The following is a 65418-nucleotide window of genomic DNA, read 5'->3' as shown; positions in this document are numbered from 1 at the left end:
TCCGCGGCCGCAGACATCTCCTGGAGACGCGCCTCTCTCTGGGAAGGAGGAGGCTCCTTCCGGAAAGGATGCGAGAACCAGGGACAGACCCTAAGCTCACAAGAGCTCTGTCCCCAGCAGTGACACGGAACCAGAGGCGGGGCTGAGGCCGGGGGTCTCCAGATCTGCAGAGTCAGAGGGTCCCCAGGGCCTCCCCTGCTCTTGCTCCTGCTCCTGGAGCAGCGGAATTCTGCGCTGTAGGGCTTCAGTCTAGGGCTCTGAGGCCTTTGAATACTATCTTTGATCTAATATTTTTCTGTAGCACCACTTACATTTTTTTGTAAATAATGTTTCTATTTTTTATTCCTATTGTTTTTGTTCAAAGCAGAATCCCTTGATGTTTTAGAAGATAACACAAGAAATACAGTGAAAACTTTGTTTCTAAACTAAACAGATAAAAATAAACACAAATGATAAATCTAATCAATTTACAAAAAGCCTACAGTATCACAAATTCATGAAAGAGGAAACTGGAATTGTTTATAATAAGACAAATGAATTTGCTCATCTTTATATATTCTAAAGATATAAAAGATCTATATATATATAAAGATATATACATAATGAAAAAATAAAACTAATGTGGAAATGCTCTCAAATTTTATATAACTCAAATTCATTTAACCCAATTACTGACTGTGTCATTTTTAAGTCCTTTTGGACAAAACCTCTACTTGTCTTTACCCTTCCATGCACTCCCTCATCAAGTCATGTATAGCAAAGGGCTCTGGAGTTACTGGTCTCACTCTACAGGGAGAAGTAATCAGGCCACAACTTCAACCAAACAACTGTTTTCCCACCAATAGAATTCCTGAAACAGTCAGCTGATTTAAATTCCCTTAGATTGTATATTATACATGATACCCAGATTAAATATTTTCAAACTGTGTGCAAACACTAAAGAGGACAGGAACTAGTAGTTTCAGTCTCCAGAGTAAGTGTTGCCAGATGTCTCCTGCTATTGATCCAGAAAGGAAAAATACAAAGAGGGATTTATTTTCTGCCCCCGCACTAAGGTGGTTGTCATTTTTTCTGGGAACTGGCAGTGAGAGGTTCAAGGAGACAGGACAGAGAAATTGGGAACACTGGGTCACAGCCGGGGAAGGGAAGGGATAGGACACACACCTGGAGTCTGTAACACTGTCCTGGCCCGTTAACTTCCTGTGACTGACTGTTCTGCCTCTCCTGCCTCATTCTCATTACTTTCACTTCTTCATCTTGGCTCCTTTATCAGTCACCCTTTGTATACTGTGACCCTACGAATGCTTTGCATGGCTCTCTCAATGATAATGCTTTCTATTACTGATTACACTTACTGTTCAATCTTCAAGAATGAAATATTAGAAAGTCAAGAACTATAACTTTTAGGCTTGTATCTTATGCAACAAGGCATGCTTAGAAAATCTGTTCAATCTTCAAGGATAGAATGACATACTATAAAGTCAAGAATTGTAACTTTTAGATTTTATAGCCTCTGCAACAAGACATGGCTTAGAAAACAGTAGATGCTGAATGAATTAGAAAATATGTGCTTTAAGTTCACAAGAAGAGCCCCACTTGACTGGATATCTCACTGCCTATCTTGAGTTATAAGACTTATTAGCACTTCATAGCAAAAATAACTTAGGAGAAAATCTCCTGATTTTAGGTAAAAAGAATTGTAACTTAGACCTAGTTTTGCAAATTAAAGCCAAGTAGGTAAGCAAATGACAAAAACTGATAAGAAGTTTTCCAAACAAATTCAACATTTTAGTCATCTATTAATAAAAGAATATAAAATTGAAAATTTCTGGAAACTTTAAGAAATGAAAAGCGTTTATGTACAATGCATTCTAAAAGAATATATTAAAGAGCGTACCAGTGTATGAAACTTCATACACAACACTCCATGGGAAATAAATGTATTGGTCATTTTTTGAATACCAAATGCCTTGTGTATTACTTAACTGCTTGTTATTTAAAAAAAAATTCAAAATCATCTTCAACAAATATTTGTTTAATAAAGTAAAACATAAAAGTGTTTTGAAGAGTCTGCAATAACTACCTGTCTACCTAATATGTATCTATCTAATTTGAAGACCTTTATGTTTTAAAATAAAAATATTTTTATACAGCAACAGTGAAAACTATGGGCTTGGGTGAGAGTGATGGGTCCATAAGTTGTAAAAAAAAATATATATATATATATAGATATAAATATATATATATATATATCTGCTGCATAAGAGAAACAACTTACAGAAAGCGTGAGAACATGAGCATGAGGGAATCCCTGAGCCCAAGTTCAGGCAGATCCACGGTCCCCATCTACAGCACATCCTTCAGGACACTAACTCTAGAGCTGAGGACCCAGGTCCGCCTCATACTCTTTCTGCACCTCCTCAGCCTGTGTCTTATAACGCTATTTCTGACTCTTCAGGATGCCTTGGCAGGATCTGCCAATCTCCAGTCTCCAGCAGGGAGATTCTTGCAACTAGACTTGATCACGAATCCTTGTGAAACATCTGACCTCTGTGGCTCTCCATGGAATTGAATCCCCCGTGGAAAAATCATTTTCTGGAGGAGATTCAACTCTTACATATTGTCCTAAAACTTCTTGTGGGCTTTCATTTGGATTCCTTTGGGGACATCTGGTTTCTTGGAAAACTGGACATATAATCTCTTGGAATATTTCTTTGGGAACATCCGTTGTCTTGGAACATTGAACACTCGAATCGTGTTCCCTGGAGTGAACCATTTTCTCCTCGGACTCCTATTTCTCCTTGAAACCTTGAATGTATTTCAGCATTATGTTCTCTGAGAACTACTTGTCTTTCTCAGACAGGACCACTGTCAGCCCCTGGTACTCAGTTTGGGGTGTTTGGGGAAGTATTAGGGCCATAAATTCTTTAAAAAATGGGTAAGCTGTCAGGGGCTTCTTGAGTAAATTAGAATATTGTGCGTGTGTGTGTGTGTGTGCACACGGGCACGTGTATTTTGTTTTTGTGAGGCTTTTTAAAATATTCCTTAATTTCCAGGAATAATTATTAAAGTGCACGGTTTCCTCATGTTATGAAAGCTTCTAACCATTCCATTATACACATTTCTCCAGAAGTATCTTACAAGCAACTTTTTCCCAGTCTATCAGGGACAGAGGTATTTTGAATGTGTGGCCATCACTGAGCAGGGGACTATTCTCCATGTCTTCCAGTCATTTCACAAGATCTTCCCTGGACACTGGAAACTCCATTTCTAGAATTTGGGGCCACTTACAAGGTGCCAGTTATGCAGTAACCACTCCAAGAGCTTGAACATCTTCACACTAAAGACATGGAAAGTTAATTCTTTCTTGAAGTTCTGTAGTGTGTGGGATGCAATGATTCTGCAGAGCAAAGGAAGGAAAATTCCTTTCCTTGTATTTCCCAAATGAGAAAATCACACCACACTTGTTATATATCAATTCTATAATCTAAGTTGACCCTTAAAAATAAAATGAAAATTGTTGCAAATCCTGAATTGAAATTTATGTTTGGTTTTCAGATGCAACATCTGTGCTCTTCAAAATCCCCTTATCTCTTGAGCCTGCTTTCCACCCAGTTTTACAGGGCTTATCCTAAATGGTACTTAGCAAACAAAAATGACTTATTCATTCAAGAGAGTTAGAATCAGAGATGTAATCCAGGAAAGTGAAGTAAAAAGGTGAAAATGAAAAGGGAAATGGCTGAAAGGAAAGGCTTTGGATTCCATACCGCAAAGAATGGGCTTCTACGAACTGAAGGACCAAGGGTCCCAGAGAGGATCAGAAGATAAAATGAGATAAACAGAGTATCGGGTTTTGAGATAAGTCAAAAAGAGACTGATTGTCTTATGGAAAACTCAAAATCAACATTATAAAACAGACTTATGTAGTAGATATTTTTAATCTCAATGTAATGGAATTTCCTTAAGCTGTGAATCTGCAGCTCAGTTTCCTCTCTACTCTTGACTTTAGCCCTAGTACTTTACGTCTATTATGTTGGCTATCTTTTGGAAAATTTTGTCAATGGAGGAATAATATTTGACTATATGAATTCTTTAATTCATGTGTTTTTTTCACTGATTCACCTAACACTTCTATGTGTTCTGTTCTGAGTACTGCACGGAGAGTGGGAATGTAACAATAATATAAAATAAGATAAGAACTGTCTGAACTCCATTTCCCTCCAATAGTAAAAATATCTACTACCTTGACAAAAGTTTGCTGAAGAGTGTGATGAGATGGTATATGCTGAATGTGTAAATGTTAATGGACATTGGTTCCTTTTGGAGGTCACTGATATGTCCCGCAATGAGATAGTCCTGGTTTCACAATTTTGTATATTTCTAAAAACCATTGATTATGTAGTTTAAAGGTAATGACTTTTATGGTACATAAATTTTAGTTTAATATAATCCTTATTTTAAAAAGAAAAGCAATTCACTATATTCAATGAAATACTCCATAATAAATGTTTATTAAAAATTTAATTAACAGATTTATACTTACAACACTTTTATGCCATTTTGTAAACATACAGTCACTATGTTACATTAAATAAGAATGTGCTTGGACACAGTCAGGTATCCTGTGGCCTCACATGAAGTGAAGGGCAGCAATATCCCCAGAGAAGAAGCTCCAATAAATGGTCTGAGAAATGGATAATTCATGGAGATTTAAGGCACAGGAAAGGTATCAGAGCGGAGGAGAAGGGCGAAGGAGGGAAACTACATATGAGGGAACTTCTGAAAACATCATAGAAGCTCACAGTTCCATTGTCATAATCCAGAAACACTCCAATCCTTCCCGGAGGCCTTTTCACAAACTGAACTAAGGGTGGGGAGGTGGTGGACAGAATATACTGACTGTTCACCTTTGTAAAACACAGAAAAAATGCTTCTTCAGCACCGATACTGATACTGGTATCACTTGTGAAGATGCTTTTACAGACCCCCAGAACCCAGCTTGAGGACTGTGCCACGTCCAGCTCCCAGCAATGCCTCCCGGTGGTGAAGGCCTGAGCTCCCCAGGACACAGCACACGGCCCGCCCCGGGGCTGTCTGGACGCCCCAGGGTGGTCATCCTCAAACAGCACACTCGCATCATCAAGGATCGCATGGTGAACGGTCGTTGTATGAGTCAGAATATTATTCACTGCAGAAAGAGTAAAAATTGTGTTAGCCAGTTGAATTTCCATGTCTCTGAGAGGCAGAGGCTCTCTATACAATAAGCTTTTTAATCTTCCTCCTCCAAGGAAATCAAAACAAAGACAGCGAAGGGAGTTAGAACAACTCTTCTCTGAAGAATAAAAGTTATTACTATCTCTGTGGCACACAGAAGTACATCAAATCAAAGAGAAAATTTTAAAACACATATATCATGAACTGGGTGAAGTCTGACTTAATGTCAGTGTCTTCAAAGTTTATTTTAGGACTCACCTAAAAGCACTCATTTTTCTTATATTAGGAAACTTTTCTTGTGTCCTTTGTACTTAATACTATGGAAACTGCAGATGGCACTTTGTTATCACATGAATATTTATGGGGGTATAATCTCTACCTATTACATTATCAAAGGTCAAAAGAATTGATAGAAATCCATCTATGAATAATTTGGAAGCTTCAAAAAGGATGTTCTGGCCAGTGATGTTCATGCATCCCTTGCCTTAAAGTTGTTGTGAGATTGAGAGCATTGCAATTCTTTTACCAAAGCCCATTTCAGTTTTTCTGCAATTTATTCCTAATTTTACAAATAATAAATATTCTTTGTACAATGTGTAATAAATGTAGTTACAAAGAAGTGAAAGTGAAAGTGCTAGTCTCTCAGTTCTGTTTGACTCTTTGCAAACCTGTGGACTGTATGTAGCCTGCCAGGCTCCTCTGTTCGTGGAATTCTGCAGGCAAGAATACTAGAGTGGATTTCCATTCCCTTCTCCAGGGATCTTCCCGACAGGGCTCGAACCTGTGTCTCCTGCATTGCAGGCAGACTCTCTATCATCTGAGCCACCAGGGAAGCCCTAACAGTGAATTAAAAAGCAGCAATGACAGTTTTAAGCTCAAGAGTGAAATAAACTGAGTAAACAACGTATTGATGGTCACTCACAGAACTAAATATTCTGTCTCTTTATATTCACAGTAACACCTGGTTGCTCTCCTTTTCTCATTCTATGTCAGGTATATTTAAATATATGTGTGTGTGTATATATGTATATATATATGTGTATATGTGTATATAAATATAAATATAAGTGTATGTGTGTGTGTATATATGTGTATATATATATATATAGTCTTGCATTTTCAGGAAATTACAGGTAGCAAGCAACAGACCTGGTGTTTATAATCTGACTATAGAGGCAACAAAAGAGTCCGAAATACAGTACTTGGATACAATCTAAAAAACGACAGAATGATCTGTTTATTTCCAAGGCAAACCATTCAATATCACAGTAATCCAAGTCTATGCCTCAACCAGTAATGCTGAAGAAACTGAAGTTGAACGGTTCTATGAAGACCTACAAGATCTTCTAAAACTAACACCCAAAAAAGATATCCTTTTCATTATAGGTGACTGGAATGCAAAAGTAGGAAGTCAAGAAATACCTGAAGTAACAGGAAAATTTGGCCTTGGAGTACAGATTGAAGCAGGGCAAAGGCTAATAGAGTTTTGCCACGAGAACGCAGTGGTCATAGCAAACACCCTCTTCCAACAACACATGAGAAGACTCTACAAATGGACATCACCAGATGGTCAATACCGAAATCAGACTGATTATATTCTTTGTAGCCAATGATGGAAAAGCTCTATACAGTCAGCAAAACAAGACTGGGAGCTGACTGTGGCTCAGACCATGAACTCCTTATTGTCAAAGTCAGACTTAAATTGAAGAAATTAGGGAATACCACTAGGCCATTCAGGTATGACCTAAATCAAATTCCTTATGATTATACAGTGGAAGTGACAAACAGATTCAGGAGATTAGATCTAATAGAGATTATGCCTGAATAACTATTGACAAAGGTTCATGACATTGTACAGAAGGCAGTGAACAAGACCATCCCCAAGAAAGAGAAACACGAAAAGGCATATGGTTGTCTGAGGAGGCCTTACAATTAACGGTGAAAAGAAGAGTACCTAAAGGTAAATGAGAAAAAGAAAGATACACCCATCTGAATGTAGAGTTCCAAAGAATAGCAAAGAGAGACAAGAAAGCCTTCCTCAGTGACCAATGTAAAGAAATAGAGGAAAACAATATAATGGGAAAGACTAGAGATCTCTTCAAGAAAATTAGAGATACCAAGGGAACATTTCATACAAAGATGGGCACAATTAAGGATAGAAATGATATGGACCTAACAGAAGCAGAAAATATTAAGAAGAGGTGGCAAGGATACACAGAAGAACTATACAAAAAATATCTTCATGACCCAGATAACCACGATGGTGTGATAACTCACCTAGAGCCAGACATCTTGGAATGTGAAGTCAAGCGGGCCTTAGGAAGCATCACTACAAACAAACAAAGTTAGTAGAGGAGATGGACTTCCAGTTGTTATTTAAATCCTAAAGATGATGGGAGGAAAGTGCTGCACTCAATATGCCAGCAAATTTGGAAAACTCAGCAGTGGCCACAGGACTGGAAAAGGTCAGTTTTCATTCCAACCCCAAAGAAAGGCAATGCCAAAGAATGCTCAAACTATGGCACAACTGCACTCATCTCACACGCTAGTAAATTAAGGCTCATAATTCTTCAAGCCAGCCTTCAACAGTACATGAACCCTGAACTTCCAGATGTTCAAGCTGGTTTTAGAAAAGGCAGAGGAACCAGAGAACAAATTACCAACATCTGCTGGATCACTGAAAAAACAAGAGACTTCCAGAAAAACATCTACTTCTGCTTCGTTGACTACACCAAAGCCTTTGACTGTGTGGATCACAACAAACTGTGGGAAACTCTTCAAGATATGGGAATACCAGACCACCTGACCTGTCTCCTGAGAAATCTGCATGCAGGTCAAGAAGCAACAGTTAGAACTGGACATGGAACAAGAGACTGCTTCCAAATCAGGAAAGGCATAAGTCAAAGCTGTATATTAACACCCTCTTGTTTAACTTAAATTCAGAGTACGTCATGAGAAATGCTGGACTGGATGAAGCTCAAGTTGGAATTCAGACTTTTGGGAGAAATATAAATAACCTCAGATATGCAGATGACACCACACTTATGGCAGAAAGTGAAGAACTAAAGAGCCTCTTGATGAAAGTGAAGGAAGAGAGTGAAAAAGTTGGCTTAAAACTCAACATTCAGAAAACTAAGATCATGGCATCTGGTCCCATCACTTCATGGCAAATAGATGGGGAAACAATGAAAACAGTGAGAGATTATTTGAGGGGGGGGGCTCCAAAATCACTGCAGATGGTGACTGCAGCCATGGAATTAAAAGATGCTTGCTCCTTGGAAGAAAAGTTATGACCAATCTAGACAATATTTTAAAAAGCAGAGATATTACTTTCCTAACAAAGATACATCTAGTTAAAGCTATGGTTTCTCCAGTAGTCATGTATGGATGTGAGAGGTGCACTATAAAGAAAGCTGAGCACCGAAGAATTGATGTTTTTGAACTGTGGTGTTGGAGAAGACGCTTGAGAGTCCCTTGGACTGCAAGGAGATCCAACCAGTCCATCCTAGACGAAATCAGTCCTGAATATTTATTGAAAGGAATGATGCTAAGGCTGAAACTCCAATACTTTGGCACCTGATGCAATGAACTGACTCATTTGAAAAGACCCTGATGCTGGGAAAGATTGAAGGCCAGAGGAGAAGGGATGACAGAGGATGAGATTGCTGGATGGCATCGCAGACTCAATGGACATGAGTTTGATTAAACTCCTGGAGTTGGTGATAGGCTCCAGGGAAGCCTGGAGTGCTACAGTCCATGGGATCCCAAACAGTCAGACAAGACTGAGTGATTGAACTGAACTGATAGAGGTAGAAAAGATGTTAACAACTTCAGGAATTTATGCACCACCTTCATATCCAAAAAAGAAAAAAGAAATACAACAAAAATGAAAGAAGGGTTATTCCCAAGAAGCTCTAATGAAATGAAGTCCTGATCACGAAAAGACTGACCCTTACCTCTGAAGTTGTTCAGCATGTGTAGGAATCCAGAGACAGGCCAGGAAGTAAGCTCTGGGTACCTGGGTTGAGGCTTCTATATCTGTGCCAAGTCAGTCCTGTGACAAAGGATATCAGTTCCATGTCAAGACCAACTGCTAATCACATGAGCATTGCAAATCAGCAGACTTCACTACAGGATATGATATTTTCTCAGGATTCTCCTACTTTTGGTGATTTGCATATGCTATATATTCTACTGATTTGAGAATATAAAAATGTTACCACATATTTTACTAAATATAACTTACATCAAATTTCATTTTCTTGATTTTTCTCAGACAATATACCAAATTTGCACTCACTAAACTTCATCCCCTTCCTCAATTCCATCAATTCAAAGATCCTGGGCATTTTACAGAGAGCAAAAGATTCAGGCTAAGCCTTTGAGACTTCACTCACAAAGTAGTTATCATGGATGCATTCCGTGTCTAAATGGAAGTGCTCACTGACCAGACATGTTTACTCTTGTCAACCTAGCAAAGTGATCCAGGCCCAGCCTGGCTGCCCTGGTCCTGAACATCTCACTTCCCAGTGGGCAGCAGAAAGCTGCTCCCTGTGAGGTCCTGCCTGCAGGGGGCTTGCTGTGATGGAACAGGCTGAGACACTGCCACTCAGTATTAACAAAATCACAGTCTCTCTTCTCATGGTAGGGAGTATGCCTCTTTCATGCCTTTTTCACCTTCGAGTTCACTAGGGTATGTGCTTCCTCTGTGATGTCTTAGAAAAATCCCTTCACTAATTTTCATGGTGATGAGGCTGGAAAGAATGGGTCGAGTGGGTGGAACAAAGCCCAGAATGTCAGCAGATTCTCAGGTATATTTGATTTCAGTCAAATGAAAAGGAAACTACTGAGACCAAGGGTCAGAAGCCCTTGAAATTCTTTCGAAATAAAGTAGAAAATAGCCAAAAAGACAGTGTTGGTAATCCATATGCTAGGGTTCTGTACCTGTGGATTCACACATGGATTCAATCTGTACATTCTGGGCTACTTGTTTATTTATTCATTTATTTAATAATACGATCAGAGTTACTATTCTAACTATATTTCATATACAGTGTGTACCAGTCAATTCCAAATTCCCAGTGTAAACTTCCTTCCCCTTTGCCTTTGTTCTGAGTGGAAAACATTCACAAGAAATTCCAGAAACTTCCAAAAATGTAAAAATTGAAAATGCCACATACCAGGGAATGACTTATGTAGCATTTACTTTACACTGTATATGTTAGTTGGAAAGTTGTCTAGAGATGACAAAGTGTACAGGAGCATGTGTATTAGTTATCTGTGAATATTATGGCGTTATGTCTAAAGGATGCTCTATCCTGCGATTTAGAAGAACTGTGGGTCCACTTCATCAAAAAGACAAAAATGTTTCAGAAATCAAAAATCATTAGTGTATACTCACATTTCCAGCACATTTTCCAAGCCCTGCAAAGGAAAAAAAAAGATCATGTTAATCATTAGAGTTCTGTCCTTTTCCATCTCCTTTCCTATTCCTGTTTCATAATAAGATACTATTTTCTAAATCTCTTCTAGTAACATTCAGAAGCAATCTTCACAACAGAGCCTAAACTAATCATGATGGGATTCCTCAGGCCTCATTAAAGAAGGAAAGGGGGCAAGAAGGGTCTGCCTTATGATGCAGCAACATCTAGCTTTCCAGTGTCACTCACTGCCCACCTCTGTCTTCAAGAAGTGATCTCACCATTTATGCTAACGGTTAAAGTAAACCAGACAATTGTATAAAAAAAATTACAAATTGCATTAAAATTGATACCAGTTCTAAATATCTTGCTTATATGACCGGAAGAACCTCAGTGTCTTTAGGAATTGTGAATAACAGAGAGTGGAAAGGGTTTAGGGGGATGTATACTGAGATTTCTCATGATGTACTCTGCATAGAAGTTAAATAAGCAGGGTGACAATATATAGCCTTGACGTGCTCCTTTTCCTATTTGGAACCAGTCTGTTGTTGCATGTCCAGTTCTAACTGTTGCTTCCTGACCTGCATACAGGTTTCTCAAGAGGCCGGTCAGGTGGTCTGTATTCCCATCTCTTTCAGAATTTTCCACAGTTTATTGTGATCCACACAGTCAAAGGCTTTGGCATAGTCAATAAAGCAGAAATAGATGTTTTTCTGGAACTCTCTTGCTTTTTCGATGATCCAGTAAATGTCAAGGCTATATATTGTCACCCTGCTTATTAAACTTATATACAGAGTACATCATGAGAAACGCTGGGCAGAGGAAGCACAAGCTGGAATCAAGATTGCTGGGAGAAATATCAATAACCTCAGATATGCAGATGACACCACCCTTACGGCAGAAAGTGAAGAAGAACTAAAGAGCCTCTTGATGAAAGTGAAAGTGGAGAGTGAAAAAGTTGGCTTAAAGCTCAACATTCAGAAAAATAAGATCATGGCGTCCGGTCTCATCACTTCATGGCAGATAGATGGGGAAACAGTGGAAACAGTGGCTGACTTTATTTTGGGGGGCTCCAAAATCACTGCAGATGGTGATTGCAGCCATGAAATTAAAAGAGGCTTACTCCTTGGAAGGAAAGTTATGACCAACTTAGCATATTAAAAAGCAGAGACTAAAAAAAAAAAAGAAATAAAAAGCAGAGACATTACTTTGTCAACAAAGGTCCATCTAGTCAAGCCTATGGTTTTTCCAGGGGTCATGTATGGATGTGAGAGTTGGACAGTGAAGAAAGCTGAGCACCGAAGAATTGATGCTTTTGAACTGTGGTGTTGGAGAAGACTCTTGAGAGTCCCTAGGACTGAAAGGAGATCCAACCAGTCCATCCTAAGGGAAATCAGTCTTGGGTGTTCATTGGAAGGACTGATGTTGAAGCTGAAACTCCAATATTTTGGCCACCTGATACGAAGAGCTGACTCATTTGAAAAGACCTTAATGTTGGGAAAGATTGAAGGCAGGAGGAGAAGAGGATGACAGAGGATGAGATGGTTGGATGGCATTTTTTGGGTAAACTCTGGGAGTTGGTGATGGACAGGGAGGCCTGGTGTGCTGTGATTCATGGGGTCGCAAAGAATCGGACACGACTGAGTGACTGAACTGAACTGAATACTGAGATTTACTCCAGGAAAATTAACTTTCCCCTGGTCACAGCATCTCGCTGACTGTGTTGTCATCAGTCTGGATAGGTAATATTTCAGTGTCACAGCAGCTTGTCTAGAAGAGTGTTTCTCTCTCTGAAGAGGGACCCTCCTTTCTCACCTGGAGCAGCTCCGTGTCCAGCTTGTGGCACATCTCGGTCAGCTCTCCGTACATTTCTGTCAGACTTTCTCCCTGTTGAGTCATTCTGAACACACTCTCCTTGAGGTTTTCACAAATCTCTTTGGCTTCTTTCTCCGGGGCCTCCAGATGCAGTTGTTCTTCCTCCCGGAGCAACAGAAGCATCCTCTGATATTCAAGCTTGATCATCACCTTCCTTAAGGCCACATAGTCCTGCAGAGATACGGGATACAAAGCATTACTTAATGTTCACATTCAAAAGAAAACTTCAAATATTATTTCCTTAGTGTCATCAAGGAAGTTCCTGACAAACTGGCACATGCATCAGAGTTTTGAATATTTTCTGATCCTTATTGCCCATGCTTTCTCTGAATTCCTAATCTCTTTCCCTGTTTAAATCAAGTCATCTTATCTCCCAAGGAGGATTCTTCAGGGTTCTTACTCCATCAATTATTTCCTCTCCCACCTGAGTCTCATTTTTCTCTTGTTCCTTTCTCTGATTTTCTAAATATTCTTTATGAGGTAAACCGCATTTTATGTAGTTTTACTTTTTCTCCTGCATGCTGACTCTCTTCAGTCATGCCCAACTGTTTGTGACCTTGTGGACTGAAGCTCGCCAGGCTCCTCTATCCATGGGATTCTCCAGGCAGGAATATTGGGGTGGGCTACTATTTCCTTCTCCAAGGGATCTTCCAAACCCAGGGTTGTAATCCATGTCTGTTTTGGCTCCCACATTGCTGGCAGATTCTTTACCCCTGAGCCATCATTTTCCCTCTAGGTACGACTCTCTTCCTCTCTCCTCCTTTACAAAGTCACAGTTAGTGCAATGTGTCTTATACCCCATGTCTGAAAGGGTTTATCCAATCTTCAAAATTTGGCCTTGGAATACACTTCATGGCTTGGTCTTCCAATCTACTAGCATTCTTTGAACTAGCATATATTAGCCTGTTCTAATTGCAATTACTGATTAGTCATTTGAAACCACTCCTCCAGGGAAGAGACCAGTAGCCTTTAACAGGAACTTACATTAATCTAATAAATCTAAGCTAAAATTATATCAATATTTGTACAAATAAATAGGAACATTTTTATTCTGACCTCAAAGGACTGAGTTGTGTTAGCTTCCTGATTCAGACTGATTTGTGTTTCTTCTCTCATTTTCCATAAGGAGCTCATTCTCTTCAGGAGCTTCTCCTGCAAAATACCCATGGGATTTAGTGACACAGAAGATGACACCATAAATTTAATCCACTTATTCATGAGCAAAGGCATTTATCAGTTACACAGAAACCTTGAGTTAGGATGCTGTGGTCAGATTTTTCCACATTAATTTAATGTGATGCCAACATTTGAATAGCAAGGAATAGAACTGTATACTAGAGAACTGGGGGAACTTTACAGATAATGGAATCCATTTCCCAAGATACTGAGACTCAGACTCTAATAGCCCGAGTAGGAAAGCCTCAAGCTCCCATCAGAAGCCTGTGGCCCTGGTGCCACCCGCCCCGCGATGCTGCATTTCCACACGTGTGGACAATTGGCAACAACACTGAGAGGACACATCATATGTGAGGATCCACGTTCAGAAATCCCACCTCCACTATCTCCATCCCATCACCGTCATAGCACCCTCGTCTTCCTCTCTGACTTAGGAGCCTCTAGATCCCACACTGCTCTAGTGGCATCACCTACCCAGGACTCCTCAGCAGCCCTGTGTATCAGACTGTGGCTGTGAGCTGCGTGCTCGGGGCGTTCAGAGCAGGGCCCACAGAGCAGGCTCTGCTCAACCTCACAGAAGAGGCCTTTGGCTTCCTGGTGTGTCACATAGACCTGCTCCTCAGAGCTGTGGTCATGGTCGGCTCTGGCCTGTCTGGCAAGGGAAGCCAGCCTCTTGAGGACAATATTGGTTTTGAAATCGGGCCTCTCTGCTATTCCCCTGCACTCAGGGCAGCTCGTTGAAGTCTGGCCTTCTTCCCAGCAAAGGCTCAGACAGGGACGACAGAAGCTGTGCCCACAGTCTATGGTGACGGGGTCCGGGAAGTAGTTCATGCAGATGGAGCAGGTGAGTTCCTTCCGGAAGGCTCCCTGTGTGTCTGAGTCCATGTTTCTGAAAATTAAAGAAAGAAATAAGAGAGGGTAAGAGAAAAAGTCTTTCTTCTGCCCTCATCAGGAAAAATAAATCCTTTGGACAAAGTCCTGTCTTGAACTCTAATTTCCTTATTTTCTTACCCCCCCAGAACAAACCTAGAAATGGTGACTATATACATCTTGGATTTTAACTATTATACAAAAGATAAAATACAATAAAAGTGTTCTTAGCACCTTTTTTGTTTAAAATAAACCAGGATTTCAGTCATACTAAAAGTATTAATACATGGAGAAGCATAAATATTAGTGTGAGTGTGCTCAGTCCTGTCTGACTCGTTGCTACATCATGGACTGTAGCCCACCAGGCTCATCTGCCCTTGGGATTTCCTAGGCGAGAATCCTGGAAAGGGCTGCCATTTCCTTCTCCAAGGGATCTTCCCAACTCAGCAGCTGAACCCGTGTTTCCTGCATCTTCTGCATTGGCGGGTGGATTCTTTACCACGGAACCACCTGGAAAGCCCCTTAAAGATTAGAACGGAGGGTAAGTGTTGGGATGACTTCAGAATTACTTTATTAGCTGATTCTGACAGAAGCACACACAGAACCTCAGTCTATCTCTCTCGATCTCCATGACTCCTTGACTGTAACCCACACTAGCACACCCTTCATTTCTCTCCTCAAGGCCTTACGTTCTTTCTGTCATCAAAGTGACTGAAGTGCTTTTCTAAAGACAAACAAATTTGTTTACAAAGAATTTAAACTTCATATAATCAATGTTGGCTTTAATCTGAAGTCCTAAAACCTAAAGAGTTCAGAGCTTGCTTCCAACTTAAATAACAAAACTGCCCCTTTCAAGACAAAAAGAAGAAAAAAAAAATGTCACTTCTAGTTCAGGAAAGCAATAGTCATGGCTCCCAGGCTCCAGTCAGGCAGCTGTGGGGCTCGAGTTTAGTTGCTCCACAGACTGTGGGACCTTGCCAGACCAGGGATCCAACCTGTATTCCTTGGACTAACTAGTGTATTCCTTGGACTAACTAGTGTATTCCTTGGACTAACTGGTGTATTCTTAATCACTGGACCATTAGGGAATTTTTTTTCATTTTTTCTTTTTTTTAAATATATGGAGAGGCACAAGTCTGGGTGTACGTGTTCAGTAAACCCCTCAGGACACCGTCCTTTATCTCCTCCTTGATCTACCCTCAGGGCACACTGTCCTTTTGGCTGCAATAGCCTTTGCTTACTGATGTGGCAAGTGAAATATTTGCCCCAAGGAAAAATGTGGGAGAAGACTGCAAGTGGAACTGAGGGAGAATGTCTACTGAGTCCCGGATAGATGCACCTGATCACTGGATTACAGAAGTGAGGCAGGGAAAACATTGTTTCACCAAAATTTTTTCATGCTCATAATCCTTCTCTTTGAATTATCTGAGGGCTTCCTTGTAAAATCCAGTTTGAATAATAATTCTAAGTCAGTTCAGCAAGAAACCCCACTGTTGATATCTGATCACCCCAAGAATCTGATAAAACTTCCTCACTGCCCACTATTAGTATCCAGTCCAGCTGGGCTGCCCTCAACAAAAAATCTAGTAGCTTGGATCAACCAAGATCCTTTGCAGACCTGATTCCTCCTCATAGGAAATTACCAGCCAAGAAACACACGGCTTCTGAGTTGTGAGTCCCCACCACCTGTATCTGTTGAAGTTGGATGACCCGGAATGCTAGGGTATCCTTGTCTCAATTATCATTGTCCTAAACAAAATTTGATGTAGCCACTTACACCTGTGTCTGTGTCTGATTTTCCTTGGAAACAACTCCCTCAGCTGATTACTGCTCAGGCAGGAAGTGTTCTTCAAGTATCCCCCAGATTCCCACATACTCAAGGATGACCAACTTGGAGTCTGACCAGTTTTGTAGCTTCCATATCAGGCCTCCAGTTACTTTCAGAAAATTCATTCCAACTTTAAAACAATCTTCTTTTTGATCTCATAGTAACTGTGATCCCAGAGGAACATCCCCAGTTTAGATTTGAAATTTCCACATTCCCACTAATATCACAAACAGCCTTTTCCAACATCTAGGTGGTCTGACAATTGGAGGGGTTCTTCTCATTCCTTCAACTATGAAAGGAATGGGCAAATTTAATTCAGATGACCATTATAGCTACTACTGTGGGCAAGAATCTCTTTGAAGAAATGTAGTAGCCCTCATAGTCAACAAGAGTCTGAAGTGTAGTACTTGGGTGTAGTCTCAAAAATGACAGAATGATCTTGGCTCTTTTCCAAGGCAAACCATTCAATGTCAAAATAATCCAAGTCTATGCCCCAACCTTGGACATGTCCAATGATGGACATGAGTTTGAGCAAGCTCCAGGGGTTGGTGATAAACAGAGAAGCCTGGTATGTTGCAGTCCATGGGGTCACAAAGAATCAGACACAACTGAGTGACGGAACTGAACTGATGTCCCAACCACAAACGCTGAAAGCTGAGGTTGAATGGTTCTATAAGGACCTATGTGACCTTCTAGAACTAACGCCAAAAAAAAAAAAAAAAGATGACCTGTTCATCATAGGGGACTGGAAAGAAAATGTAGGAAGTCAAGATATACCTGGAATAACAGGCAAGTTTGGCCTTGCAGTACAAAATGAAGCAGGCAAAAGCTAACAGAGTCTTGTCAAAAGAACACACTTGTCATAGGAAGCACCCTTGCCAATAGCCCAAGAGATGACTCTACACATGGATATCACCAGATGGTCAATACCAAAATCAGATTGATTATATTCCTTGTAGCCAAAAATGGAGAAGCTTTATATAGTCAGCAGAAACAAGTCCAGGAGTTGACTGTGGCCAGATCATGAACTTATTGCTGAATTCAGACTGAAATTGAGAATGTAGGGAAAACTGCTAGGCCATTCAGGCATGACCTAAATCAAATCGTTTATGATTATACAGTGAACGTGAGAGTGAAAGTTGCTCAGTCGTGTCTGACTCTTTGAGACCCATGGACAATACAGTCCTTGGAATTCTCCAGGCCAAAATACTGGAGTGGGTAGCCTTTCCCTTCTCCAGAGGATCTTCCCAACCCAGGGATCGAACCCACGTCTCCCACATTGCAGGCGGGTTCTTTACCAGCTGAGCCACAAGGAAAGCCCGAGAATACTGGAGTGCATAGCCTATGCCTTCTCCAGCAGATCTTCCTGACCCAGGAATTGAACTGGGTCTCCTGCATTGCAGACATATTCTTTACCAACTGAGCTACAGGGAAGACCCATGATTATACAGTGGAAGTGACAAATAGATTCAAGGGAATAGATCTGATAGATAAAGTGCCTGAAGAACTATGGACAGAGATTCATAACATGGTACAGAAGGTGGTCATCAAAACCATCCCCAAGAAAAAGAAATGCAAAAAGGAAAATGGTTGTCTGAGGAGGCGTTAGAAATAGCTGAGAAAAAAAGAGAAGTGAAAGGCAAAGGAGAAAAGGAAAGATATACCCATATGAATGCAGAGTTCCAGAAAATAGCAAGGAGAGATAAGAAATCCATTTTAAGTGAAAAATGGAAAGAAATGGAGGAAAATAATAAAGCAGGAGAGACTAGAGATCTCTTCAAGAAAATGAGAGATACCAAAGGAATATTTCATGCAAAGATGGGCATAATAAAGTACAGAAATGGTATGGACCTACAAGAAGCAGAAGATATTAAGGAAAGGTAGCAGGAATACACAGAAGAATTATACAAAAAATATCTTAATGACCCAGATAACCACGATAGTGTGATCACTCACCTAGAGTCAGACATATTGGAAGGCAAAGTCAAGTGGGCCTTAGGAAGCATCACTATGAACAAAGATAGTGGAGATGATGGAATTCTAGCTGAGCTCTATCAAATAGTAAAAGATGAGGCTGTTAAAGTGCTGCTGTTAATATGTCAGCAAATTTGGAATACTCAGTTGTGGCTGCAGGACTGGAAAAGGTCAGTTTTCATTCCAATCCCAAAGAAGGGCAATGCCAAAGAAGGTCAAAATACCACACAATTGCATTCATTCACAGGGTAGCAAGGTGAAGCTCAAAATCCATCAAGCTAGGCTTCAGTTCAGTATGTGAACTGAGAGCTTCCAGATGTTCAAACTGGATTTAGAAAAGGCAGAGGAATTTGAGATCAAATTGCCAACATTCATTGGATCTTAGAAAAGACTAGAGAATTCCAGAAAAACATTTTCTTCTGCTTCACTGACTATGCCAAAGTGCAGTTATTCACTGTGTGGATCACAACAAACTGTGGAAAATTCTTAAAGAGATGGGAATACCAGCTAACCTTACTTCCCTCCTGAGATACCTGTATGCAGGTCAAGAAACCACACTTAGAATTGGACATGGAACAATGGATTGGTTCCAAATTGGGAAAGAAGTACATCAAGGCTGTATATTGTCATCCTACTTATTTAACTTCTATGCTGAGTATGTCATGTGAAATGCCAGGCTGGATGAAGCACAAGCTGTAATCAAGATTGTCAGGAGAAATATCAATCAGCTCATATATGCAGATGACACCACCCTAATGGCAGAAAGTGAAGAGAAACTAAAGAGCCTCTTGATGAAAGTAAAAGAGGAGAGTGGGAAAGCTGGCTTAGAACTCAATATTCAAAAAATGAAGATCATGGCAGCCAATCCCATCACTTCATGGCAAATAAATGGGGAAAAAATGAAAACAGTGACAGACTGTATTTTCCTGGGCTCCAAAGTCACTGTGGAAGGTGACTGCATCCATGAGTTTAAAATATGTTTGCCCCTTGGAAGAAAAGCAATGACAAACCTAGACAGTATATTGATAAGCAGAGACATTACTTTGCCGACAAAGGTCCATCTAGTCAAAGCTATGGTTTTTGCAGTACTCACATCTGGATTTGAGAGCTGGACAATAAAAAACGCTGACCAACAAAGAATTGATACTTTCGAACTGTGTTTAAGAAGATTCCTAAGAGTCCCTTGGACTGCAAGATCGAGCCAGTCAATCCTAGAAGAAATCAACCCTGAACATTCATTGGAAGTACTGATGCTGATGTTGAAGGTCCAATACTTTGGCCACCTAATGCGAAGGGCTGACTCATTGGAAAAGATCCTAATACTGGGAAAAATTGAAGGCGGGAGAAGATGACAGGGGATGAGATGATTATATGGTATCACTGACTCCATGAAATGGTGAAGGACAGGGAAGCCTGGCATGCTGCAGTCCATGGGGTCGCCAAGAGTCGGACATGACTGAGTGACTGAGCAACAGGAACTCATAATCCCTTCCCTTTCTTCTACCCAGGGATACAACTGTCCATACTGCCGCTGCTGCTGCTGCTGCTGCTAAGTCGCGTCAGTTGTGTCCGACTCTGTGCGACCCCATAGACGGCAGCCACCAGGTTCCTCCGTCCCTGGGATTCTCCAGGCAAGAATACTGGAGTGGGTTGCCATTTCCTCCTCCAGTGCATGAAAGTGAAAAGTGAAAGTGAAGTCGCTCAGTCGTGTCCGATTCTTCGCGACCCCATGGGCTGCAGCCTACCAGGCTCCTCCGTCCATGGGGTTTCCCAGGCAAGAGTACTGGAGTGGGGTGCCATTGCCTTCTCCACTGTCCATACTAGCAAAACTCAATCCAATTCTGTGGAGTGAATCATTGAATAAGTCCCAGATCCCCCCTCCCCCAATTCTTTCTCTTTCCTGCATGATGATCTGACTCAATCAATTCATCTGGAGATTGGCAGTAACCCAATCAGGATGAACCTGAGGGGCGCTCCGGAATCCAATCAGGTAATGCCTACGGATTGGACGTTAGCGGCGGAAAGGAGGGCAGATGTGGTTAAAAAGTCCCATAAAATTCCCAAGAACCAAAGAATAGATGCAGAAGCTTCTCACTCAGGAGTCACTCCTTGTGTTCTCCACCAAGTCTGAGGTCTGAGCAGCAACCCCCACCCCGACCACATCAGACCTGGTGAGTTAACCTCTGTGAGGGATGTTCTGCCAACGGCCAGCATGCAGTGAATGGTAGAATGCAGTTTGACATGGCATGAAGAGTTTTCCTTTTTCTCTTCTTTCGGTTAAATTTAAATCTATCTTTTTGCCTCAAACTGTATTTTTGCTTCCATCCTAAACGTTTTGAGTTGTGCTTTGGTTCATATTATTTACAAGTCTTAACCAACAGCTTTTCTTTTTAAAGACATCTGTTTGGAATGCTATTTCTTGACATTTAAGGTTTTTACTCTATACACAAATGGCATTCCCTTTACAAGTATCTCCTTAATCTTTCCCAGCTAAGTTGACTTTGGGAACTGAGGATGGAAGCTGTGTTATACATGAACTCTTGTCCCCATAGTTTGGGCTTCAAGCAATAGTTTATTTTTTCACCATAAAAACAAGGGAGTCAGCTTTTTCAGTCTCTTGGTACAGATATGCAAGAGGGAAACGCATTAAAGAAAGCCGTGGATGAAAATGGATGAGCCACCGGTTGGCTTTCTTCATTCCTGGAGCTTGTTAGATTCTTGCTCTAGTGGCAGGATGGGGAGAGCTCTGGCTTTATGGCCACAAACCCAGACTGGGATCCAGACTCACTGACTTCTTCCATTCTGGTTCATCATTGCCAGAGCAATGGCTGTGGTCCTGATCTGATTTCTCTGAAGTGTGGGGAGAGAGGCTACCCTGATGATTGTGATTGTTCTGAGAAGCATGCCTTGTCTCCTTGCAGTTTCCCAGGATTCCATTCAGATAAGAGTCAGGATGAGTGTTCACAACCCTCCCAGACTTGTGATCTTGGCAGCAATTGCCCTGCTGAGAGACGAGCCCTCAGCCATCTCCACTTTGGAGTATCTGCCCAGAGAGCTCTACCCACCACTCTTCATGGCTGCCGTCTTTGGCCGACGCAGGGAGACCCTGAAGGCCATGGTGTCGGCCTGGCCCTTTGCCCGCCTGCCTCTGGGGGGCCTGGTGCAAAAGCCTCACCAAGGAATCTTACAGGCAGTGCTGGATGGCCTTGATGTCCTGCTTGCCCAGAAGGTTCACCCCAAGTGAGTTGGATCCAGGTAGCCTGGCAGGGTCTTGGATGTCCTGGAAGAGATAGCTGGTGCCAGGCAGAGTGGATGACCAAGTGGTGGACCAGAGGCTTCTGAAAAAGCTCAGAGGTCTTGAGAATTGCTGAGATCACTTTGGGAAATCCCTTACAAAAATATAATAGGAAGGATGGAAGAGGAAAAAGAGCTGGGGAAGAGGAAGCAAGAAAAGAAAGCAAGAAAGGAAAGAACCAGCAGCAGGTGAGAGCAGGAACGTGAAGTAAGAGCACAGATGGGGAGTTGGAATGTTGCCTGACCTCTGAGGCTGTGGGTTCATTCAGTGTGCATTTTGAAGAATCTCACCGCACCCATCTGCTGTTTCCCCACAGGAGGTGCAAGCTGCGGGTGCTGGACTTAAGGAATACCGGCCAGGACTTCTGGAACATGTGGTCTGGAGGCAAGGACCACATGCCCTCAAGCTCACTGGTGGCCCCGGTGGCAGAGGACACGTCCAGGATAAGGCACTCCTTGACTCCCTTAGAAGTGTACATAGAACTTTGTCTTAAGAAAAAGCCCCTGGAGAAATTCCTCACCTACCTCTTCAGGTGGGTGGAGCAGAGAAAGGCCTCCATACACCTGTGCTGTAAGAAGATGAAGATTATTTCACTGTCCCAGGAAAATATGAAGAAAGTTCTCAGGATGGTGAAGCTGGACTGTGTCCAGAAGGTGAAACTGAGTTTCACCCAGAAGCTGTCCACCCTGGCCCAGTTTGCTCCTTTCCTGGGTCAGATGAGCAGCGTTCAGAGTCTCATTCTCTCGCGCATTTGTGGGTCTGCTGTTGAGGAGCAGAACCATCAGGATCTTCTGCAACTAACCTCTCAGATCCTCCAGCTGCGGGACCTCCGGGACCTCCGTATGGAAGCTCCATCCTTCCTTGAAGGACGTCTGGACCAGATGCTCAGGTGAGGCTCGGCCAGCGGCTGATTAACAGTGGACACAATGGTAGATTATCAAGGGCAGCGTCTCATCTGCTGCTCCACCATGAAACGCAGTATTACAGAAGCACAGCAATCCAGGTGGGGGGAGTCTGGTCCAGAAACTCTGGAAAGGGACACCATGCTGGGAGCCCACAAATTAGGGGGCATATATCTAGTGCAGGTGTGTATGTGATTTCTTCTTTGGGGAGAGATTTCTCTGTTCTGAAGATTTATGTAATAGCTAAGTGAAGGGGGCATTGAAGAGGTAAAAATCACATCAGCCTGAGCATTGTGAAAAGAAGCTCCATGATCACTAATCTGTGACCAAAAGGAGCCTGTTTGAAAGTCCTAGTCAGTAACAGGTGGCCTTTTGTTGCATGTAAAGTAATTAATATACAGGAAATGCATGGTTCTGGAGATGATGGTAACAAAGCAAAGTCAAAAGAATATAAAAAGTGATAGAAAGTTTGTAGATGTCGTAGGGCTGGGAGTCCCTAAAGACTGGCAGCCCCAGGGCTTAATGTGGGGTCTTTTGTTTCTGCATGTATTCCAAGAGCCTCACCTGGCCAGAGGTATATGCACCTGCAGCTCACCCACAGAGTGGCAATCTAAATGAAAAGCATTTTTTATCTCATCTCCCAGAACTAACATTCAGCAATGTACCCCCTGATGGTCACTTTGTGTCATGCTCTCCTCTGATCATGTTCTAGTGCATTCCATTATCTCCATTCATCCTGCTAAGGAAGTAGAGTGTACTGTACTCTGCTTGACAGATGAGGAAAGACAGCTTTAAAGATCATGTGAATGTGATCCAATCACACTAAGAAAATGGCAGGACTCAGCCTAGAATGAGACTGGGCATTCTGGATATTGAACTTTATCAGCTTTGGGCCAATCATTGACCTCTCTGGGACTCAACTGCCACTTTGGTTTCCCTGATCTAATTGCTTGTTTTTTTCCCCCCCAGGTGCTTGAAGACCCCCTTGGACAACATCTCAATCACCAACTGCCTGCTCACAGAATCAGACCTGACCCATCTGTCCTGGTGTCCAAAAATCTCTCAGTTGAAGGGCCTGAATCTTAGTGGTGTTACCCTGACCGACTTTACTCCCAAGCTCCTTCAAGTTCTACTGGAGAAAGTTTCAGGCTCTCTGGAAGAACTGGACTTAAACCTGTGTGGGATCACGGACATCCACCTCACGGCCTTTCTGTCCGCCCTGAGCCACTGCTCCCAGCTCAAGGTCCTCACCATGAGTGGAAACCTCATCTCCATGGGCGTCCTGGAGAGTCTCCTGCATCATATTGACAGGCTCCCTGATTTAAGTCGAGAGCTTTAACCGGCCCCTCCGGAGAGTTACAGCTCTCTGGGTGTCCTTCACCAGGAGAGACTTGCTCAGCTAAAGGCTGAGCTGAGGGCTATCCTTACAGACTTAGGACATCCCAGGAAGATATGGGTTAGCCCCAGCCCCTGTCCTCACTCTGGTGATGACATGTGTGGTCACCTGAGTCCCAACACATAATTCTGTAATACCCTGCCTAGTCAGTTGCTTCTATCAGAAGATTTCTTTTGGACACTTGAAAACTGAAATCTTGGACATACATCCATTATGAAGGGAAAACACAGCCGTGGTCTCTGATATTAGCTCAGTGTGATTGAGAAAACGTGATCCAGCAGGGATGCAGGATTCCAAAAGCGCGTGTTGACTCATGGAGTTGATGTGACCTTTTTAGAGATGTGTTTATAGAGTCAAATATGAAACTGGAATTTCTGGAAGATTCAGTCTGAGACACACGTGTTCGAGTTATTTCTGTAGGCACAGTTGTAGAAATGGTCAGAAATAAAGAGACCTTCAGTGTAAATGATAAATGCCGTCCATGATATTATTCTGCTTTCTGTATTTACATCTCATGGATCTCCAGTTACTGGTGGGGGGGAAGCACTCTGTTGCCTAAGATCTGAAACTCCATCATTCCCTAGTTATCTTTTTTCTTCCCGGTTTCCTTACTTAGTTCTGTGGGTTAATACAAACAGCAAAGGAAACACGCTCGGTGGTCCTCAACAGCACATCCCTGTCAAGAGTGGGTACTTACATGCATATTCCTATGAGAAAAATACTAAAATCACACAGGCACGAAACAAGGTTTTGTTATGTTTATACCACATTTCAGAAGTATGTCTTTTGAAGGCTAGGTCATGTCAATAAGAGTTTCATTTCATTCCCATACCTACTATTGGTCTTCCCTATCGAGGAAGACTAGTAGAGCATGTTTTGACATCAGCATGTCAAGATGTATAATAAAATGTCTGTCATATACACCATATAACTTATAGTTGGCCATTTTTATCCTCAGCTCCCTACTCTCTTCCTCAATCAGCTGCAGATTCACTATAAATTATTTCTTGAGATTCTCTAGATCTCCCATCTTACTAGTCAATAATGATACAGAAAATATTTTCCCTTGTTCCCTCTTCTCATATCTAGATATGTACTATTACAAATATTCTCTATGTGGTTTTAGATATGATTGATGGCTTCAAGATATTTAGCTATGTTAGAAGCCTGGGTTCCCATTGGGTAGTACAGGAGACACTAATTTTATAAAGTAGATGGGCTATAAGGTATATAGCTCGTTACATTTATAAATTCATAAAACAGTGAAGAGAGGCACATGACATAAACAATTTGAAAACTAGTTAGAACAAATTAAATAATGATTAGTAAAAATCAATTGTGGTCTGGTGGCAGTAATTCATCAAGTCCACAGGGGAGCTGGAGAAGCCAAATTCTGGAGGAATCAGCTAGAAAGAAAAAGAAAAAGAAATCCTTCATCTTTGTTTACAAAGTCATAAGTGCCTAAGATCAGCTAGAACAATTACATCTCAAAGAAACAGGGCAACAAATGCAAGTTACTTCTGAAAGGGCTTTTATATCTGTAAGGTGAAAATTCTGGAAAGATATTTTATCATGCTAGCTTTTCCTGTGTGCAAAACTATCAAATTTGGAATGTCAAAAGAAGCCCATTTGGCCATCTATTGTCATAATGCTGAATAAAATTTGTCTTCAACACTTAACTCTGTGTCTGTCTCTGATTTTCTTTGGCACAACTGATGACTGCTCAGGCAGGAAAGGTCCTTCTGGATATCCCCCAGATGCCTGCATACCTGAGAATGACCAACTTGGAATCTGGCCACTGTTGTGGAGCTCCATATCAGCCCATTAGCTTTCTTCAGAGACTATTTGTTTGACTGGTTGGTTGTTTCCGTTTGGGCTGTGCTGGGTCTTCCTTGCTGCCTGGCTTTCTCTAGCTGCAGTGCACACGGCTGCTCTTTATCGCAGTGCTCGGTCTTCTCCTTGTGGTGGTGTCTCTTGTTTTGGAGCACAGGCTCCAGTCCACAGGCTTAACAGTTGCTACCCATGGGCTCAGTGGTTGCTGCTCATGGGCTTAGTTGCCCTGTGGCATGAGAGATATTCCTGGGCCAGGGATTGAACTGGCATCCCCTGCATTGTAAGGTAGAGTCTTAAACTCTGGACCACCACAGAAGTCCCAGGTGTTTTAAAAAAAGATTTTACGGAAGTATAGTTAAAACATTGTGTTTTTACTTAAACACACAGTTAAAAATAAACACAATTTAAACACAAATTAAAATTAATTTTAGTTAAATTATTGTGTCTCATCTTAACTGTAGGGCAAAGTGACTCAGTTACACACATATATATTCTTTTTCATCATGTTTACGTTTAAAATGTCAATTGAGTAAAATCCACTTTAATGCTATTTTATGTAAAGGCCATGTATACACATGGGAGAAATATGGTGAAAACGATCTTCCCCAAAGTGATTAAGACAGAGAACATCCGTCAGGGAGTCTTCACCTTGGTGGTCAGAGGTGTATAAGAATTGCTCAGGCATCAAATAACTGGGATGGGTGAGAGCATGGAAAATTCTTATAGATGGAGAAAGGGTCTCCCTTTGCATGTGACATTCAACTTCAAAGAAATCCTTGTATGATGCGTCCCAAAGTGGGAGTCATCCCTGAACGTGGTAGTATGCTAACACCAATAAGAGCTTCGGTATTAAGTGCAGAAAAGATGTTGGTATTTATGAATAGAAATAGCAGAATTTTATTTCTGAGCCTAATGGTGTCACCTTGATCAGAATGTGTGTGGATTTAGCTAGGTCTGAGGAAACAGTAATCATCTAAATACAGTAGAAAAGGGGCCAGTGAAATTATGATTTATTTGACTACTAAGACCCCTGAAAAATGGCGGGGGAAGTAGCCATCTGGAAAGTGTCCTCAGTAAGCCAAAAAAAAAAAAAAAAAACAACTTAAAGAAAGCCTCTGGGTGACAGGGTTATTTGGGACTGAAGCAGTTTATTTCTTCTCTTATTCCAAGTTCCCAAAGAGCCCACAGTGCCCACCCTCAGTGTGCTGTGCTGATCTCAACTTTCTGGGAAAGAACAGCCTCTTAGGTGACAGTGTCTCCTCTGAGCCTCTCTCTTTTCCTATCTTTTTTCCTTGAAATTTACTGTATTTCTTTTTGTGGCCTTGGGTCTTCACTGTTGCTCCTGCTTTTCTCTAGCTGGGGCAAGGGGGCTACTCTCTAGTCGTGGTGCGCATGCTTCTCACTGAGGTGGCTTCTCTTGTTCCAGAGCAAACTCTAGAGTGCTTGACTTTCAGTAGTTTCGGCTCCCAGGATTTAGAGCACAGACTCAACAGTTGTGGCAAACGGGTTTATATGCCTCATGTCATGTGGGATCTTCCCAGACCAGGGATCAAACCCATGTTTCCTGCATTGACGGTCAGATTTTTTACGACTGAACCACAGGGAAGCCCTCTTTTACTATCTTTATATCACCCAGAGTAACGTATTTAAATGTCCCTGTTTCTCAAAATATAAAAATGAAAAAGAAACCTTTATTTTCCATTGTTGGGATCATTCATGGTGTCCCTTTAGGAATGTTCGGCTCCAAACTGTCCAGAACCACTCTTACTCTCACTGAAGTTTTGACCTGTCCACCTTCAGAGAAGGCTTGGCTTAGGTCTAGAAAACAAATCACATCCTCCAAAGCTCTTCCCTTGCTGCTCGAATAGGCTCAGAATCTCCTATGTTTCCTACGTAATATCTGAGTGAAAATCTCATACAAGAATGAGTGTATTTTGTTTGCTTTGATGACAACACCACTGTTTTCATGAAGCTATTTTAATTCAAGGACACTTTGCTAATTTTGACTTGACCAAAATTTCCCCAACAGTGATTCTGTCAACTTTTGTTCTTTCATGTCCAAGGGCAGGAATCAATAATCCCTTTCATGCTTGACCCACAAGAATATAACTGTCCATATTAGAATACAGTCAATATTTGTGAAGTGAATCAGTGAATAGGTCCTTGATTACCTGACCACCCCATCACTCTCTGTTTGGTGATGTGTATATGATTCAATCAACTAATCTAGAGAAGTATGATGACCCAGTCAGGGTCAATCCAATGGTTGCTCTGTAATCTAATCAGATATACTGTTGGGTTAGCAGTGGGGCAGAGGGATAATAGAAACAGAAAGACTTATGAAAGTCTCAAGCACTGGAGAAGAGGTGCAGGATTTCCTGGCTCTGGAGACACCAGAGGGGTTCTCACAGGGTTTGAGGGGTGAGCACCCCACCAGGCACATTAGAGTAGTAAGTTCCCACCCTCATATAAGGACACTCTTTTCTTACTAGTGGTTAGCTAATCGTGAAGAGTGGCTTGTATCCCTAGTGCAGGGAGAGTTACTAAAAAATCAGTTCTTTCCAGTGAACATGTTTCAGGTTTAATTTTGCCTCTCAGTGTAGTTTTGCCTGAACTCAAACATTGTAATTAATGCTTTAACTTCTATCATTTTAAAATATCTTTTGCTATGCTATGCTATGCTAAGTTGCTTCAGTCGTGTCTGACTCTGCGCGACCCCATAGACGGCAGCTCACCAGGCTCCGCCGTCCCTAGGATTCTCCAGGCAAGAATACTGGAGTGGGTTGCCATTTCTTTCTCCAGTGCACGAAAGGGAAAAGTGAAAGTGAAGTCGCTCAGTCATGTCCGACTCTTAGTGACCCCATGGACTGTAACCTACCAGGCTCCTCCATCCATGGGATTTTCCAGGCAAGAGTACTGGAGTGGGGTGCCATTGAAAATATCTTTCCGGAATTTTGTTTCATGAACTTACACAACTCTTAGACAAATGGCATTCGTGTTAGGGGTAACTGAGGATGGAGGCTGTGTTGGTCCACAGGACCTCCCTCTTCTTATTGATTTAGGGCTCTAAATGGTGCTCTGACTTCATCCCCTCATAAAGACTGGAGTGAGTTTTCAGTCTTCCTGCTACCCACTTCCAGGTGGGACTTAGATTACTCAAAGCACTGTATGGAACTGAATGGGCTGGTGCTTGCATTTCCTCCTCATTGGTACTTGTGAGAGGCTTGTTCTGAATCCAATAGGGAAAGAGCTATAGCTTTGTGCCCATTGAGGCCTGAATGTCATGTGGCCTAACTGAGGCATGTCCACCCCTGCCAGAGCAGTACCTCAGTCCTGAGTAGATTCCTCTGAAGGGTTGGGAGACTGTCTTAGGTGTGCTTGTGCCTGACATGGATGCTTTGTTCCTTGGCATTTTCCACAGAATTCCTTTTGAAGAAGAGTCAGGATGAGTGTCCAGAAGCCCCCCAGACTCCAGTATCTGGTGAGAATGCACCTGCTCAGGGAAGATGCCTTGGTCTATTCTTATCTGGAGTTTCTACCCAGGGAGCTCTTCCCACCCCTCTTCATGGATGTAATCCCTGGGAGATACATCAAGACCTTGGGATCATGGTGCAGGCCTGTCCCTTTGTCTGCCTGCCTCTGGGGGGCCTCACTGCCCTGCCTCATGTGGGTCCCTTATGAGCACTGCTGGATGCACTTGATGTCCTGCTGGTCCAGAAGGTTCACTCCAGGGGAACCAGATCCAGGTAGCTTGATAGGGTCCTGGGCATCCTGGAAGAGACCTCAGGGGTGGGCCAAGTGGATGACCAATGGTCGGACCCGAGGGCTCTGAGGGTGGCAACGGAGAGGCTCAGAGGCCTTGGCTCACTGTGGGAAATGCCTTCCTGAAGTGTAAGGGTACCTAAGATGCAAGGGGGGTTGAGAGAACATGCCCCATCTCCTTCCTGTGAGGCTTAACTCTACTAGAAGCGGAGACCTGGAGAAGAGAGGGGAGAAAGGGAGCTGGAGAACAAACAGGCACAGAGGGAAGCCGGCGTGGTAGCAGGTGATGAGAGAGATGTGAGGTAAACCACAGGGGCAGTCTGTGGTCTATTTCTGAGTCTGTGGCTGGAGTCTGTGTAGATGGTAATGCATCCCTGTCAATCTCCTGTTCCTCATAGGAGGTGCAAAATGCAGGTGCTAGATTCACAGAATACTGGCCAGAATTCCTGGAGCATGTGATCTGGAGCCAGCATTCAAGGGTGCTCACACTCAGAAATGGCACCAGTGGTGGAGCAGAGCTCAAGGACACACCAGGCCTGGGCTCCCTTAAAGGTAAACATAGACCTTTGCCTGAAGAAAAGGACCCTGGATAACTTCCTCCCCTACCACCCCAGGTGGGTGGTGCAGAGAAAAGCCTGAACACCCCTATGCTGTAAGAAGCTGACGATCTCTGCAGTGGCCCTGGACAGTATCACGAAGGTCCTGAATATGGTGCCGCTGGACTGTATCCAGGAAGTGCAAGTGACCTGGACCTGGCATCTGTCCATCCTGGCCACGTTTGCTCCTCTCCTGGGTCAGACGAGCAACATGCAGAGACCCCGTCTCTCCCACATTCACAGTCTGCCCTTGAGGAGCAGCAGCAGGAAGTTGTCCGATCTCCCCCTCAGTTTCTAAGCAGCACCGTCTCTAGTCTCTCTATCTGGACTCTCCCTCCTTGTCTGAACCTGCCTGGATCAGATGCTCAGGTGAGGGTGGACCGCTGCCTGGGAAACAGTGAACATAACACTGGCATGTCAAGCACACTGGGTCCTTTGTGGCTCTATCCTGAGCTGTGGTATCACTTCACCTCGGAAATCAAGGAGGAGGAGCAGAGACAACACACTAGAAATCTCTGGATGGTGCGGTTTGGATCCAGTGAGGGTGGGCATGGGTTCTTCCTTAGGAAGGGAAAGCTATGTCAGATGACTAAGAAAATAGGTAAGTGAAGAGGGCATTAAAGAAGGGACACCACCTCAGACACGAGCAATTTGAAAGAAAAGGTCTGAGAAATTCCCTGGTGGTCAAGTGGTTAGGACTCTTCTCTTTTAGGGCTGAAAGTCCAGCTTTGACCTCTAGTGGGGGAAGTAATTTTCACAACCTGTGCGGTTTAGCCAGAAAGGAAAAATGAAAAGAGAAAGTTCGGGAGAGAGACAGAGAGAAAAGCTCTGTGCTTACCAGATTCCTGAACACAATGAACTTGTCTCAAATGATGAGTCCCTAAAAGATTGCCTTTTGCTCCAGATAATTTAGCTAATACTTAAGAAATGAATAATTCTGAGAGGATCATAGTGGAGCAGGAGCCAGAGATCATACAAAGCTTCAGGTGGTTTGCAGGTGATGCAAAGAGGTACTGCCAGGCCAAAATGAGACAGGTCATTCTGGGTACGGACCTTCAGGAGGCGGTTAGTAGGACCTTGTCTTTGGGCAAATGACCCATCTCACAACTTTAGCTCAGCTGCCACCCTGGTTCTCAGACCTAATTGCTTGCCTCTTCCCAGATGCCCAAGGACCCCCTTGGCCCACCCGGCAGTAACAAACTGGCAACTTACAGAATCAGACTAGCCCCACCTGTCCCAGAGCCCAAATATGCATCAGCTTAAAGGCCTGGATCTGAGTGGGGTCACCATGTCAGACTTTAGTCCTCAGATCCTTCACGTTCTTCTGGAACAAGTTGCAGCCACCCCCCAGGAACTGAACTTAGAGTGGTATGGGTTCACAGAGTCCCGACGAGAGTCCATCCTGAGTGAGTCCATGCATCAGGAATGGAAAACCAATCCATGGTTCAGACATCAGCTCAACGTGAATGGAAAGGAAAGATGATACTGCAGGGCTGCAGGACTGCAAGGGGAAATGCAGACTCTGGTTGGTGATGGGACCTTCAGAGACATGGGTTTATAGCATGACAAACATGAATTAATTTCCGAAAGGAAAGCTTGTATGCACATGTGGCATTATCCTTAGGTAGTGATTGGAAATAATTGGTCACAAATAAAGAAACCTGCATTGTATTTGTATCCAGTGCCTTCATGATACATTATCGTGTTTGTTTGTTTTCACCTCAGGAATCTCCAAGTACTGATGAAAGCAAACACACAGGATTGTCTATGCTCAGAAATCCCACTATTCCCACTAGTTCTCTATTCTGTCTCGGACATCCACTACCTCTTAGCTTACTGTGGTGGCTGTTCAGTGGCCTACTGCACACACAGCAAGGGGAACATGGTCAGTGGCCAAGGAGTCATTGGAGTGAAGAGCTCTACGTTAGGGCACCCAGGACCCTGGACGTGAGCTGTCCTCAGGGTTCTACTGGCAGGTCCATAGGTCCCAGTCCCTGACCTTTCTGTGCTAGGAAAGGGCTTCACTATACACATCAAGACCCTGCATCCTAGAAGCATCATCCACACTGCAGATGAGCCCAGTCTCTTTTCCTCACCAACCCATGCCTGTCCAGAGTGTGTAGTGGTCCTCCTTGAATAAACTACAGTAAAGACATGCAGTAAAGTTATACAATTTCCTTTGAACCTAATACTAAAATCATTTAGCATGGCTTTAGTATTTCTAAGCCACATTAAGAAAATGCATCCTTTTGTGGGAATGGGTCATATCTTTGGGAGAGTGACATTATTCCCATAACACCTACTCTCTCCCCCTATTCAGGGAAGAAGAGTAGCATTTTTTGTCATCAATATATCAGCCTGTTGTCAAAAACACTTCCTATATACATCTTACAATTCATAGTCAACTCTCCCTGCCCTCGCTTCCACATCCTGAGATGTAAGCACCTGCAGATGGGGTGCATTTATTTTAGAAAAACATCCTAGAGTAAGAGGTTCTGAGCAGTTCAAAGGCATGTCCATCAAGAATGATGTGTATATGCATTAGAAGGGATTATTATGGAAAGGGGTTCAAAGAGGCTACAGAGATGGAGGTATCTCATGGTCTGCTCTCTTGAAAGGAGAGGACCAGCAAACCCACTTTGATAACTCAGGCCAATGCTTAGGACTGATAACTTAGGCTAATGCTTGTGATGTAACTCCAAGCAGGAGGCTAAAGGCCTGAGAACCAGGGCACTACTCAGGTAAGTCCTGGAGTCTCCTCTCAAGAGCCAGAAGTGGCTATGTTCATGGGCAAGAAGAGAATGAGAGAGAGAAGACTGTACCTTGTTCCATTCAGGACCCCAGGAATTGGATGAAACCCAACCGTGTAGGTGAGGGCAGAGGTCTTCATTCATTTGATGGGTTCAAATGCTACTCTCTTCCTGGAACATCATGTCAGACATACCCACTCTTAATGTCACATAAATTTAACCACCACAGAGACCTTGAACAACGGGCACCCAAACGAAGGCCTCTGCTGAAGATTCAAGAGCTGGTATTGTTGGCTCTGGCAATGGAGTAGATGTTGGGCTGGGGGATCTTGGGCAAAAGGATCTGCTTCTCCATATAATGGAGGTAATGATGCACACACAGCGTCTGTGTGTGCTGTGTGCTAAGTCATTTCAGTCAGGTCCGACTCTGTGATCCCATGAACTGTAGCCCTCCAGGCTCCTCAGTCCATGGGATTCTCCAGGAAAGAATACAGGAGTGGGTTGCTATTCCCTTCTCCAGGGGATCTTCTTAACTCAGGGACCGAACCCGGGTCTCCCACATTGTAGACAACTTCTTTACCGTCTATACCACCAGGGAAGCCTCATCCTGGAAATCAATAAGATGAAACATGTTAAGGCCTTGGTACTGGGCCTGGTATAGAGTCAATAAATGAGTCCTTGCCTTCTTTTCCCTTGCTAGCAGACACCCGTAGGATTCTTCATTCCTCAGTCTTACTCTATATTCCTATCATAGGAAGGAAAGGAGGAGGGCTCAGCAATTACATGAGGCCATGAATGAATCAGAATTCCCTCACAGGAAGGGGCAAGAGTTGGTCATAGGAAAGATTCCCCTCCTCTCTGAGGACAGACATCCTGAGCCTCAGGACTCCTAGGCCACCTTCTGGTACATGAGCCCAAATGACATGAATTGATGTTGCAAGCAGGACTGTGGGGTTCAGCATCCTATAAACATCTGCTGTAATGTAAATGCATTTGTGCTGTGGTTTATATAAACATCAGGACTTCCTTGTAGCTCAAATGGTAAAGAATCTGCCTGCAATGCAGGAGACCAGAGTTGTATCCCTGGGTCGGGAAGATCCTTTGGAGAAGGGAATGACAAGCCATTCCAGTATTCTTGTCTGGAGAATCGCACAGACAGAGAAGCTTGTCGGGCTACAGTCCACGGGGTTGCAAAGAGTCGGACATGACTGAGCGACTAACGCACATTATATAAACATAGAAGATATACACTGTCTCTTAAAATCATAAAGAAAATTTAGTGAAAGGATGCATGTGGATTTGGAGTCTCCAAAGAAAAAATATCTTTAAGATCATTCAAAAAACAATTTCTTTAAAAATATTTAGAATAATATTTCAAAACTGGATTGCAATTATCCTTTTTAAAGTAGACTTTACTTTGAAGAGCAGTTTTGTGTTCAAAGTAAAATAGAAGACACGGGGCAGAGAGTTTCCACTAAATCCTTCTCCCTTCACATGCATTGCCTTCCCAGCTGTCAACATTCTGCATTCTACCGGTTTATTTGTTATAACTAATGGGCCCATGTTGACATATCATCATCACACAAATTGGAGAGTTTATATGGGGCCTCCCTCTTGGTGTTGTGTTCTGTGACTTCTAACAAATATATAAGGACATTGTAAAATCACACAGAGTATCTGCTCTGCCTGTTTATCCTTCCTCTACCTCTACCCCTGGAAAAAATTCTGATTATTTCGCTGTTCTCTGAGTCTACCTTTTGTAAAATGTCATGTAGTTGGGCTCACTGTATGTAGGCTTCTCAGATTGGTTCTTTCACTTAGTAATAGACATTGTGGTTTCCTCCATGACTTTTCATGGTTTAATACCATTTCGTTGTCTGTATATATCACAGTTCATTGGTTCTTTCACCTACTAAAGGACAGCTTGGTTCCTTTCAAGCTTTGGTGGCAATGAGGAATAAAGCTGCTCTAAGCTTCCATGTGCCTGTGTTTGCAGGACAGAATGTTTCAAGTCATCTGAAAGGAGCAAAATTGCTGGATTGTAAAATACCAATATGTACTAAAAATTTTTTTTTCTTAAAAAACTCCCAAGTTAGATATTGTCCAATAAATGGTAAGAAACAGCGTTCCTGTGGTCTCATAACTGATCACAGAGACTGGCAAAGCAGTAAATGGATATAAATGCATGGTCCATCAAAAACTTTATCATCAGTCTTTGGTGAAATATTATTATTGACTAAAATGCCAACTCAGGGAAAATCAATGCTAGCCCAGGTGCCAATACCACAAATATGAGCATATAGAAGAAATAACTCTTCTGGTCAATATATATGTCCATGAAAATTACTTATGAAAGAAAACTCCATTGTTTTTTTACCATACTTTTTTAGTTTTTCTCAAATAAAAACACTTTCTAATGCTACAGATAGAAGAAGCATCTCTCCCGAACTTCTTTTTCATAAGTATGTATATATATACAAACATGTATATATGTATTATTATGCCATGAAAAGAAAGATATCCTACCATATTCCACAAAGCAGGATGAATTTTGAGGGCATTATGCTAAGTGAACTATGTCAGAGAAAGTAAATACTGTATATTCTTCTATATCTGTGAAATCTAAATAACTGAGCTCCTCTTTCTCTTTCTTCATGCGAGCTTCTTAAACTCTGTCTCTATTTCTCCAATTCATTGTATGTTTGCTCTAGATTTTCTAAAAGGATTATGCCTTTATTTTCAACGCTGGTCATGGAAATGAATCTGATAATAGAGAATATTCAATAAAATACAGAAAGTTCAGTGGAAATACAATAAAAATTCCCAGAACTTTGCAATCACCAGTGCTTTCATCTTAACAATAACCCTCTGGACATTTCAGCATGCTGATCACAATGGTCACAGATATGAATTTCCATCTTTGTGGTAATTACCATATCTGTTACTACATCTGTTTCACTTTCCTGAGAGTGAGCAAGAAAAACAATAAAGTTCTGAGGTTTGAAGAATAGATGCTTGCTTCTTGGACAGAAAGCTATGGCAAACCTGGCCAGCATTTTAAAAACCAGGGACACCACTTTGCCTACACCACTTTTTATAGGCAAGCTATGGCTTTTCTAGTAGCCATATACATGGCTATGTGAGAGTTGGACCATAAGAAAAGCTGAGCACTGAAGAACTGACTCTTTCAAATTGTAGTACTGGGGAAGACTCTTGAGATTCCCTTGGACAGCAAGGAGATCAAATCCATCAATCCTAAAGGAAATCAGTCCTGAATATTCATTGGAAGGACTGATGCTGAAGCTGAAGCTCCAGTATTTTGGTCATCTTATGTGAACGGCCGACTCGTTGGAAAAGTCCCTGATGCTGGGAAATATTGAGGGCAGAAGGAAAAGAGGGCATCAGAGGATGAGATGGCTAGATGGTATCACCAGTGGAATGGACATGAAATTGGGCAGACTCTGGGAGATAGTGAGGAACAGGAAATCCAAAGAAATAAACAAAGGGTTAAGAGATGCTCTTAACGGAAGAAAGAACGTGCAAGCATGATAAGGTTTTGGATCACAGACAACGCAGTGTTTTTTTTTAAAAATCAATAACTGGAGATTGCCGAGGTACAAGCTGAAAAAGAGAGTACTAAATCAGGGAAGGCAGCAGTTGGTTTTCAATGAAAGTTTCTTTATTTCTGACAATTGCTTTACAAGCATCTACCCAGGGAAAATTCCAACATGTGGGTCTCAAACCCACATGCAGCTCCAAAACTTGAGGTGCATATTTGATTGTATAAATACATATCCCCAAAAGTTCTAACACCTCCCAGAGTCTACATTTCCCCTTGCAATCCAGCACCCCCACAGGATCATCTTTCCTTTCCCTTCAGGTTGAGCTGATGTCTGAAACCATGGATTGGTTTTCTGTTCCTGATGCATCTACTGCCTAGATTTTAGTTTGCAGGTGGCCAGAAGTAAACTCTGACAGATGCATCCACCTAGGAGGAGGGTAACAGTGGTACAGAAAGGGCTCCTTGGGATAGAATGTCTTATTGCCCCAGTGAGGACTCAGGCTGGAGCTAAACCAGATGGACCTTGGATATCCTAAATCCCACATAATCTCAATGAGTTTATCTTGAAGCTGGATGAGTTGGCCCAGGTGGAGGAATCCATGAGGGCTGCAGCTCTCCTGAGGGGCAGGATCAAACTCATCACTTAAGTTGCTCAGCTCAGTGGTGTGACTCAGAAATTTCTCCAGGATGGCCAGAGAGGACATTCCCACACAGACTGAAGGGCCCAAGCTTGAACAGTGGCTCAGGACAGACAGGATGGACTCTCATTGGAACTCGGTGATCTTACACCACTCTAAGTTCAGTTCCTGGAGGGTGGCTGCAACTTGTTCCAGAAGAACGTGAAGGATCTCAGGGCTACAGTTCGACATGGTGACCCCACTCAGATTCGGGCCTTTGAGCTGACGCATGTTTGGGCTCGGGGACAGGTGGGACAAGTCTGACTCTGTAAACTGCCAGTTTATTACTGCCGGGTGGGCCAAGGGGGTCCTTGGGCATCTGGGAAGAGGCAAGCAATTAGGTCTGAGAACCAGGGTGGCAGCTGAGCTAAAGTTGTGAGATGGGTCATTTGCCCAAAGACAAGGTCCTACTAACCACCTCCTGAAGGTCCGTACCCAGAATGACCTGTCTCATTTTGGCCTGGCAGTACCTCTTTGCATCACCTGCAAACCACCTGAAGCTTTGTGTGATCTCTGGCTCCTGCTCCACTACGATCCTCTCAGAATTATTCATTTCTTAAGTATTAGCTAAATTATCTGGAGCAAAAGGCAATCTTTTAGGGACTGGTGATTTGAGACAAGTTCATTGTGTTCAGGAATCTAGTAAGCACAGAGCTTTTCTCTCTGTCTCTCTCCCGAACTTTCTCTTTTCATTTTTCTTTTCTGGCTAAACCGCACAGGTTGTGAAAATTACTTCCCCCACCAGAGATCAAAGCTGGACTTTCAGCCCTAAAAGAGAAGAGTCCTAACCACTGGACCACCAGGGAATTCCTCAGACCTTTTCTTTCAAATTGCTCGTGTCTGAGGTGGTGTCCCTTCTTTAATGCCCTCTTCACTTACCTATTTTCTTAGTCATCTGACATAGCTTTCCCTTCCTAAGGAAGAACCCATGCCCACCCTCACTGGATCCAAACCGCACCATCCAGAGATTTCTAGTGTGTTGTCTCTGCTCCTCCTCCTTGATTTCCGAGGTGAAGTGATACCACAGCTCAGGATAGAGCCACAAAGGACCCAGTGTGCTTGACATGCCAGTGTTATGTTCACTGTTTCCCAGGCAGCGGTCCACCCTCACCTGAGCATCTGATCCAGGCAGGTTCAGACAAGGAGGGAGAGTCCAGATAGAGAGACTGGAGACGGTGCTGCTTAGAAACTGAGGGGGAGATCGGACAACTTCCTGCTGCTGCTCCTCAAGGGCAGACTGTGAATGTGGGAGAGACGGGGTCTCTGCATGTTGCTTGTCTGACCCAGGAGAGGAGCAAACATGGCCAGGATGGACAGATGCTAGGTCCAGGTCACTTGCACTTCCTGGATACAGTCCAGCGGCACCATATTCAGGACCTTCGTGATACTGTCCAGGGCCACTGCAGAGATCGTCAGCTTCTTACAGCACAGGTGTGCGCAGGCTTTTCTCTAGTCAAAGCAGTGGTTTTCTAGTAGTCATGTATGGAAGTGAGAGTTGGATCATAAAGAAGGCTGAGCACTGAAGAACCAATGCTTTTAAACTGTGGTGCCTGAGAAGACTCTTCAGAGTCCCTTGAATTGCAAGGACATGAAACCAGTCAATCCTAAAGGAAATCAACCCTGAATATTCATTGCAAGCACTGATGCTGAAGCTGGAAATCCAGTACTTTGGCCACCTGATTCCAAGAGCCAACTCATTGTAAAAGACCCTGATCCCTGTACACCCATGGCTGATTCATTTCAATGTATGGCAAACACCACTACAATATTGTAGTTAGCCTCCAATTAAAATAAATTAATTAATTAAAAAATTATAATAACTAATCATAAACATCGTTAAATATATACCATTATGCAAAAAAAAACCAAAAAAACCAAGACCCTGATCCTGGGAAAGATTGAGGGCAGGAGGAGAAGGGATCGACAAAGGATGAGATGGTTGGATGGCATCACCAACTCAATGGACATGAATTTGAGCAAACTGTGGGAGATGGTGAAGGACAGGGAAGCCTGGCATGCTGCATTCCTTGTGGTCACAAAGATATGGACAAGACAGAGCAACTGAACAGCAACTCAGTTCTACTTCCAGTCTTCTCCTACTCACACACTCACACACACACACACACACACACCCGCCCCAAGACAGTGTGTCCTGAGGGGAATTCATGGAGAGGAAAACAGGAAGGTGTCCTGAGGGAGTTAAGATGCATATCATCAACATGACTTCAATAAGCCCAGACTCTTGCCTCTTTTCATAGAGAAAAGCATGAAAAGGAACTTCCCTGGGGGTCCTGTGGTTAAGAATCCACTGGTCAGCACCAGAGAAACAGGTTGGTTCCCTATCCAGGAAGACCCTGCAGACTGTGGAGCAACTAAGCCCAAGCACCAGGACTACTGAGCACCCGACTAGAGCCTGAGGGCCACGACCACTGACGCCCATATCCCGAGCCCACGCTCTGTGATGAGAGACTCCGCCAAAAGGAGAAGTCAACACATTTCAACTGGAGAGAAGCCCCTGCTCGCTACAACCAGAAAAGGCTGCGCTCAGCAAGGAAGACCCAGTGCAGCCAAAATAAGCAAACAAATAAATAAGGTTATAAAAATAAATAAATAGCAATTGTTTAAAACCATGAAAATCATTAATTTGAGATGCATCATGTTCATCATCCACAGTAATCTTTTGATGCTTTCTGAATGTTTTTTCAGCCGTGACCTTATCTACTCTGGCTCCCCTTATAACTTTTGAACAGTTCCTCAGAGCCACCTGAGAAGACACCTTTTTGGCTACGATCTTCTGTAAAAATCACTGAATAAAGCATTATTTGCCATGTTTTAGTTTGTTCATTTTTTTTTTTGTCATTTGAAATGCTCTTCCAAGACCTTTTCCCAACCCACAGTGTCTTGTCCCCACTCACCTGAGTTCCAGGGATTAGATGGAAACTGTCGACTAAAACATGAGTCACCACCTGAAAGTAGAGTCCTTGTATTTCATGGGAGTATTTAAGAGCCAAGCCCAGTATTCCTCGGTGGCTCAGAGGGTAAAGAATCTGCCTGGAATGCGGGAGATCTGGGTTTGATCCCTGGGATGGGAAGATCTCCTAGAGGAGGAAATGGCAACCCTCTCTGGGTATTCTTCCCTGGCGAATTCCTGGAAGGTTATCTGAGTGTCCACACAAAGACAGTCTACCTGTAGCAGATGGGGGAACGCTGGAAGATCAGCCCTGAACTCCGCGGGGAGCTGCTCTCGGGCCTTTCCTTCTGAGAGGACAGGGAACCTGCGGGCCTTTCCAGGGCCATCCCAGTCCCTATCCCCGCCCTTGCCTCCGCAGGAGCTCAGACTTAGACAGCTCCACATGCCTTTCCTCAGAGAGGGAGCTTTTCCATGTGGACCCAAGAGGGCGCCCGTACTTGGAGAAAGGGTCCAGAAAGCAAGGAACACGCCTCTGTTCAGCTGAAAGTCAGCCTTGGAGGCTCTGCGGGGAGGAGTGGCGGGCGGGCCTAGCGCGGTCCTTCTCTCCTTTCATTACAGGGTCTGCACCCCTCACCGCCAGTGCCCCAGGGGTCTTGCGGGGCCCCACTTCCAGACAGAGCTGGCAGAATAATTAGGAAGAACTCCAGGGTCCAGAAGGTCAAGAACTCCTGCCGTTCATTGAAAGAGAAGCTGCAGACAAGGAAAGGGGAGACCAAGAATCCTGAGAGGTGAGTCCCTGATCCCTGCTTGCCTCCTGCTGCTGCCCCACAGCTGTCCTTCTACAGTGAAAGGGTCAGAAGTGCAGGCCGGGCAGGTTCTGGGAAGGAAGGTCTTATGAAGTGGAGCAGCTGAGTCCCACAGCCAAAGAGGCAGACATATCTCTGGGGCTGAGTTGCTAGACTCCTGGCTTCAATCTCATTTCTAGAATAAAAGGGAGAAGCTGTCTGGCAGGCAGTGAGCAGTGCTTCTTGCTTTCCTCCCTGAGTCTTTTCAACCAAAAGATATGTTTAGATTTTCCTAGAGGAAGGAAAGCCACTTAACATTTTGTGGGTATGAATGAACTGTGAGCAAATCATTTTGGAAGCACTAAATCTAATCTTAAATTATATCCTGTAAGACTGGAGTTTTTCCCAGTTCATGTATAGGTGAAGCAACAGATAAATACATATTTTAGTATTTTGACCAATGTTGTCTTCTTCTATTAGAAAATTCAGCATTTTAGCCTATATTCGTCTACTATTTGTATTTTCCTGTCTGTTTCTTTAAACACTTTTTATTTGTATTGCAGTATAGCCAGTTATAAATCTGTGGTAAGTCTTCCCTGCTGGTCTAGTGGTTAAGAATCTGCCTTCCCATGCAGGGGACATGGGTTTGATTCTGGTCCCTAAGATCTCACAGGCCCTGGAGCACCGAAGCCCATCATGGGTCACAACTACTGCGCTACTGCGCTGGGGCTCTGCTCCAAAACCAGAGAAATCACCCAGGGAGAAGCTGCAGCACAGAGTTGCCCCAGCTCCCTCTAACTGGAAACATGCCCTGCATTGCAAAAAGACCAAGCTCAGTGAAAAATTAGTAAATTAATCTGTAAAAAAAAAAAAAAAATAGGAGAGAAGTAATAATATTCTGGTAATTTCAGGTAAAGAGCAAAGGGGCTCAGCCATAAATATATCTGTGTCCATCCTTTCCCACACTTCCCTCCCATCCAGGCTGCCACACAAAATTGAGCAGAGTTCCATGTGCTTTACAGTAAGTTCCCCAACTGTATATTCATGAGGAATAAAATATTCCACTAAGACATCATGGATGAAGAGGAAGACTCCAAATTCAACACTTCTCATATACAAGAACAATACTTGTGTGATACTAATTGTCCATGAGAATCAAAAATGAAAATAGCCAGGGAAGTTTAGAAAAAAAAAATTTAATGAGATGGCACTAGCTTTAAATACACTTTCAAATACACCAATAAACCAAAATAATAAAAATGTGGCATAGTGGTAGATGAATTCCTAAACAGTTTAGTAATTGTGAACTAAAATACTAACACGCAAACTATGCAAGTTCAAATATAATACAATTTGAGTGCATGGTAAAAACATGATTCACTTACAACCTGGAACAGGAGGAAGGGGTTGGGGCAGAAACCTGTAGAAATTCAGACATGGCTTGAAAACTCAGGGCCCCTAGGTCAAAGCAGGCTGGTTTTAAGGAAAACCTAATTCAGGTGGAGGGATTACACTTTTTTAATTTCGAAGTTTTGATCAGAGAAAATCTCAAGGACAGTTAACAAGATGCACACCCACATGGAAACGCTGCTGCCCAGGTGCCAGTCCCACTTCCAAGGTAAGGAAGGGCCAGCCCCTCACCTCAGAGAGAAGGGCCAGAGACATCAGGACCTGACAGCTTTCTTTAAGGCAAATCTCCTACTTCCAGTCAATCAGATCTTCCCTCTCCAGCTCACTGCCCGAGTCCTGAGGGACAAGGTCACAGAGAAGGGGGTCACAGACTCCTAGTCCCTCACACATCTGGCAGGCAGAGGGAGACGAGAGCCAACATTTCCAGTTCAGGGAGCTCAGTATAGTCTAGGGAGCCCCACAGCCCAGTCATCTCAGGGTTTATTCTACAAGGAGTCATTGCTTTGACTTTCTCTCGGGGTGAACTTGGGATAGATGGAGAGGCCAGAAATTACAGCACAAGATGCCTTCTATCCAACAGGTCCCACTTTGTATGAAGAGGGTGGGAAAGAAGGAAGGCAATGAAAAGGCATAGAGAGGTGGGAATGCAAACTAGTACAGCCACTATGGAGAACAGTGTGGAGATTCCTTAAAAAACTGGGAATAGAACTGCCATATGACCCAGCAATCCCACTGCTGGGCATATATACCGAGGAAACCAGAATTGAAAGAGACGCGTGTACCCCAATGTTCATCGCAGCACTGTTTACAATAGCCAGGACATGGAAGCAACCTAGATGTCCATCAGCAGACGAATGGATAAGGAAGCTGTGGTACATATACACAATGGAATATTACTCAGCCATTAAAAAAAAGACATTTGAATCGGTTCTACTGAGATGGATGAAACTGGAGCCCATTATACAGAGTGAAGTAAGCCAGAAAGAAAAACAACAATACAGTATACTAATGCATATATATGGAATTTGAAAGATGGTAACGATAACCCTATATGCTAGACAGAATAAGAGACACAGATGCATAGAACAATTTTATGGACTCTGAGGGAGAAGGTGAGGGTGGGACGTTCTGGGAGAATAGCATTGAAACATGTATATTATCATATGTGAAAGAGAACACAATTCCATGTTCAATGCATGAGACAAATGCTCAGGGCTGGGGCAATGGGATGACCCAGAGGGATGGGATGGGGAAGGAGGTGGGAGGAGGGTCCAGGAAGGGGAACACATGTAAACCCATGGCTGATTCATGTCAATGTATGGCAAAAACTATTACAATATTGTAAAGTAATTAGCCCCCAACTAAAATAAATAAATTTATAAAAAAAAAAAAAAGAAAAAAAAGAAAATAAAATTGGGATGTTCTGTAAAAAAAAAAATATATATATATATATTTGTTTCTAAATATGAGGAATATTAATTTCCTGCTTTATGTATTTTAATTTTAATTTTTCTGTTGAGACTGAGGTGAATGAAATTGGGGAAGATATAATACTTTCAGAGAAATTATCTGAGATTCATATCCACATAAAAACTGATGGGGAAAAATCTGACAGCTTGTATCGATTATTACTGAATTTTATTTTCTGTTTGTTGTTTGTTTGTTTGTTTTTGTGCTCATAAACAAGTCTCTTACCTATCACCTAACTCACACTACTTACTTCAACATGTAGTGTACATTCTTTCCAAACAAAAGTAGGACTGGATTTTACCCATGTCAGTTTGGAAACTAAGTGAGCAAATGTAAGTTCACTTGAGTTTGATTTGATATCGATGAGTTTACAATTATAATGCTATAGTAAATATTTGCAGTCAAAATCAGCTATTTCTAAAAACTAAACCAAGTATACATACCCTAAGAAAAGTAAGTTTCAAAACCAGTAATCGTTTGGAGTGAGATGTGGAAGAAGAAATAGACTACATAATTTATCATGCAAAAAAAAAAATTAGTAAAGAAAGTTTGGCTGTGGTTGGGTGACATGATAGATATGATTAAAAAGGGCCGTTTTGTTGTGCTGTGTTTGTTCTCTCCTTATGAAAATTGTCCACAGCCCATATTTCTTTGTCTTGATGACTTTTTAGTGAATTATAGTTGATTGACTATACCCTGCTGTACTGTTTGTACTATACTTTACTGTATTAATGTTGTGCTATAGCTTATATTTCTAAATATAGATTTACTTGTTGAAACTTAAAAAAAAAAAAAAAAAAGAAAAGGCATAGAGAGAAGAGCCCATGGACTTTTGCTGAAAGTTCTGTCCCTTCAGGTTGTGAACTAAACTCAGTTGGAATCCGAGTCAGAGGAGTCCCCTGAGGAGGATGAGCTGGAGCCACGGTCCTCCAGCTCAGAATCTCCATCTTCATCCTCACTGCTGGGGGCTGAGGAGCTGCCTTCCTCCTCTTCCTCATTTTCTTCTGATCTCCCTGAGACAGCAAAATGTTCTCCAATAGTGTCTGATGACTCTAACTCTACAGCCTGAAGCCCTGGGTCCTCTCTAAGCCTTCCTTGCAGATTCCCTGATGATGGGGACTGCAGACCCAACCTTCTCATCTTGGGGTTAGGGCCCCGCATCACGCTCATGTTCTTACGCTTAGTACAGGTCACCTCTCTGTAGGCAGCATATTCTTCAGGAGTCAGAGTCCTGAGCCAGAGATCAAGGTCCACCTTGTACTGTGTCTGCAGTTCCTCCGCCTGCTTCTTATAAAGTTCCTTCTGGTCCTGGGGGACCCGCTGCCAGCGTCTACTGATCTCCACCATGCGCTCCCTTAGGGGCACCACTTTCAGCTCCCTGCTCGACCAGAGATCCTGGTGGAACTTGTGATAGCCATTCATCGGGGGCTTCTTGGGCTCTCCGTGGAATTTCCACTTCATGGGTAAACGGTTTTCTGGGGGAGACTTCACTTTTTGCACATTTTCCTGAAACTTCTCTGGTACTTTCATTTCACTTCTTTGGGGGACACCAGATTTCTTGGCGTTTGGCACTAGATCAGAGTGCTGTTCTCTGAACAGAGCCATTTTCTCCCTAAAATCCTTTCTCTCTTTCTCATGATCCTGAGTGTGTTTCACCCTCAGCTGCTCAGGCACCTTCCTATGTTCCTCAGACAGAGCCCTGGTCAGATTCTGGTTGCTCATCTTAGGGTGTTTTTGGATGTATTGGGTTCGCATCACTTGCGAAATGTGGCGGTAAGCTGTCAGGGACTTCTTGAACAAAGAAGCATGTTTCTTGTGTTTTCTGGTGTTTTCTTGTGTTTTCTGTGTTTTCTTGTGTGTTTTGGAAGGACTGCTAACATTTTCCTTAGCTTCCAGGACTAATTCTTTCAGTGTGCGAAACTTTCTCACATTATGGGAAACCTCTAACCATTTGAGTTTGCACATTTCCCCAGAAAAATCTTTAAAAGCTACTTTTTCCCAGTCCATCACTGACTGGGTTGTTTTGAACATGTGCCTGTCACTGGATGGAATGCTTTTCTCCATACATTCCAGTAACTGCAGAATGTCTTCTTTGGACCAGTCATCTTGGCCTTTAGGCATCGCCATTTCTAGGTCTTTGGGACACTTATGTGATCCCAGCAGTTCGGACACCTCAGCAGAATCTTCAGCTTCTTCACTCTCAAGATTCAGCAGGTGAGTTATTTCTGAAGTCCTTCAGTGCGTGTGAGCCTCCGTTTCTGTGGAGAAAGAAAAAGAAAGTTACTCTCCTATGTGACACAGGAGAGAAGTACAGCCCGTCTGGGATCCATCCCTTCTGTCATTTCATTTACCCTCAAGAATGTAAATGAAAACCCACCTAACCTCTGCGTTGAGAGTCCTGTTGAGCATTATGAAGCTTCTTTGGACAATTAAAAATCCTCAGGCCTGACCCCAACTTGCCTTCCAGTCTTACCACAGTGGGTTTTACATAGAAATGAACAAAAGCCTGGGGACTCACTCAAGCGACAAAGGATGAGAGAAAAGGAAGGGAAGTTAAAAATAAAAATGCCTGACAAGCAAGTGGGCTTTAAAATAGAAATGAAATACCACAGCACATGGACAAGAATGGTCAAAATCCCAAAGAAGGACCAAGTACTAAGAGGGTGGAATATCAGAAATATGATTCATTTCCTAAGGTGATGAAAAACAGTACAAGCCTTCTGAAGGACAATAAGGCAATTCGTTACAAAACTAAATATCCCTAAATATCCTCCTACCACATTAAATCAGAACTCATGCTCCTTTGTATTTGCCCAAATCATTTGAAAACTTATATCCATAAAAAAAAAAAAAAGACCTGCAATGGGAATTTTCTAGCCACTTTGGTCATAATCACAAAACTTGAAAACAACCAAGATGAATGGATAAAGAAACTCTGGTACATCAAGGCCAAGAAATAGTACTCAGTTCTAAAAAGAAATGAGCGATCAAGCCAGCAAGAGACACGGAGTATTCTTTTATTCATATCTCTAAGTGAATGAAGCTAAGCTGAAAAGCGTACATACTTCATGAGTCCAACTATAAGACATTCCAGAAAAAAGGAATATATGGAAAAGAAGAGAACTATATGAGGATAGTGAACTAAACTTTGCTTCCCTACAGTTAGGATGACGAGACTGATGAATAGGTGATCACAGATGACTTTCAGCAGTCTAACACTTCTGGATATTATAAAGGTGGATACTTGTCACTGTATATTAGTGAAAACTAACAGAATGCACAACAAGAAGAGTGAACACTAAAGAGAAACCACAGACTTTGGGTGACAATGAAGTGTCAGTGGAGTTTCTTAAATCATAATAAACACAACACTCTGAGACATAATGTGATAAGGGGGGAAAAAAACGCATGCTTATTCCAGGGAGGCAGGATGTAGACAGGAATTCTGTACTTTCTACCCAATGTTACTGTGAATGCCATCTTCTCTAGAACAGTAACACTCCTTAGGGTTCTGAGCATAGCTCCCTTCTAAGAAAAGTCCAGAGGGCCATAGACTGAATGTGCAGTTGAGATGATAATTGATATAATTCATCTAAGAAACACGTAATAGATATAATTCATCTAAGAAACATGTAATAGAAGTACAAAGGGAAGATGAAGAGAGGAGAAGGGTAAACACATGTATGTAAGGATTGAAAAAGAGTTTAAGTGATCAATATTTCATTTCTGGTGAGGTCAATAGACTTTATAATAAAGCATATTAAATACAACTGTATACAACAAGACCCTTTCCTTGTGACTCAGCTGGTAGAGAATCTGCCTGCAATGCAGAAGACCTGGGTTTGATCCCTGGGTTGGGAAGATCCCCTGGAGAAGGGAAAGGCTACCCACTCCAGTATTCTGACCTGGAGAATTCCATGGACTGGATAGCCCATGGGGTCACAAAGAGTCAGACACGAATGAGCAACTTTCACTTTACTACTTCACAATAAGCCAAGGGCTCTCTGTTTGGGCTGAGATAAAAAGGTGACAAAACATGTCTCATTGGACGCTCATAGAAATGAACAAATAGGAACACTGACCTATGGAGGAGGCACAGGTACTTCAGGCGCTGGCAGGGGAAGCCCTTCTCTGCACGTGTCTCCTGCACTCACACAAGAAGAGTCTTCTTACCGCCTCTGACAGAGCAATCTGAGAAACAATGACATATCACACACAGTGTATCTACACTAGACAAATGTACTTACATTCAATGCTCTATTTTATTCTATTAAAACTCAGTCCCTTCTATCTCTAATAAAAATGACTCTTAAGCATAACATTAATATTTGTTTAACTACAACTTTCAGTTCTGAGAACTCTAACAATTGAATTTTCTCTTCTCTCTGACAATGACACTCTTCAATTTAAGTGACCTTAATGTAACGGATCCATTTCTTTGATTAGCACATCAACATACTCCCAATCATATCAGATTTGCTCTACTATCAGGGATATTTTCCCGTTTGGAAACATAGAAATTCCAAGTCACAATAAGACCAGTTCTGGGACTTCCTCGAGGTTCAATGGCTAAGACTCCGTGCTCCCAACAGACGGGACCAGCATTTGGTCCTTCATCAGGGAATTAGAGCCCACATTCCACAGCTCAGTGTTCACCTGCCAAGACACAGTGTTCCTGTGTGGTGACTAAGAGTTTGCCTGCCCCCTCTAAAGATCCCTCGAGGTGCAAGAAAGATCTGGTGCAGCCACATTCATCAAATCCATCAATCAATAAACACACAGCTCCATCTAATATTGTTGTTGTTTAGTCCCTGAGGCCTGTGTGACTCCTCTGTAACCACTTGGACTGTAGCCCCACCAGGCTCCTCTCCATGCGATTTTCCAGGCAAGAATACTGGAGTGGGACATTTCCTTCTCCAGGGGCCCTTGAGACCCACAGATTGAACCTGTGTCTCCTGCAGGCAGCTTCTTTTCCCCTGAGCCACCAGGGAAGCCAGCCATCTAATATATTGTGCTTCAAGATAAATGACTGAAGTTAATAAAATTTGTCATTTCTATATCAGAGTGAGTGCAGTATTTCTTTTTCTTTCAGCTATTTGGTGTGTTACCAATGTTGTTTTGAGAGCCATCATCAGGTCTGGATTGCTATTGGACAATTTAAAGGCAGAAATCTCAACTTTTCCTTACAAATGTATTACTTTTCACGTTCTATAACACAGTTTTTCAATCAAATTTTAGATATCTTGCTAAATGGAAAAACTGTCTAGGACTTCCCTCCAAGAAATTCATATTTTCCTTTTACATCATAGAATCATAAGTTAGTAGAATCACTCATGTTAATTCACAAAGTCCAATGATTTGAAAGGAAGTCTATAGTTTCAGAGTGATTTCTAAGTAATAAAAAAATTCTTGTGAAATAGTTTTTTTCGTTTGCTTGAGAAATTCTTAAGCCTGCTGCTGCTGAATTAAAATTATTCTTTTTAATTTTTGAGGGAAAAAATATGAATCCATCTACCCAGAACAATTTACTCACCAGAAAGTTGTAGATTTAGTGTCCTCAATGCCAGTATGAAAATCAGTCCCATCCAGAAGGAGTTCTATGTTCTCTGGATGGGTCAGCAGCTGTAACTTTCAGAGCTGTCCACAGCCCAGCCAACTCAGAACAACTCTGAACAGAAGAAACAGTGCATCTGAGATCCGACTATCAGGACCCTTGAGGCCCCTTCCTGATTAGATTACCACGGTTCCCTTGGATAAATCCAATCAACACTAACTGCACTAAATCTCTCTCTAATCTCTATATGTTAATAGAATCCACAGCTGAAGTTCCAGTCCTCACCACTGATTTTTATATACCCATTCCTCTCTGATTTTAAGGATCTTGCATTCTCCTTAAATTCCCTTCATATCTGATTATAGTTTACTAAGATATTTGAGTATGTATCCTTCCATGATTTGAAAATTTCCGCCCTTTATTCACAAGCTCTAGGGTCTAATATATCAAATTTACAATAGTCATTAAAACCCCTTCAGTTCTAATCTGAATTCAACCAGTGTATAGAATAGATAAAAATATCAATAATTATTGTAAATTAGTTTAGGAATTTGAGAAAAAGATGCTCCAAATTTTCGCATCCATGATTGATTTAATTCTGATTTTAGAGTGATTAAACAGGAACATTGCATTTTGAAAAATACAGCTGCTTTGTTGAGAACAATTTGATTAAACCCATCATGGCTACAAGTATGTCTAGCTTTAAATGACTAGTTATTAGACCACAGAATGTTTTCAATAACAGATTTCAGAACTGTCTTGAAATTGACTTCTTCTATTTCCAAAATATTTATAAATATACTTTGCAACTAGTACTTGTGAAACATGTAACAGTAGGATATTATTTGGAAAACCTAAATCAGTGAAATATTTTGATACTTAGCTTCAAAAAACAATAAATAACTATGGCATCATTTTGGGTGTATACTTTTACTATGGATGTGCACAGGCAAAGCTGAAATCATATCAAAATATACACTGGGTTGCTAAACTTTATGGAGGACTTCATGGTAGTTGATGGGATTTGTTAAAAATAAATGTTACCTCTCTATACATATGATGCATAGTTTTTGATAATGAGAATGAACTGCTTTTGAGAAAGCACAGCTATTTTTATTACATGCATGATATTCACATAAAGAATTTGTAGAAGTCAGTAGTTTTAATTAGTTTTAATATACTATTTATCACCCATAAAAATTAAGGGAATCAATAAATGTTGCATTTTACGTTTACTATAAAAAATATTAGCAGATTCACTATTATTGAAAATAAAGAATTTCCAAAATGTTCAGGTTCCAAAAAGGGAAAGGAGTCCTTCAAGGCTGTGTATTGTCACCCTGCTTATTTAACTTATATGCAGAGTACATCATGAGAAAAGTTTGGCTAGATGAAGCACAAGCTGGAATCAAGATTGCAGGGAGAAATATCAGTAACCTCAGATATGCAGATGACACCACTCTTGTGACAGAAAGTGAAAAGGAACTAAAGAGTCACTTGATGAAAGTGAAAGAGGAGAGTGAAAAACCTGGCTTAAAACTCAACATTCAAAAAACGAAGATCATGGCATCTGGTCCCATCACTTCATGGCAAATAGATGGGGAAACAGTGACAGACTTTTATTTTGGGGGGATGCAAAATCACTGCAGATGGTGACTGTAGACATGAAATTAAAAGATGCTTGGTCCTTGGAAGAAAAGTTTGACCAACCTAGCCAGCATTTTAAAAAGAAGAGACATTACTTTGCCAGCAAAAGTACATTTAGTCAAAGCTGTGGTTTTTCCAGTAGTCATGTATCAATGTGAGAGTTAGAATATAAAGAAAGCTGAGCATTGAAGAATTTTGAACTGTGGTGTTGGAAAAGACTCTCGAGAGTCCCTTGGACTCCGAGTTGATCCAACCAGTCCATCATAAAGGATGGACTTTAGGATGTTTTGCATATATGCATTCAAATCCTTAAAAAGTATATTTGCTTCTGACTCAGTAATTCTAACCTTGTAAAAATTTCAAAGGAATTCACTGGACAAAGGCTCACAAATCTGAAACCTTGCTTTAACTATTTCTCTCTCTATGGCATATAATCTACGTACAAAGCAAAGAATAAATATTGAGGTTTTTACTTCCCCCAGAAAAATCTGAGACCTCTCGAATTTAGGACAACATTCCTTTATTCTGTTCACGAAGTAGTGAGTTAATGTGCCCATTGTGTTAGTTGCTCAGTCGTGTCCAACCCGTTGTGACCCCAAGGACTGTAGCCGCCAGGCTCCTCGGTCTATGGGATTCTCCAGGCAAGAATACTGGAGTGGGTTGCCATTCTCTTCTCTAAAATGTGCCCCTTACCCTCTCCCAAATTATGTCCAAATCCCAACAGACAGTATCTCTGTGATTTTATTTTTAGAAATAGAGTCTTTGCAGACATAATTAAGGTGAAGCTACCATGATGAGACCATCCAGGGTAGAGAGTTGATGCTAAATCTGCTGATAGGTGTCCTGATGAGAGAAAGAAGAGGGATGTTTTAGATGCAGCAGAAAAGGTCCTGTAAGGAGACAGAGATTCAAGTGAAATGTCATAATTTGAGGATTGCCAGGAGCCACCTGGCACTGGAAGAGACAAAGACAAATTCTTTTAGAGCCTTGGAAAGAGTACAGCCCTGCCAACACCTTGATTTCCAGCCTCCATATCTGCAGAGAATACACTGGTTTTAAGCCACCCCATGTGGGGTCAGGTGATGTGGGAGCCCTAGGAAACTGATAAAAAAATAGTGACCTCCAGGAACAATGGCTAACCCTTCATTTTTTCCACTTTGAGGTCCTCCACCACCTCTTCAGTTTAATAGTTTCTGACTCTGCGAACTCATGGACTGAAGGATGCCAGGCTTCCCTGTCCTTCACTAACTCCTGGAGTTTACTAAAACTCATGTTCATTGAGTCAGTGATGCCATCCAGCCATCTCATCCTCTGTCATCCCCTTTTCATCCTGCCTTCAATCTTTCCTGGCATCGGGGTCTCAAATAATGAATAAGTTCTTTGCATCAGTTGCCCAAAGTATTGACACTTCCGTTTCAGCACAAGTCCTTCCATTGAATATTCAGGATTGATTTCCTTTAGGATGGACTGGTTTGATCTCCTGGCAATGCAAGGGACTCTCAAGAGTCTTCTCCAACACCACAGTTCAAAAGCATCAATTCTCTGGCACTCAGCTTTCTTTATAGTTCAGTTCTCACATCCATACATGACTACTGGAAAAAACATAGCTTTGACTAAACAGAACTTTGTTGGCAAAGTAATGTTTCTGCTTTTTAAAATGCTGGCTAGGTTTGTCATAGGTCTCCTTCCAAGGAGCAAGTGGCTTTTAATTTCATGGCTGTAGTCACCATCTGCAGTAATTTTGGAGCCCCCCAAAATAAAGTCTGTCACTGTTTCTTTTGTTTCCTTATCTATATGCCATGACGTAACGAGACTGGTTGCCATAATCTTTGTTTTCTGAATGTTGACTTTTAAAGCAGCTTTTTCACTCTCTTCTTTCACTTTCATCAACAGGCTCTTTAGTTCCTCTTCATTTTCTGTCATAAGGGTGATGTCATCTGCATATCTGAGGTTAGTGACATTTCTCCCTGCAATCTTGATTCTGGCTTGTGCTTCATCCAGACTGGCATTTCACATGATGTACTCTGCCTATAAGTTAAATAAGCAGGGTGACAATATATGACCTTGACGTACTCCTTTCCCAATTTTGAACCAGTCCATTCCATGTCTGGTTCTAACTGTTGCCTCTTGACCTGCATACAGGTTTCTCAGGAGGCAGATCGGGTGGTCTGGTATTCCCATCTCTTTATCAATTGTCCACCATTTGCTGTGATCCCCACAGTCAGAGGGTTTAGTGTAGTTAATGAAGCAGAAGTAGATATTTTTCTGGAATTGTCTTGCCTTGTCTATGATCCAGTGAATGTGGGAATTTGATCTCTTGTTTCTCTGCCTTTTACAAATTCAGCTTGAACCTCTGGATGTTCTCAGTTCATGAAGCCTCACTTGGAGAACTTTGAGGATTACTTTGCTAGCCTGTGAGATGAGTGCTATTTGTGTGGCAGTTTGAACATTTTTGGCATTGCCTTTGGAATTGGAATGAAAACTGACCTTTTCTAGTCCTGTGGCCACTACCGAGTTTTCCACATTTGCTGGCATAATGAGTGCAGCACTTTCACAGAATCATCTTTTAGGATTTGAAATAGCTCAACTGGGGTTCCATCCCCTCCACTAGCTTTGTTCCTAGCTTTGTTCTTTACCTTTTGCTTCTCTTCTTTACTCAGCTGTTTCTAAGAAGTGACCATGTTCCTGTAGAACTATGGATGGAAGTTCATAACACTGTACAGGAGGCAGTGATCAAAACCATCCCCCTAAAAACTATTTTTAGACATTGGATTAACTCCTGTTATGTGGATTAACAATTTTAGCATTCTCAGCAATATTCCCTAATTTTTACCCCCAGTTTATAAAGAGGTTATTTGACACACTGTGAAATGTTACTTGCCTAAAAATCACATATGGAACAAACGCTTGATGCAGTGCTTAAAAATAGATGTTACTGGCAGACAAAAAAATAACTTTTCTATCCATGATTACCATTAAAGCTTCATTTTTAACTGAACATAGCAAACATTTATTGTACCTGGATCAGAACTCACCTCAGTACTGTTAGAGAAATCTTCTCTCTTGTTCAGTAAATAACTCTGTTAAAGTCAGTTCAGAGTTCAGATCCTCACTTCCTGGTGGCAAACACGTTCATGTCTCCACGGCCCAGTCAATTCCAAAGGCAACAGCTCTGGGCTCTGGAGAAGAATGAGCTTGGATCTTTGCTGAATGCTTTATATATCCTTTGAAGACCAGGTCCACTTCCTCAAAGTGAGACGGTTATCCAGCCTGCACAAAAATATAGGAGCACGTGATTAGATTTTTCAAGAATTGTAAACACATCTAGATGCCAAGGCTTGAAGTCTAACCTTCCGAAATTTACTTAATCCAATTGCCATAATCCAATCTCAGGGAAAGAGTCACAAATTAAGTTCCCACTTCTAATCCATGAAGTTTGTGAAATAAATGAACTCCCCAATTATGAATTTCATATCTCCATTTATAGAAGTTTATTATAGACCTAATTGAAGCGATCCACTAATTATGGTTACCTGTCTGAATCTGCCTGCATTACTTCCTGGATATTTCTTCAGGAAGAGGAGTTCTTCACATTCCGTTTTTCAACCCACAACAGTCAAGCTCCTCAAAAATAGTACTTACTACTCTTGCCTTCTGCTGTCTGATGGATGTCCTCAACCCCTTGAGAACTAAAATTCTCTTAATTTTTTTTTCTTTTCATTCAGTTTTCCATGAAATTCTTCCCTCTGAGGCTCGTTTTGGTTAAACACTATTGTTTTGCTCTGGCTATAACTGCACACAGAATAGTGATTGGTGATTCTTCTCTAAGACTCTGTTCCTTTTAGTCATTCCCTGCATATAATCTTATACCCTTTCATTCTATTATTCAATATGTACGTACATTTGAAATATCGATCGTAGGTTGTGAATTTAAGGATTATTGAATAGTTGTACACTGCAGGATAAACTAAAAAAATCATAGACAATCTGTAAAAGAAATGTGATACTGTCTGAAGTTTGCACAGCTATCTTTTAAGATTTTCTTTATTTTGACTCTGTTTGCATTTCTTTATTTTGACTCTTTTTGCATTCCTCAAAACATTTTTATATTCTTAAAGAGAAAAGAATACCAGACCATCTTACCTGTTTTCTAAGAAGACTGTAGGCAGGAAAAGAAGAAACATTTCGAACCAGACTTGGAACAAGAGAGTGGTTCAACATTGGGAAAGGAGGATGTCAAGGCTGTATATTGTCACCCTGCTTATTTAACTACTATGCAGAGTACATCATGCCAAAGCCAGGCTGAATGACTCACAGGCTAGAATCAAAATTGCTGGGAGAAATATCAACAGCCTCAGATATGGAGAATACCATTTTTATGGCAGAAAACAAAGAGGAACTTAAAAGCTTCTTGATGAGGATGAAATAGGAGAGCAAAAAAGCTGGCTTGAAACGCAGAATTTAAAAAACTAAATCCTGGCATCCGGTTCCAACACTTCATGGTAAATAGATGGGGGAAAAGTGGAACCTGTGACAGATTTTATTTTCTTGGGCTCCAAAATCTCTGCAGCCAGTAATGGCAGCCATGAAATTGGCAGCCACTTGCTCCTTGGGAGAAAAGCTACGACCAACCTAGACAGCATATTAAAAAGCAGAGACATCACTTTCCTGACAAAGGTCTCTATAGTAAAAGCTATGATTTTTCCAGTAATCGTGTATGGATGTGAGAGTTGGATCATAAAGAAGGCTGAGTACCAAAGAATTGGTGCTTTCAAACTGTGGTGCTGGAGAAGACTCTTGAGAGTTTCCTGGATTGCAAGGAGATCAAACCAGTCAATCCTAAAGAAAATCAACCCTGGATGCTCATCGGAAAGACTGAAGCTGAAGCTCCAGTACTTTGGCCACCTGATACAAAGAGCTAGCTCATTTGAAAAGACCTTGATGTAGGGAAAGATTGAAGGCAGGAGAAGGGGGTGATAGAGGATGACAAGGTTGAATGGCATCATTGACTCAATGGACATGAGTTTGAGCAAACTTCGGGAGATAGTGAAGGACAGGGAAGCCTGGCATGCTGCAGTGCATGGGATTGCAGAGTTGAACATGATTTATTTCCTGGATAATAATAACTCTTTTTTTAAGGTTATTTTTTTTTATATATACACGCCATTACCAAGTATTCACTTGAGTTCCCTGTGCTATACAGTAGGTCTTATTAATTATTTACTTCATATATAGTAATGTGTATGTGTCAATCCCAGTCTCCTAATTAATACCTCACTCCTTCTTAGCCCCCAGTTACATGTTATTTTTTCTACACCTGTGATTCTGTTTTATAAATCACTATTTGCATCATTTGCTTAGATTCCAATATCATATGATACTGCTCTTTCTGTTTCTGACTTACTTCACTCAGTATGACAGTCTCCAGTTCCTTGTGTATCGCCACACATGGCATTTTTTGTTCTTTTTATGGCTGAGTAATATTCCATTGTGTATATGTAACACATTTGCTGCATCCATTCATCTGTCCTTGGACATTTAGGTTCCTTCCATGTCTTGACAGTTGCAAGCAACTTGTCAATGACCATGGAGCTGCATGTATCCTTTTGAACCACATTTTTCCCTGGATATATGCCCAGGAGTGGGATTGTTGGATCATATGGTAGCTTTATTTTTGTTTCTTAAGGAAACTTTAACTGTTCTCCACAGTGGTTTACCAATGTATATCCCCATGAATAGAGCAGGAAGATCCTCTTTTCTCCACACTCTTGAGAGTGTTAACGCTTAGGCAGTCCAGGTCCCCTTTAAGGAGGAGGTGAACATTCTCACTCATGCTTTCCTTATCCCTTGTGCAGCAAGGTGTCTTGCCTGAGAACTGGCCTCTCTAGGAACTAATGATCACACTGCACAATGTCTTACTGGTCGAAATGCTTTTCTTAGGCTCTCTGTTAATGATTAATTGGAACAAATCTTGCCCGGGAACCTGATTCTCAAGATTCGTACCCCTGAGCCGTTGCCCAGTACCATTCTCCCCAGCTAATCTTGTGCCAAATTATCTCAGGATGTGTGCCTTGGGAAAGGGTCTGGTGGAACTCTTACAAACTTGAGGTCTTCTTTTTATCTATTCTCAGCAGCCCCCTGAGAAGTACATAAGGCCCTGCTTAAACTAGTGAGGGAGGCACTCTCCTGCCTCCTCCAGTGACTTTGCTGGAAGTTTTTTCCAGCAAGCTTTCACTCTTACTTTAATAAACTTTATTGCACAAAGCGCTGAGTGACTGGGCCTGCGTCTTTTGGTCCCAGGCTGAATCCATGTCTCTGGAGGGCACGATCATGCACATGTTAGCAGTCTCAATGCTGAGCTACCATTCTCCTCAGCATTTACTGTTTGTAGTAGCTTTGATGATGGTCGTTCTGACTGGTGGGAGGTTAGATCTCACTGTAGCTTTGATTTGCCTTTCTCCAGTAAATATTGATGTCAAGAATCTTTTCATGTGTTGCTTGACCATTTGCATGTTTTCTTTGAAGAAATGTCTATTTAGCCCATCTACCCATATTTTACTTTTTTTTAAAATTGAGCCACATGAACTCTTTATAAATTTTTGGAGACAAATCTCTTGTTGGCCTAATCTTTTTCAAATATTTTCTCCCATTCTGTGGGTTTTCTTTCTATTTTGTTTACAGTTTCCTTTGCTGTGGAGAAGCTTTTGAGTTTAGTTAGATTACATTTGCTTATTTTTTTAAAAATTCCTTTACTCTTGGAGAAGGCTCACAAAAATATCTTCCTATGATCTATGGTAAAGAGTGTTCTGTCTATGTTTTCATCTAAAGAGTTTGATAGTATATGGTCTTATATTTAGGTCTTTAATTCATTTGACTTTATTTATGTGTATCATACCAGTCAATCCTAAAGGAAATTAGCCCTGAATATTTATTGGAAGGACTGTTGTGGAAGCTGAAGCTCTAATACTTTAGCCACCTGATGCAAAGAGCCAACTCACTGGAAAAGACCTTGATGCTGGGAAAGATTGAAGGAAAAAGGAGAAAGGGGCGGCAGAAGAGAAGGTTAGATAGTACCACTGACTCAATGGATATGAATTGGAGCAAACTCTGGGAGACAGTGGGGGACAGCAGAGCCTGGTGAGCTGCAGTTTTGGGGGGTTGCAAAGCGTTGGATACGACTTAGTGACTGAACAACAGTTAAAGAATGTTCTATTTCAAACAGTATTATGGACTCTATGGGAGAGAGTGAGGGTGGGATGATATGGGAGAATGGCATTGAAGCATGTAAATGATCATATGTGAAATGAATCAGCAGTCCAGGTTCGAATCATGCTATAAGGTGCTAGGGGCTGGGGCACAGGATGACCCAGAGGGATGGGATGGGGAGGAAGGTGGGAGGGGGGTTCTGGAAGGGGAAATCATGTACACCCATGGTGGATTCATGGCAATGTATGGCAAAACAAATACAATATTGTAAAGTTAAAAAATAGATAAATAAACTAATTTTTTTTTAAAAAGTATGTTCTATTTCATATTTTCACGTGAAGCTATTGTGTTCTCCCAGAACCGCTTGTTGAGCAAACTGTATTTCCTCCATTTAAAGAAATGAAGATATTTTAAAGTGGCAATTTAGGCTAATATACTTTTTGTGTGTGTGTAAGCAGTTATTTATTGACATTTTGAGACTAATACATCTATTGAGAACAATGATCACCAGGAAAAAAAATGTGACTTCATACACTAAAGATTATAAAATCAAAGATTAAAAGGCTGACGTCAGTCAAGTTCACATAAGGTGATTTAAGATACCAACATTTCAGTTATTATCATTGTTAACATTTTCATATTATTGACACTGAAACTAGAAATGTTTACTAAAATGATGCATTTATTGAGAAACAGAGTGCATATTCCAGTCATTTTCAGAATCGGCAATCAAGTGTACTAAGCAGAAGAGAATATTTATGTTTTTATCATTTTTATGCTAAATGGCATGTAGCCTTGTCATATATTTTTAGTTACATCTGAAATAAGGACAGCAAGAAGAGATCAGCAAGGTTGGTTAGTTGGTTCTAAACAGAAGTTTTATTTGTCAGTGTACAGTCCATCATGTAAGTTTACTCAGTTTATTTCATTCCTGAAAGTTTAAATATGGCATTGCTTGGTTTTAATTTGTTCTATATTACCATTGCATTTGTTACGCATTGTACACAAATATTTGTTATTTTTATAATTACTACCTTTTGAGAAAATAAACGAAAATTATCTTAGAATAAATGTAACGCTGTTAGATAATATCAAAACAACTGAAAAGCAAGGGGTATGTGAACATGGTTTGTCAGAACATCCATTCAGAAGCTTCCAAACAATACATTGATGAATTTTTCTCAAATATTTTTACTTTGAAAACTTAAGAGGTAGAGACTATAGTCCCCAAAACAGCCGTGTAATAGTAAATTGCTGTCTATATGTTACATAACATTAAAGACAAATGGCACAAATAAATTTTCTAAACTAATGAAAAATTAAATTTTATGTTCTCTTGAAGTAAACTGTCCAGATTTTGACATTGTCAGATTTCACAGAGTTCATGATATATCTATATGTATATTTTTTACTTTTTCTACATGATTTAAGGAGTTTCCATATGCTATAGATATAATAATAGATGTTGTTCTTCATAGAAGCACCTGTTTGAACTCCCTTTTGTATTCATTTCCTGTTTTCTTGGAGGAAAGAAAATGAAAAGACTCATTGTGCAGAGAGCCTCTACCTCTCAGGACACGGAAATTCCACATGCTGATCTGATACTTCCTCTTTCTGCAGTGGATAACGTTCTGACTCAGACAACGACCACTCACAATATAAGCCTTTCTGAGATGATGGCCATCGCCTGTCCAGACAGCCCAGGGTGGAGAGACTCTTGAGGTGTGGGGAGCTCAGGCCTTCCACTTCCAGGAGGCAGTACTGAAAGGCAGATGGGACCCACTCCTCCAACTGGATTGTGGCAGTCTGTACAAACAGCTTGACAAGTGATACTGCCATCAGTATGGATTCTGAAGAAGCATTTCTTCTATTTTCTATGAAGGAGAACAATCGTTAATTTCTGCCCACCAACTCCCCACCCATAGTTCAGTTTGTGAAAAGGCCTCTGGGTAGGATTGGAGTGTTTCTGGATTATGACGATGGAACTGTGAGCTTCTATGATGTTTCCAAAGGATCCCTCATATATAGTTTCCTTCCTTCCTCCTTCTCCTCCCATCTGGAGCTTTCGGTTCCCTTAGGTCTCCGTGAATTGTCAAGTTCTGTGACGGTTTATTTGATGACCTTCTTGTCTGAGGAAAATACAGCCCTGAAACATCGCATGAGGCTACAGGATGATACCTGACTGTCTCTGATCTTATTGTAACTTAATGGAACATTATGACTGTGTGTTTATGAAGTAGCAAATCAGGTTGAAAGGATAACTTTGTTAATTAAATTATCTACTAATAAAAACTCTTGTGGAGCATTTCTCAAATATAATCAGTGGATATTCAGTTTACATATAAAAGTTTTATTAGAATAAAAGTTGCATGCCATAAGTTTCATGTACACTTTAAGAAATCTGTCTTCCTTGCAGAGTTGAGTCATATTTGAGTAGAAGAATGAAGTGGTATATATTGCTGCCTCATAAACTAAAGAAATAACTCAGTTTTTCTTCAAGAGTGATCTAATTGTGTGTCTTTCTAGTTGAAAGACATTGTGAAACCCTTTCTCTTTGTCAAACATTTAGACTTTCTCTAAACCTTAGTCATTCACCATATCATAGCTCATCAACAGCTTATCCAGGAAGTTTTTCCTGAGAGTCCACACCATCTTAGTTTCTATTAAAACACTCTTTCTGGTTAGATACCATCTTATCATAATATTCAACAAAATTTCTTTAATTAACTAGGTGCTTTTTACTAGCGTACTGCAAATTCTGAGAGTAAGCACAGTCTTTGCCTTATTTACTTCTCTACTCCCACTATCCAGTTCAGCACTTAGAACACGGCACACAATAAATATAAGGTGAATGAAGAAGCAAATACATGAGTGAAAGAGTTAAAACACTGAAATATTACTATATGGTTATTACAGTTTTTGAAAATCTACCTAACATATTACACATAAAATACTAATGAATAATATCAACAAGAGACAGGAAATTGCTTTTCAGAGTCATAACAAAAAAAAATTTCACTAGCTTGAGATTTGAAATATCTATTATATAATAGTAGTATATGGGGCTTCCCAGGTGGCACAGAGGTAAAAAATCCTCCTACCAATGCAAGAAACACAAAAGATGTGAGATCGATCCTTGTTCAGGAAGATCCCCTGGAGAAGGAAACAGCAACCAGCTCTAGTACTCTTGCCTGGAAAATTCCATGGATGGGGTGCCAGCGGACTAGAGTCACTGGGGTCTCAAAGAGTCAGACATGACTGAGCCTGTGTGTGCATGCATGTGCACACACACACACAAACACACACACACTGTGCATTGCCTCAGATAACGAAAGAGTCACTTGATATGTCCCTTTATTTGAAGATCTGAGATGTCTGCTGGCTTGGTCCTGATCATTCTGGTGTCAACAACACTCCAACACGATCTAACTATTTTCGTGCCTGGGGAGTTGAGTCATTTACTTCAGGTCAGTATTATTGGGAAGTGAATGTGACGGGCTGTTGCAACTGGGCTATGGGATTTTGTAATGGTTCTTGATCCTGGGAGAATGACACGGTCCTTGACTCGGAGGGAAGTATTCTGTTTCTTTGTATCAAAGAGAACAGTCAGTGCAGGCTATTACCCCCTCCCCACACTCACCTCAATCTGTCAGAAGGCCTCTGGGCCTGGTGGGGGTGTTCCTGGTTTATGATGGTGGTGCTGTGAGTCTGCCTGTGTGTCCAAGAGTTCCCTCATTTGTGGGTGGTTCCTCCACTGCTCCTTCTCTTTTCCTCTCAAGCCTTTTCTTTGCTCTGGACACCACTGATGAGGCAGAGGTCAAAACTCTGACCCCAGGGGTCAAGAATTCGAATAATGGAGATTGTTTATTTAGTGTCCACTTGACATTCTGTAACTTCACCTTCTTTTCTGAAATGTATGTTTTTAATGTAATGTAAGTGTGTAAGTTTGTTTTCTTGAAATAAATATAATCTCCCTGGAAATACTGTGCAATTGTTATTCTGTCTTGTCTGTTCATTTGATTTCTAAGATAGCTGGAGGTCAAAGCATATCATTTATGTTTCCCCAGCTTAATGGGTTAAAGTAAAAACACAGATTTTTCTCACTGGCAGATTCAGAATTTTCTTCTCCCGGCTATGCATCTCCAACATTATCTTCCTTCATCATGTCTACGTTTGAAAGTCATTAATTCACAGATTTTATTTTTAAAGTTACTGACCAAATGAGATCATTTTTTCAGATAGACTTGGCACATCTCATATTTTTTTCTGTTTAAAGCTCGGAGCCTAATATTGGCCATCCCATTTACTTAACCTATTAAAAGAAATGTGTATATGCGGTATGTACACATAAATTCTACACAATTAGCACAAATCTATCTGTATAAAATACATGTGTTTGAGTAAGTTACTAGAGGTGGCAGGTCATATAAAAAAACATAATCTAGCAATATATTTTTAAAGTAACTTAGTTTTATTTTCTGCTGTAACCAGCAGTGAAGCATCCCACGCCTCAAGTAGCAGGGAAACAAAGCAAGTGAACCAAGAGATAGCGAAGGCCAGTGCAGGCAACAAATGAGACTCAAACAAGGAGGCCGCGATTCCTCTTCGCGTGAGCTCCCTGTGTCCCCCGAGCAGCGCCTCAGCCCCTTTCCTCAGCCTCAGCTTTGGGGAGGGGGGAGCCCCAGGAGCCGAAAGTTCCAGATCACCAGGGAAAGCTGATGGAGGGGCGGCTGATGGAAATTCAGAAGAAAGCAAGGCCTTTAGCGTCCACCGACCCTCAGGTCACTCCCATTCCCTGTAAATTTCTCCCGATCACTCCTCGGTTGCCATGGGCGGCTGGGATCAGAGATCTGTGCCCATGTCCACCTCCAGGGACAGGAAAGGCTCTGAGTGTGAGCTCCGGTCCACGTCCCGGCCTGACAGCTGCTGAGCTGCACCCACACCAGGTCGAGGCCCAGCCCGCTCCCGGCAGAAGCTGCAGCGGCTCCATCCGCCTCCTCTGAGGGCCCCGCCTCCTGGGCCGGAGTGTCCTCACCCGCAGCCGCTCTGGCGCGAGGCTCCTGGAACCCAGGGTCACCTTGGCCTCTCCGCCGGGCCCCCCTGAGGCCGCAGGAACCGCGGAGCTCCCCCAGACACCCCACGTCGTCCACAGACTTTCAAAGCTGAGTCAGCTGGAGGCATCCTGCTCCCTGACCTCAGAATATACTAGTGATCAGGAGAGCAGGGTACTGACCCAGAAACAGAAATGCAGATCAAGGAGACAGGACAGAAATCGCAGAGAAAACCCGCACACCTATGGTAACCTTACTGTTGACAAAAAAGGCAACTATATATAGTGGAGCAGGCAGCCTCTTCAGTGGTAGATTTACAGAAAGATTGTGTAGTATACAGAGTTCTCATAGACCCAAGTTCTCCTACGATTAACATAACAGGTTAGTGTTGTAACATATTGTTGTAAGAGAGTTCCAGAAAAACATCTATTTCTGCTTTATTGACTATGCCAAAGCCTTTGATTGTGTGGATCACAATCAGTTCAGTTCAGTCACTCAGTAAAGTCCAACTCTTTGCGACTGCATGAACTGCAGCACGCCAGGCCTCCCTGTCCATCACCAACTACCGGAGTTTACCCAAACTCATGTCCGTTGAGTTGGTGATGCCATCCAACCATCTCATCCTCTTTCGTCCCCTTCTCCTCCTGCCCTCAATCTTTCCCAGCATCAGGGTCTTTTCAAATGAGTCAGCTCTTTGCATCGGGTGGCCAAAGTATTGGAGTTTCAGCTTCAACATCAGTCCTTCCAATGAACATTCAGGACTGATTTCCTTTAGGATGGACTGGTAGGATCTCCTTGCAGTCCAAGGGACTCTCAAGAGTCTTCTCCAACACCACAGTTCAAAAGCATCAATTCATTGGCGCTCAGCTTTCTTTATAGTCCAACTCTCACATCCATATGTGACTCCTGGAAAAACCTAATAGAGTAATGAAAATAAAACCAAAAATCTTGAAAGTATTAATAAATAGTACCTTCCTACCACAAGGTCCTAAATCAGCATATTTTCCCTCAATTTCACTTCTGGGTCTTTATCAGAAAAAAATCAGACTACATGGAAAACATACATGCACTCCAATATTCCTCATAGTGAATATGATCTCCTGTGTCTCTGAATCTGAAGCTATTCTGGGCTCCTTTTTCCTGCTGCTCTCTTTTGTTGCAGTGATGTGTTTTGAAGCCTTCAAGGTATAAACTGCTTAACATTTGCTATCTATGCTTTTAAGATTCAAATTCATAAACTTCTTTAAGCTTGTAGGCTAATTTTCCCCAGGTTGCAGGTAACAGAGGCAAGTGCCTCTGAGAGTCAGGACAGTGGAAGCAGACAGGCAAGAAGAAAAATTAGAAAGATTTTCTAAGAATGATACAGATTCCCCTGATGTTTCTGCCTGATTAATATAATATGAGAAGAAGTTCTGATGAACATGTTCAGGTTAATGTGTATTAGCAAACACTGATGAAGCCTGTGGCACCAAAAGAGGAACTCTTGCGGGAATCCTCACTGCAGTAATGAGTCAGTCTTGCTGTCCATGTGCCGGCCTGTGACGCCGGAGCTCATTTCAGGAGCCATCACTGGGCGATGGTCAGGCTCAGACTCTTGCTGTGAACTGGCAGCAATACACAGGTCACAACTTTCCTGTGCCATGAAAAGTAATCAGAGAAACATAGCTATGATTTTCCTACCCTTTCTAATCTCAGAATTTTTACAGTATTTCCCAATTTCTTCTGTAGATTTGCTGATTGTGCTTGAGACTGATATTTTTCCAGTCAGAACTCCCAGAAAGTCATAGCCTGTTATTTTTTTTCCTGAAAGAATCTAGGTGGAGGCTCTTCTATAAGAGACAATTTTATTGATAAAAAAGATTTTATTGGACTCTCCTTTGGTTTCCGAGGTGTAAAGTTCCTAACAGTACGAGACAGCGCCCTCTCCTGGTCTCCTGCCTCTATGTCATCTAAAAGTGAAAGTCACTCAGTCCTGTGCAACTCTTTGCCATCCATGGACTATACAGTCCATGGAGTTCTCCAGGCCAGAATACTGGACTTTCCCTTCTCCAGGGGATCTTCCCAACCCAGGGATTGAACTCAGGTCTCCCACATTGCAGGCGAATTCTTTGCCAGCTGAGTCACAAGGGAAGCCCAAGAATACTGGAGTGAGTAGCCTATCCCTTCTCGACCAGATCTTCCTGAGTCAGGAATTGAACTGCAATCCTGCATTGCAGGCAGATTCTTTACCAACTGAGCTATCAGGAAGCTCCTA

At 41.9% G+C, this 65418-nt stretch overlaps 2 protein-coding genes and 1 pseudogene across 2 annotated transcripts; 1 reads left to right on the top strand and 2 right to left on the bottom strand.

Moving 5' to 3' along the window:
- Window positions 1-4700: 4700 nt before the first annotated feature.
- On the bottom strand, window positions 4701-14570 carry LOC145523324 (tripartite motif-containing protein 64-like; annotated as a pseudogene).
- A 6740-nt stretch (window positions 14571-21310) lies between these two features.
- On the top strand, window positions 21311-23893 carry LOC145522442 (PRAME family member 8-like). The gene is made up of 3 exons (XM_081531158.1): window positions 21311-21597; window positions 21969-22541; window positions 23524-23893. The coding sequence occupies exons 1-3, from the start codon at window positions 21311-21313 to the stop codon at window positions 23891-23893; spliced, it is 1230 nt and encodes a 409-aa protein (XP_081387284.1).
- A 20683-nt stretch (window positions 23894-44576) lies between these two features.
- On the bottom strand, window positions 44577-45833 carry LOC145522441 (upstream-binding factor 1-like protein 1). The gene has a single exon (XM_081531157.1). The coding sequence runs from the start codon at window positions 45831-45833 to the stop codon at window positions 44577-44579; it is 1257 nt and encodes a 418-aa protein (XP_081387283.1).
- Between the last annotated feature and the right edge of the window lie 19585 nt (window positions 45834-65418).

The sequence above is a fragment of the Giraffa tippelskirchi genome, chromosome 10 (genome assembly GCF_054371585.1).
Source record: "Giraffa tippelskirchi isolate mGirTip1 chromosome 10, T2T-mGirTip1v1.2.pri, whole genome shotgun sequence".
NCBI classification, from domain to species: domain Eukaryota; kingdom Metazoa; phylum Chordata; class Mammalia; order Artiodactyla; family Giraffidae; genus Giraffa; species Giraffa tippelskirchi.
This window is presented reverse-complemented; position numbering and strand designations above follow the sequence as displayed.

Excerpts from the sequence above, each read along its gene's own strand:
- LOC145522442 (XM_081531158.1), top strand. The coding sequence starts at position 21,311 with ATGAGTGTTCACAACCCTCCCAGACTTGTGATCTTGGCAGCAATTGCC. Across the intron at positions 21,598-21,968 it reads GCCCAGAAGGTTCACCCCAA|GAGGTGCAAGCTGCGGGTGC; the intron begins GTGAGTTGGATC and ends GTTTCCCCACAG. Across the intron at positions 22,542-23,523 it reads CGTCTGGACCAGATGCTCAG|GTGCTTGAAGACCCCCTTGG; the intron begins GTGAGGCTCGGC and ends TTTCCCCCCCAG.
- LOC145522441 (XM_081531157.1), bottom strand. The coding sequence starts at position 45,833 with ATGGCGATGCCTAAAGGCCAAGATGACTGGTCCAAAGAAGACATTCTG.